Raw genomic sequence first — 72,089 nt, 5'->3', positions numbered from 1 at the left:
GCCTAAAGCACTGGGTGCACCCAGTTGTGAGTAGTCGATTGTTAGAAGGGGCGTTTTACGTTTTGTTTAACGAGCTACGAGAGGATGAATTGAAATTTTTCAATTTTTTCACAGTGTCTTTCTTAAGCTTTGATGAATTACGTCACACGCTTAGAAACGCCTTACAGAAACAAGACACGAAGATGAGACTGCTTATACCTTCAGTCGAAATGTTGGCTATAACTTTAAGGTAAGCGAGCTCCAATGTATTAGTATTCTGTCTCAGTTAAAAATTATCTCAGCTAAAATTAAAGAAACTCAGCAGTGTTTCTTACTATTTTTAATAACATTTTCACGTCAAGTTTTTTGAAAAGGTAATGATTAAGGTAATAAATGAAGAAGTTGAATTTTCTTTTCTTTAATGACATTAAATGAAAAATTACAAGTGAATGGGCCTTTTTTTCAAGATAAGAAACATCATTAACTTTAAATTAAATTAACAGAATGGATACACAAAAAGAGAAAGCGAGTAGTCCCTTTAGTTAAGTTTTCTGTAAAATACTTAACTCAGAATCAGAATCAATGAAATCTGTTGAGATCGATACTATTGAAATTGCATCTGTTCTAATTGAGGAGCTGCACACTGGTTGTGAATACTCTTGTGTGCCTGATGTTTGAAAATCTCCTGAGCTTACAGCATGAATTGATATATGATGAATAGGTTGCCGATATGCTGCATAATAACCACGAAATGGTAGCGATTTTGCTTTTTGGGTGCGCTGAAGTAGACGTAAAACCTCCATACGGAATTCCTGTATTGATCCGTTTCAAACTTACTCGAAGTGGACAACAACTCCTGTTAACTCAGACACTGCTCTGATTGTTAAACGGCGATCTTGTCGAACAAGTTTACCGATTTTTTCAATGTTTGCATCAGTTTTTGCTGAAAATGGTCTGCCAGTGCGAGTGTCATCACTGGTGTCTTCGCGGCCATCTTTAAATCGTTTAAACCACTCAAACACTTGTGTTCGCGATAAACACTCATCGCCGTACACTTGTTGTAACATTACAAACGTTTCACTTGCAGATTTTCCTAGTCTCAAACAAAATTTGATGTTAACACGCTGTTCTTTCTGTACACTCAACATTTTCCGACGCACAGACAAAACGTCAACTACTTAAAACAGACGCCACGGGCAGACTGAGTGCAGGAGGCAGATGAAACTCGAGCAGTAGGCGGAGCGAGAGTCACGTGACAGGCCACGCGACTTTCAGCCTTATGCATTCGTTTTATTGTTTCACCAGTACTAGTCCGGTTTTTTTTCTAGCCACACCTCGTATTGCTTAATTCAAGTGATGCAAAGGAATCGATAGCATTATTGAAGCTTCTTACCCATTGTTTTTCAAATATGTTGCACATTTCTTCTGTTACATTTGTGCAGTGTTGTTACATTATCAAGGTGTAATACGTCAACAATAAGAAGAATGTAGCAGATTATCAATACTTATCACTGTTAATGAATCTCTGAATGAAATTATGTGACAACTTCAGGGAAACTAATTTGCTAATTTTGTTGCATTCCAACTGGTACTTTAACAAAGAATATTACCATAATGACGATGAAATGAAAACTTACCAACTGATTTTCTCTCTGTACTTGAATGATCTGCAAAATCATGAAATAATGCAAAACACATTTCATACACTGCTGCATCTTTCTTATTCCGATCATTGTACTCCTCCGTCCTTATGTCGTAAATACACTGCCTCTTCTCCATCTCTTCTCCACCTCCGTGTCGACACTCTTTGTCTAGAAGACACATTGTGGTAGCCACTTTGTAGTCACACACACAGAAAGCACCAAGTAACACTGCCTGCTTTCAACTGCCATCTCCGTTCCGAGGAGTGTTTACCGTCAGCTGGTCCTTTTTCGCAAACCCGCCGCACCGCCCGTGTGAACAGTCCAATTGATCTCGTGGCCCACACCACTGCGGCTGCCGCCGCGGGACTTTCGCCTCGCAATAGGCGATCCGTCTGGCACTCGGCGAAATTCCGCAGCAGCAGGCGTTCCGCCTCGTGTGGACTGCCGCACCTATAACTGTGTAACAGGAATTCCGATTCACACACTATTTACAATTTTTAACTGAGTCGTACTTACCATCATCATCCTAGGATTTTTAAAACTCGTTCCTGAGAAGGATTTTTCTGGCAAGTACACTGAACACTTTATAGCTCCTGGGAGCCATATTTTTGCCGCTTATCATTATTTATATGTACACACCCTGACAAAGCTGCCAAGTGAGAATCAGAAACAAGAGACAGAGCTGCCATTTTTCAGTTTATCGTGAATCTATCAACTAATATATATAAAGCACATAAGAGACCATTTTTACATGCAATAACTGTTTCTCATCGACTGTCCCTTGCCACTGTTTACAACCGAAGCCTTCAGTTAACCTAGCCGAACATAAAATACCATGAAGAACATGATGTGTTGGTGAATGTGCCAACACCTTGTAGATAGAGGAGACGGGCGTGAATTCTGGAACAGGATAAGTAGTGAATTCTAATAAGAAAAGTATGCAGCTCCTCTAATACTTAACTTTTATTTATCCTTGTTGTGAATACAGCATTCTTGATGAGACATTTCATACGATAACTATCAAACTATGTAAGGCTAATGGCGCCTTGCTAAGTCGTAGCCATTAACTTAGCTGAAGGCTATTCTGTCTCTCGGCAAATGAGAGCAAAGGCTTCGTCCGTATAGGCGCTAGCAACGTCGTCGTACAACTGGGGCGAGTTCTCGTACGTCGTTCGAGACCTGCCGTGTGGTGGCGCTCGGTCTGCGATCACACAGTGGCGACACGCGGGTCCGACATGTACTAATGGACCGCGGCCGATTTAAGCTACCACCTAGCAAGTGTGGTGTCTGGCAGCGACACCACATTCCTCCCCCGCAAATCGGCGAACGGTCGTGTTATAAGGCTTCCGCCCGCCGTGGGGAGGACCCCATGTTGACGTATGCGATGAGGTGGGGAGCCTAACAACAGGCGAGGCTGTGCCACCCGCACCCGGCCATTCGGTCCGAGGGGAGCTAGGAAACGCCTGAAAACCTAGTCCAGGGTGCACGCCAACATGCGGTGTATGCGCCCGTAGAGAGACAGGAGGGGCCGAAGGGTCGACCTCCATGTGGTCGGGGCACCCGACGGGCGAAGACGACATCTGGTCCGGAGCGGGCAAGAGTTCCATGGTGGACGACAGCCGGTCACGGGAAGCGAGTGGCGGCGCGTGACCCAGGGAGGCGCCAGGCGGTTGCAGCGACGCGTCCACTGCGGGCGGCGCCGGCGGGAGAACAGGCGGCGGCGGCGCGTCGCCATGAGGCAAAATGGAAGGCAGCGTCGGTAACACCTGGGGATGAGGCGAGCCAGTAGATGGGTCCCCAGGGCGCTGACCAGACGGCACCGACGCTGAAAGCAGACGGGGAGCGGCAGAACCCAGGCGACGACAGAGGCGCAGCTGATTGAGATGCCGACGCACCTCACCAGAGGCCCCCAAAACCAAATACATCGCGCGGCCGAGGCTGCGAAGAATGCGCCCTGCGAGCCAACGCCGTGAACCGCGATAGTTGCGATAGAAAACAACGTCGCCAGGAGCAAAAGCAGTAGTCTGCCGCTGCACAGGAACCTGATGCGGCGGATGCAGCAAAGACATCAAGGTCCGATGAGAACGACCATGGAGCAACTCAGCCGGCGAGCGACCATCGCGGTGCTTAGAGCGATACGAGGACAAAAACAGCAGCAATGCGTCCTCCCGAGAATGCGACTCTTTCAACATCTGTGACTTGAAAGTCCGGACCAACCGTTCAGCGGCACCGTTTGACTGAGGCGAAAACGGCGCGGATGTCAGATGTTGAATACCATTGGCCTTGCAGAATGACTGAAATTCTGCGGACATGAATTGTGGGCCATTGTTGGAAACAATAGTCTGGGGAAGACCTTCAATGCAACAAATAGCGGACAACGCTTGGATGGTGGCAGATGACGCCGTGGAAGACATCCGGACAACAAAAGGAAAATTACTGAAGGAATCCACCACAACCAACCATCGAGCATTCCAGAACGGACCAGCAAAATCGATGTGCAAGCGTTGCCAAGGGGAAGTGGCTGTCGGCCATGCAAAGAATTTCCGCGGCGGGCCAGATTGTTGTTCGGCACACGCCACGCAAGAAGAGCACATATTCGTAATTGCAGCATCGATTCCGAACCAAGTACAGTGCTGACGAGCAAGTTGTTTCGTGCGCACTATACCCCAATGTCCTTGGTGGAGAAGCTTTAAGACAGAGGACTGTAACGAACGTGGGACCACGACTCTGGATTGATCATTATCCGAACGCAACAACAAAACACCACGTCGTACAAAAAGTCTCTCCTTGTGAGCAAAAAATAGGCGAACCAACGGATCCTCGATCCGTGACTTTGACAAGGGCCATTGCGTAGCAACAAAACGCAAAACAGTAGCAAGGACAGGGTCAGCAGCTGTGGCTGTAGCGACACGACGAAAATGAATCGGAAACGATTCCACTACGTCATCGGTTTCCGAATCAAGGAACATGCAAGCAAGTTCGGAAAAATCGAATGCTTTATCCTCAGCAACAGGCAAACGGGACAACGCATCAGCGTTTCCGTGCTTAGCAGTGGACCGATACAAGATATCGTAGCGGTACTGCGAGAGGAAAAGAGACCAGCGAATGAATTTCGGCGCTGTACGTGGAGGTACAGGCTTGTTCGGATGAAAAAGCGATGTCAAAGGTTTGTGGTCTGTGATGATGGTAAAGTGACGACCATACAAGGAATCATGGAACTTAGTAACACCAAACACGAGAGCTAAAGCTTCTTTCTCTATCTGGGAATAATTGCGTTGCGCAGCCGAGAGCAATTTTGAAGCAAAGGCAATAGGACGATCATGCGATCCATCTTTGTGCGCAAGCACAGCACCGATCCCGAATTCCGATGCATCGACCATCAACAAAAGGGGTTTCTGGGGATCGAATGGCGTAAGGCAAGTATTTGAAAGCAACGCCGATTTCAACTGGCGAAAGGCGCGTTCGCATTCCGTCGTCCAGACGAACGGAACACCTTTACGGCGTAAGCGATGAAGCGGAGCTGAAATGGAAGAGGCATGGGGAACATATTTATGGTAGTAATTAATTTTTCCCAACACACTCTGGAGCTGTTTCAAGTTCTGGGGCGAAGGTAACTCCTGTATGGCACTGAAGTGCTCGGGACTCGGATGTATGCCTTGGGCATTAATTACATGTCCCAGATACGGTAATTCACGAGCAAAAAACACACATTTGTCCTTCCTCAAGCGAAGACCATTTTGTCGCAAGACCTGAAATAACGTTCGTAGGTTGGCTAAATGTTCGGCTTCTGTCTTTCCGGAGATCACAATATCGACCAGATAGTTCGCAGCAGTAGGGACCGACGCACAAACAGTTTGTAAATATTGCTGAAACAATGCAGGGGCGGATGTACACCCGAATGGCAGTCTTTTGAATCGGTACAATCCAAGATGCGTGTTAACCACCAAGACGCGCTGGGATTCTTCGTCCACCGGTATTTGCAAGTACGCATCTGCTAGGTCCAATTTCGAAAAATATTTTCCCGGGCACAGTTTGTCAAAAAGATCTTCCGGGCGGGGCAAAGGAAAAGGTCACAAGTTGTGGATTCACAGTTGCCTTGAAGTCCACGCAAAGTGTCAATTTTCCGGAAGGTTTTGGCAAAATTACTAAGGGTGAGGCCCAGAGAGAAGCCTGCACACGTTCAATTACACCTTGAGATTCTGAATCGTGTAATGTTCTTGCGACCTCATCACGCAATGCGTGGGGAACATTGCGCGCTCTGAAAAATTTCGGTTGCGCGTTTTCTTTCAGTTCCAAATGTGCTTCATAGTTCTTAGCGCAACCAAGGCCCGGTGCAAAAATGTCTGCAAATTCATCACATAGACGAGAAACACTGGTGGAAGGCACAGTCTGGTTCACCGATAGGACCTGATTTACGATAGACATGTTAAACAATTGAAATAAATCGAACCCAAACAAGTTCACTGCCGTAGAAGAACGAAGAACGTAAAATGACACAAGTTTTGTTTGTCCCTTGTATGTGGCAAGAAGGCTGCACTGTCCTAACACAGGTATCTGCTGTCCTAAATAACTACTGAGCTGAACATTTGCGGCACGCAACGGAGGCTTGCCCAGCTGTTTTTACGTGTCTTGATTGAGCAATGAAACTGCAGCTCCGGTATCGAGCTGGAATGGTATCACTGTGCCTCCAAAGTCTAAGTCTACAAAAAGTTTATTGTCCCGCTGACGACAAGAGCGACTTTCACGGGCAATTTGAACTGATACAGGTACAGAAGCACTTGCGACTTTACGGGAGTTCCGGCGACGTCGACGCACGGTAGTTGTGGGACTAACACAGTCACTGTTAGAGAAAGTGGCACTGGACGGGGTGGAAGTAAGTACATGAATGTCCATGGGCGAAGGTCCACGAGCCTGATTGTCCCTGGGTCGATTCCGGCGCAAAGCAAAGGGCCTGGAAAGGTTGTGATTGTCTGATCTTAGCTTTTTCTGGCAAACACTTTGAACATGTCCTGTCTTATGACAGTAAAAGCAAATAGCTTGGCGTGACGGGCAATTGTCACGTGAATGTCTAGTTGCACACCGCGGGCATGATTTGAGAACTGCATTGGCATGCTTACGCGGCACACGTGTTTGCGAGCTAGGCTGCAACTGTGCAGACGTGCGCGAGGGCCGTTTAGCGTCCCGCGCTGCGCGCACGGCGGGCCGGTCAATGCGACACACTGCTGGCGAAGTTGCAAATGATTCCTGAGCAAAGTCAAGTGTGTCTTGCCTATCCAATATGTCTATTACTTGTTGAAGGGAGGGATTAACTAGTTTCGAAATCTGTTCCCGTATGCGAACATCAGAAACGTTCTGTGCTATGGCATCACGCACCATAGTATCTGAATACGGAAGTCCACATTCACATGCAAAATCACAATCCCTAGTAAGTCCTTGCAATGTTGCAACCCACTCCCTATTAGTCTGACCGGCCGTACGTTTGGTACGAAAGAACGTATACCGTTTTGCAACCACATTAACTGTTTCCTAGAAATAGGCATCTAAAGCAGACAAAATTTCTTCGTAGGACAGAGTTGCGACATCGCGTCAGGGAAACAATTTCACTATCACACGGTAGGTGGACACACCGACACAAGAAAGCAAAAACGGCTGCCGCTCATTATCTTGAATTCTGTAGGCGGCTAGATGGAAGCCGAACTGTCGAGACCATTCTTGCCAGGTCTCGTGGGTTGAATCAAAATTACGGAAGGACGGCGCAACGGCGTGTTGTGGCTGCGGTAGCGAGGAAGCGGCGGCGGCCGCATCGTTTGGCAGCGTACGTTGACCCTGGACGAGCTGTCCAAGGGCATCCAATAACGCCTGCGTCTGCTGATTCTGCAAGCGATAAAATTCGGACAGTACATCTGGCGAAGCCATGACACAAGTAAATGTAAGCAATCAGAAAGAACACTTTTCCCTCGTCGCCAATGATGTGTTGGTGAATGTGCCAACACCTTGTAGATAGAGGAGGCCGAAATGCACACTATCTAATGCAGACGGGCGTGAATTCTGGAACAGGATAAGTAGTGAATTCTAATAAGAAAAGTATGCAGCTCCTCTAATACTTAACTTTTATTTATCCTTGTTGTGAATACAGCATTCTTGATGAGACATTTCATACGATAACTATCAAACTATGTAAGGCTAATGGCGCCTTGCTAAGTCGTAGCCATTAACTTAGCTGAAGGCTATTCTGTCTCTCGGCAAATGAGAGCAAAGGCTTCGTCCGTATAGGCGCTAGCAACGTCGTCGTACAACTGGGGCGAGTTCTCGTACGTCGTTCGAGACCTGCCGTGTGGTGGCGCTCGGTCTGCGATCACACAGTGGCGACACGCGGGTCCGACATGTACTAATGGACCGCGGCCGATTTAAGCTACGACCTAGCAAGTGTGGTGTCTGGCAGTGACACCACAGAACACACAACAAAAACGGTGACAACTGCCTCGGAAGCCCATGTAAGAGGTTTGCGCTGTCTGCGATATGAGAATCGCTGACCAGAGAGCAGTGTTGACTGCAGTACGAACTGTGTAACTGTAGCAGTTAGTTGTTGCTAGTCGCTAGTCTGAGGTTGTCTGCGCTTGTCTGGAGTCTGCTCTGGTCGGTAGTCCGGAGCCTGAGTATTATTGTATAAGGTAAAAAGCAGCCTCGCGCATATCTAGTAATGTATCTGAACTGTCATCCAAATGTTTTAAAAAAATGTCCTAATAATAATTTTTGTAATATAAAGTAATTTAAAAAAAAAGCATTCATTTAAAAAGAAATCAGTTGCTTCCTTTCACAAATCACAAATATATAGGCCAGCATCGCACGGAGCTGTGCCGGAAAAATGTTAAGTAAGAGCATATATATTCGCCGTTTTTATTGAGGTAAGAATTTTTGCTTTTTATTCAGAATGATCTTACAGGGCCACGACGCAGCACTGCTGTCGTCCCAATTTTACCAGGTTACTGAATTTATTTTTTTATTATGAGGTTTAAGAATTTTTCTGTTTCGTGCTTACATTAAATGAGAAAAGAATTTTGTGGGTACATTAAATGGGAACCAGTTTTGTTCAGAGGTCACACAAAAATTAGAATCATTAATCAAATATTTATTATAAATAAAAAAAATTCTGGGGAGGTTAGACTTGGCGACATCCGGCCAGGATCGTATTTCTTTGTGAATCTCTGAGAAGTAGTCATATATCTGCTCTTATTCACTTAACCCTGCTGTTCTGTTCGGGTCTATATGACCCGAAACGAATATGAACGTTATTTTACATTATGTAAATACCAATATATATTTATGAAACTTTGTGACTTTGTCTGAAAATGGATGAGCAGCATGTGTTTTAAAAGGTTTTAAAAAAGTTTAAGAAGTTTGGGCTTCAACTGTAATAGTTGCATATGTAATGTTCGGGTCATAATGACCCGACACAAATATGTTTAGTGTAACTCGTATTTATTTCTAAAATCTGGAAATGGCGAAAATTATTTTTGTTGTGTTGTGTGGGAATAGTGACTGCATCATTCCAACTTACTCTCAACAATCACCTAAAGCTCCATGCGTTCACAACAATGGGCTTGTTTGTTGCTTTCCCCAGGAAATAATAATTGGCAGTTCTCAATAATTGGAATGCTTTGTTTCTGCCCAGTTTGACTTGTGACACCATGGCGATGAGACCATTGAATGATCGTGAGTTGGAAGAAATAGTAAATGCCTCACCAGATGAAGGATCACTTTCTGAGTTTGAAGATCACATCAGCAATGCATCTGAAAGCGAGTGTTCCGATGACAGTTACGACAGTCCACAGCCCATACAAAATAGTGTAGAGACTTTTCTTTCTAAAAATGGGAATATAGAATGGCAGTTGCATCCACCAGCACAACATGGTCGCCTACCAGCTTCGAACATCATCAAGAGTACCCCAGGAGTTACCAGGTATGCAGTCAGCAGAATATCTGATGTAAAATGTTCATTTGAAGCAGTATTTCACACAGCGCTTCAAAATGAAATAATAGAGATGACAAATATTGAAGGGCAGCGAGTTTATGGTGAACAGTGGACAGATATTGATGGTTCTGTTTTCCATGCATACTTAGGACTCTTACTCCTAGCGGGTGTATATCGATCTCATGGGGAGTCTACAAAAAGTTTGTGGGATAAAGATACTGGGCGAAACATATTTCGAGCAACCATGTCTCATGAAACATTCTGTAAGATATCACGTGTCCTGCGATTTGACAAGAAATCTACTAGAGAGGAAAGACGACGTACTGACAAACTTGCCGCAATTCGTAGTATTTGGGAGAAGTGGGTAGAGGTCCTTCCTAAACTGTATAATCCAGGAGAAAATGTTACTGTTGACGAGCAGTTAGTAGCATTTAGAGGTCGCTGTCCATTCAAGCAGTATATCCCAAGTAAACCGGCAAAATATGGGATCAAAATATGGACCATGTGTGACAGCAAAACTTCATACGTACTGAAAGCCCAAATTTATACAGGAAAGGTGAGTGGAGCGGCACCAGAAAGAAATCAGGGAATGAGGGTGGTATCTGATCTCACTTCTGAGTTACGTGGTCAGAATATCACGTGTGACAACTTTTTTACGTCGTACAATTTGGGGCAGCTGCTTCTGAAAAGGAAATTGACTATGTTGGGAACTATACGGAAAAATAAGCCGGAGCTTCCACACAAAATGACCAACAAGGAGGTACACAGCTCTTCATTTTACTTCACAAATGACACTACTGTGGTTAATTATATTCCTAAGAGACACAAGAATGTTGTACTTATGAGCACTCTCCACCATGATGCGGAAATCAGTGACAGGGCTGATAAGAAGCCAAAAATGATTTTGGACTATAATTCAACCAAAGGTGCTGTAGACACGCTTGATCAGTTATTAGGTACATATACATGCAAACGAAAAAGTAATAGGTGGCCAATGATAGTTTTCTACAATATTCTTGATGTTTCTGCTTATAATGCATACGTTTTGTGGATTTCGGTTGACCCTAATTGGAATGCAAGCAAATTGACTAGAAGGAGAATATTCTTGGAGGAACTTGGAAAGTCACTGATAAAAGAACATATTGCATCAAGAACGCATTTCCCAAGAACAGAAGATTCTTTGAGAATGGTCACAAGCATCCAAAACCCGAATGATGTGGGTGGTGTGTCAGAATCGGTAACAACAAGAAAATCTACAAAACGTGCACGCTGTAAGTTCTGTCCATCAAGTAATGACAATAAAACAAACATGGTGTGTGGAAAATGTAGTAAACATATTTGCAAGAAACATGTAACCTACTTGTGTCCACAGTGCAAGCAGTAAGAAAAGAACTGTAGTATTTTATAAGATGATTGTATTGAAAATTCTGTTGTTTCAAATTTATGTGAATACTTGTGCCTAAACTACAATCAGTAAGAAGAGAGGATTCTAAAGTTGTAGTGCTTTCTATGTTGGAATGTAATAAAAAAACTGTAGTGTGTTCTGTACTGTAGTGTGCTCTAAGATGAATATCTGTAATGACAACTGTCTGTTGTTAGAAAATGTCAATACTTACGTCTAAACTGTCAACAATAAGAATAGAAGTATGGAAAAACTGTAGTGCTTTCTAAGTTGAATGCCTGTAATGGAAACTGTCTGTTGTTTCAAATTTATGTGCATATTTAAATGAAAAATATCCCTCAATAAAGTTGTATGCATTGTTATTATTATTATTATTACCATTATTATTATTATTATTATTATTATTATTATTACTAACAAGGTACTGGAATAGAACAACAATGTCGATAGCTAAAACTGTACCAAAATTTATGTTTCTAAAGCATTTTGATATGTCGGGTCATATTGACCCGAACAGTATATATGTCAAGTAAAAGTGAACAGAACAGCAGGGTTAAATGTAGTTTGCATCTGGCGCAACGCATTTACTAATTTGTCACTCTTGCTTTCACAGATCATCGGCAAATTTATTGCTCTTTGTTGTAATTGTGTTTGTTCCATTTTTTGCTTCGTCTTTGTTTCATTTTGTGCTTAATTTTGATTTGTGTAAAAATGCCGCGAAAAACTGTTAACAGTACATCGCGATGTTCAATGAGTGAAATAGCCGACTCGAATAATTTGACCGATAATACTTGCGACACTCAGTGTCTTAATGACAGTCCTCCATTTACAGACAATCTGTGCGTACTGACCAGTAATAATGACTTTAATGCTAATTATGAGCAAACAAATTCAATTGTGTCCTCTGTTAATTTAACGACAATTGATGACGCGGCACGTTCCGTTACAATGAACGCTGTCCAGTTTGACATGCCTAATTTACAAAATTTACGTAGTGAACAGGTAATTGTTTCTAACGAAGGTGAACAATATTCACAAAACACGTCAGATTTATTTGATTCCGGTGTAGTGACCAACAGTGCACATCCGATTGGCAAACCTTTTTGTGAATCAGAGAATGACCAAAACGCGACAAAGGCAGATACACCATCAGACAGCACAGAGAATACAGTAGCTAATTTTGGCATGGATCGAGTTATAGCATTAATGCTACAACTTAATGAAAATCTCAAACAACAAATTAATGAACATAATGGAAAACAAGATAACAATTTCAAACAGTTGAATGAAAAACAAGACAACCTTAATGAAAATTTCAAACAGTTGAATGAAAAACACGACCACCTAAATGAACAGAACAAACAACTTAGTGAACAGATTGCAGCCGTTGCCGCGCAATGTCATGATACTAAAGAACAATTACGTGATGAAATTAAGGCTTGTGCTAGGAACAATAGTGAAGAAATTAGATCTGTGGCTCAAGAGTTAAGTAACACACATGTAGCCACAACTAAAGTACTTAGAGACAAAATTAGTGCAGTCGCTAAAAAATGCTCTGAAAATGCAACACAGTTACGCGACGAGTTTAAATTAATGTCAGCAGAACTTTCGCGCACACTGGATGCAAAAGTAGACGCGAAATTTGACCAACAGAACAGCCAAATTGACGAACGTTTTAGTCACCATCTACAAAACAGTGAAACGCGTTACCGTAAATTTATACAGGAACAGAATAAAATAAAGCGACAAGTCATGGAAACAATTACTGCACAGAGACAGGAAGATAAGCGTAAATTGTTAACGAAAGCAAAAACATACGTAGACAATAATATTGCTACAGTGTCAGACGAAATTAATGCTATCAAACAGTTGAACATCGAATTACATGATGAAATCTCTGATCTTAAAACAAAAACACACACATACAGTAGACTTTCAGACGGTGACCGACAGTCTTGAACAATTAGAATTAATACAGGATCCCGATGCCATCAAAGCAGACGTTAAGAAATTGAACAAAACCACACGTAAAATACAAGAACAAAGTAATGCTTGCTATATCAAAAACGATGATCAGGTAAAAATTCTGACTGAAAAATATGATATATGGCCAGTCGTATTGGTGTTATCGAAAGTAATAATGACACCAAATCAGACGATACTTCACCGATTTAGTTGAATCAAACTCATGAATTCCAAAATTTACAGCAGACAATCAGTGAGATAGGTTCGTCCAATAATACATTGGGTAGAAAATTGTCAATTTTACAGCAAGAAGTGACAGAAATGAAAAATGTTTCAGCCTTTAACACATCACAGCATACGCCACTTTGCGAACATTTGTCAGACTCACACAGCCAGTATAATTTAGGTAATTTACAGAGAGTACGTGAGTCAGATTCCGAACAGTCACAGACAAATAGATTCTCATTCAATCCTGAACCTGTTCACACATTCAGAGACGATAACGTTGATTATAAGCAATTTTTATCCGTAAAAAATCTAAGGTATTTATAAATGACAGAACACAAATACATCGTTTGTACTGGACACGACAATTTGCTTTTGTATTTTCAGCAGCATTGCCTGTAATGCAGAAACTAGAATTGGATTGGATACAACAACTTGCTTTTGAATTTTCACCGCCATTGCCTGTAAGGCAGAAACTAAAATTTATTTGCAGTGCGTAATTGACCTCGGGGGATTCATTACACTTCGATGAATATGTGCCGTAGGGTGCAAGGGCCCCGAGCCGTAGTAGTGCTATTTCAGCTTTAGTTTTCTGCACTGCTGCATTCTCTTTTACTATCCTTTATATCTGTCAAAAAAGCTCTTAAACTATCGATCCATCTAGAATTAAGAAACGAGTAAAGAAAACCTGATACGACAAGTTTTATCCGAAAGTGACATTAATCATTATACGCTCCCGAAATGACAAGAACTACCAGCGTAATTTTATAAACAAACAAAATTTTAATCATCAGTATGTACAAAATTTTCAGCAGTCGCAACCACATTTTGGTAACAATAGACGCTTTTCACCGCAACAGCATCAAAACCAGCCGGTTAGCATACCTAACCAACAATGTAATGTACAAGGTCAACCAAGCTTTAATGTTTCGCCGCCTACACGTATAGCGTCAGCTCCAACAAATAACAACGCACAGCAACAAGGAAATCAGTACGTACAGAAAACACACTATTTCAGCTCATATCGCAATGCACCGTATAGAAATGACTATTATGACAGACGTAAAAGTAATGAGCAGAATTTTCAGCGTACGTTTAATAACAACAAAATCATCCGCAACAAAAAAGTATCATGAATGAACCAGACAGTAGATATCATCCCGAACGTAATACGTCAGGAAGAAATAACAGAACAGTACAAATAGTGGAAATGCCACAGCATCCTCCCGAAAATAATAGCACGTCAGATAGAATTTGACTACATACAGTACAGGTTGCATCTTCCAGTAACGCAAGCAGTGCTTTTGACACGCAGAATCTTGTTCACGAAAATGTTATTACTTTTGACGACATCCGAGACACTCTTTTGCAGGAAAGACCAGTTATTCAAAAAACCATTTCACACCCTGTCATTGAAGTAAAGATTGGATGATCCAAATTTTCAGCAATAATCGATTCTGGATCACCTATGTCAGTTATAAATGACGAAACTTTCAACGAATGTAACAAAGAGAATACCTATCCTACGTTACCATTATGCAAAACTAAAGTAAAAGGAGCAGTATCTGGTAAAGGAGTAGATGTAAAATTACAGACACATTTATCATTTTGTATTGCAGGTCATACATTTCACTCAAATTTTTGGATTGTTCCCTTATTGACAACAGATGTTATTTTAGGTACGAATTTTCTGGTACAACACGCGCAATTATTGACTTTCAAAACTCCTATTTAATGTTAAAGGATGAAAATGTACAACTGGCTTTAGAATTTCAGCGCTCTTTATCTGCAGAAGAACAAACAATTAATCGTACAGAGGTCATTTACGGATCACGTGACATAGACTGTCATTCCACATTGTTCACAGATACGTACGTACACAACTATAATACTCCAGACGAAGCCGACTATGACGTTATGCAAATGATTTCTGACAAAGTTAAACAGAGCAGTGCAAATACAGACGACGAACGCACGCAACTACGCAAAATTCTTTTAAAGCAAGCTCCAGTTTTTGACAACGTTCCTGGTACTATGCCCGGTTTTATGTATGAATATCAAGTTAAACAGCACGACACATTTAAAGCCAAACATTATCCCATTCCGTATATTCACAGAGAACAAGTTAAGAAAGAATTGCAAGCTATGCTTGACCAAGGAATTATTGAACCGGCAGTTAGTCCGTACATAAACCCGCTCCATATTGTTAAGAAAAAGGATGGTTCACTCCGCCTCGTACTTGGTTCGCGCCACATCAACGACATTATTATTAATGAAACAGATCGCCCACAGACACTAGAAGAACTTCTACAGAAATTTCATGGTACTGCTATTTATTCCAAATTAGATTTGAAATCGGGATTTTGGCAAATTCAACTCCATCTGAACTGCAGAAAGTACACGGCTTTTCCTTGTTTCGGTGACTGTTATCAATTTTGTAAATTACCGTTCGGTTTAACTATTTCTTCACCAGCATTTATTCGCGGTTTGAATACTATACTTCCGACAGAACTTAAAGACAGAATCACAACGTACGTAGACGACATTCTTATTGCAGAAGCTAACTGGTCTGAACACAATCTGATTCTTTAACAACAGTTACGAACTTTTCGTGCACAAGGACTCACAGTTAATCTCAGTAAATCGCACTTTGGCAAAACTATAAAATTTCTTGGACATGTAATTTCAGCAGAAGGCATTGCGCCTGACCCGGAAAAACTTCAAGCTTTACGTGACATTACTGTTCCTACGACGAAGAAACAACTACGCAGCTTTTTGGGTTTAATTAACTTTTTGCGTAAATTTATTCATTACTCTGCTTTAGACACCCCTAGATTATGTCAATTGACGGGTAAAAACACTATTTGGTCCTGGGATAGCCAAGCACATTCTGAATTTGTGAATCTGAAAGAAGCTTTGTTGAACGCACCACTTTTATCACATCCAGATCTTACTAGACATTTTTGCATTGCTACCGATAGTTCTAACACCGCTTTAGGCGTACACGTTTTTCAGGAAATTGAAGAAGATGGTACTACAATAATTAAACGCATCGCCTTTGCAAGTCGCAATCTGTCATCTGCTGAACGCAATTATTCTGTTACAGAACTTGAAACATTATGTGTTGTATGGGCATTTACGAGATTTAGGCATTTTCTTTATGGAAGACACACTACCGTTTACACAGATCATAGAGCTATCCAGTTTTTACTTTCCGCTAAATTTACACACGACAGATTAAGCAGACGGAAACTTTATTTACAGGAATTTAATTTTACAATTGTTCACATTACCGGTACACAAAATATTGTAGCAGACGCACTACCGTTCTCTCGGCAACAATCAGCAAGAAATCGCAACCAACTTCTGCAAAGCAAATTTCAGCGTCATGTACATTCAACAAGTTGCATTTGAAAATTTCATTTCGTCGTCATTACAAGACATAGCACAAGAGCAGAGTAAAGACAACCTTTGGCAAGATAGGAATAATGTTACCATTAGAAACCATTACACTGTACGGAATAATATTCTGTTTCGCCGCTCTCACCCTGACAGCAACAATTGGTTATTATGTATTCCTGACGAGCTTGTTAACAAATTAATTTTGTATAATCATTTAAGTTACGCACATTATGGAGCCAGAAAATGTTTTCTTATACTGAGACAGAACTGTTATTTTACCAACATGGAGAAATGTATTCGTCGAGTTTTAGCGTCATGTAAAATCTGCCAGAAAGCTAAGTCAGACACGACTTCACATATTCCTCCATTACATCCCATTGTACCTGTTAAATTGAGACATATGGCCGCTGTAGATATTTTTGGTCTGATTCCCAGAATTAATAGAGGTTTTTGCTACATCTTTGTAGCTGTTGAACTCACTTCAAAATTTGTTACCTTCACTCCGTCACGCAAAGCTACTGCTATAACTGTTTCGAAAGCATTTGTAAAACATTTTCTATTCCATGTAGGGCATGTATTGAAAGTAATTTCCGACAATGGATCACAGTTTCGATCTGCTACATGGACACGTATGTTACGAGCTAGAAACATTTCTCCGATCTATATATCCAGGTACCATGCTTCTTCGAACCCTTGTGAACGACTAATGAAAGAAATTGGTAAACTGTGTAGAATATACTGCCATAAAAGACATATTGATTGGGACACACAAATAATCTCATTCCAGGATGTAATTAATTCCATACCAAATGAATCTACTATGCTATCTCCGACTGTTATACTGAAAAATGTTGAACCACCTAACAAAATTAAAGAATTAGTAACCTTTCCTACATCTCGTCGACTACGACACCATGAAATAATTGACATTGCGCTGAACAACATCAAACGTGCCGCAGAGCGCCGGAGAAGACAGCAAAAATAGATTTGTACACGCCGTGACTTTCACATTGGACAGAAGATATTAGTACGCACACATTATTTATCTAACAGAGGAAAGAGTAGATGTAGTAAATTTGAGCTTCTATACCCAGGTCCATATCGAATTCGCAGCATTCCTCACCCCAATGTAGTACACGTCGAAACTTTGAGAACCAGAAAAAGTAAACGCAATCACCATGTCTCCAATATTAAACCCTTTATTAAATGAATATACTTTATGATTTATCACACTGTAATGCCATTTCCTGATTTTTATATGACCAATGATGCAATTATATTTATGTGACTACTTACTGAGGATTATCATATTTTTTCTTGGCAAGTGCCCGGCAAGGTAAGGTTAGCAGGTCGCTTTTCTTGTCGTTACACATCTGACCGTGCAGATTTTTCCAGATAAGCTTACATATTTTATGACCAATTATGCAATTCTCTCTAGTGACATATTAATTTTATCAAATTCTTTCTCCATTAAAGTCTTCAAGTCTCACCTCTATCAACTACACAACATACAAGCTGAACAAAGAAAAGCATTTCTTGTCGTTACACATCAGACCGTGCACATTTTCTATTCTTCATGTATGTATGATTGTTTTTCTGTTTTGTCTGTATGCACTATGAAATCTTTAAGATATAACAAACACCAGTTGACTTTGACATTTTGCCTTATGATATCTCAACATCGTGACTATTCTACATTTTTTTTGCTGCTACATTGTGATACTCTGTGTACATTTTTGCACCTGCACACTATGTTTTTGACATATTACGTTTTCTGTCATGCTATGCTGTAAGCTCAATTATATCACTAGAAACCAGATTTTATTTAATGGGTATATGATTTAAATGCAAGACATTAATCATTGTACATCATTTTCAGAAAGCAATAACGAGTAAAACAAATAAATTAAACAAACCACAGTGGATTACTATGAAATGGGAATTTCACCTTCGGAATGAACGAAAGAAGATGCAATACCTCGTCACGAAGAGTAAATGGATCAGAATTAACAAGCATTAATAAGAATATACTATACACATCGTATGATAGCGGTCTTAACTAATTTTTCCTTCAGAATACGAGGTGATTGATGCAGGCTGTCAGACAGAACTACACATCTTAGTTTTAGTGATGGAATATGCTAGAAATAAGAAGCTCTATACTATGAATAGTTGTATGAAGTAAATGGTAATATGAATAATGAATAATGAAGTGTCTTTTTGCAGATGATAATGAATGGTGATGAATAGTGATGAAGAATATGGTAATATGAATAAGGAAGTTTTTCTTTGCAGGTGATGATAATAATGAAGTTATGGTGATATGAATAATGAAGTTTTTGTTTACAGGTGATGATAGTGATAAATTTTATATGGCCTCAAAACGCACCACTTTTAAGTTTTTCTTTGCAGATGAGGATAATGATGAAGTATATATATTTACTGTTAGATAAGAAATGCTATGTATCAGAATGAGATTTTCACTCTGCAGCGGAGTGTGCGCTGATATGAAACTTCCTGGCAGCTTAAAATTGTGTGCCCGACCGAGACTCGAACTCGGGACCTTTGCCTTTCGCGGGCAGGTGCTCTACCATCTGAGCTACCGAAGCACGACTCACGCCCGCTCCTCACAGCTTTACTTCTGCCAGTATCTCGTCTCCTACCTTCCAAACTTTACAGAAGCACTTCTGCGAACCTTGCAGAACTAGCACTCCTGAAAGAAAGGATATAGCGGAGACATGGCTTAGCCACAGCCTGGGGGATGTTTCCAGAATGAGATTTTCACTCTGCAGCGGAGTGTGCGCTGATATGAAGTAAACAAGTGAAAGTGTTTACCAACCTGCCAGCTGCCGGCGGCAGTGCTGCGTCATCGACACGACCGCGTCTCAAAGAATCCACAAAAACTTCGGGACCTCAAAACGCCCCACGACGAAGGCTCAATCCACAGCCAAATCTCTCCGCTCCTCGCAACAAGGGACATTCCACTTCCTCGCAAGCGGATGTAGTACCCCGAAATATTAGTTATGAAATTGTGAGGGAAGGATCCGGTGATGACAACAGCAAAGAACTCGGCGAAGCCCATCCTCCACAGTAGTAATTCCGTTGGTACAAGGTTTGTTCCATACTGTCGCCTAAGGTTGCAAAGCTTCTTCGTGTTTTTTCTGTCCTTTTATCCGGTTATGGTTCGCAGCATTCACTGTGTCGGTTTTGCTACAACCGGCCTATGATTCGTAGTGTATCACTTGTTATGGTTTTTATTTCGCTTCTTGATCCAATAATCCTCTCATGGCTGCTCACATTATACCTTTTTAATTCTGCAGCCGGCGCTCTTGAGCTCGATGCCATCGTTTTGTTATACTTTTACATCTCATTACCTATATGCTACAGGCCTATACTATCACCTCCCTTAATATCAATAGGATTACGTCAGAGTTAAAACTTGCTTTATTAAAACAATTTTACAAGAGGGCAATAATCAATTTCGCTCCCGAATTCAGTGCTGGCACAGCGATTTTAGTCAGGGAAGGAATACCTCTAACCGATGTCGAAAAGCTAGACTCTGGACGGGGCATAGGCGTGAATATCATGGGCGTCAGTGTAATCAATCTGTATGCACCATCTGGAAGTACACGGCGCGCTGACAGATCGAAGTTTTTTAAGGAGGATATCATTTACTTACTGCGGAGAGACTCTCCAAACTTGATCATTGCAGGCGATTTTAACTGTGTATTGCACCATAAAGATCAATCCCCCAATTGCAATTATTCCCCTGAATTAAACTTTCTTGTCTCCCAAATGAAACTGAGGGACGCGTGGGAAGTTAAGTATCCCACGCTTGTGAAATACACTCACATTTCACATAATTCCAGTAGCAGGATTGATAGAATCTACATGTCAAGTCACATAGTGAGGAATTTGCTACAAGTGGAAATCACTCCAGTCAGCTTCTCTGATCACTGTAGTGTGAGTGCCTGCATAAACTTAGACCGGCAACCAACTCACTGGTTTAGGAATCAGTGGAGCATGAATGTCGGCCTTTTAACAGACGACGAGCTCGAGGTCGAATTAAAGACAGCTTGGGAATTTTGCTTGCGCTCTGTACACAACTTTCCGAGTGTTTTGCAGTGGTGGACCCGAAAGACGAAGCCCAAATTACGGAAAGTAATTATATCTTATAGTATAGAGAGATCTCGGGCAGTTCACCGTACAATGGAATTGTATTACATGGTCTTAAGGGATTTGTATGATCAGGCAGATGGCTCAGACAGGCGCTTGTCCTACATCAAGAAAATTAAAGCGACATTATTAAGCTTAAAGAAAAAACAACTGGAGGGTCTTAAACTTAAAAGCCAGATCTGTTAGCGAGGACGAAACGGCTGCGTTATATCATCTGATTAAACATCGCAAGAACCGACGACGGATATTCATGGACGAACTTAAATTAGAAAACGGTACTGTCCTCACTGTGCAAAACGAGATAATCAGAGAAATCCACAGGTATTTCAGTGCCCTGTATGAGGCAGAAGCAACGCAAGAGGACGATTTGGATGAGTTATTTGCGTTTACAACCTCCACAATTACGGCCGACGACAACGCCAGCTTATTTTCGGCTTTTAGTCCAGATGAAGTCCTTGAAATAATTCGCGGCTCCCCTAAAAGTAAATCGCCGGGCCCTGATGGCCTTCCGGTCGAATTCTATCAACGATATTGTAGTATCATAGGTGATAAGTTGACACAAGCCGTTAACGACGTACTGCGGGGAAAGTTTGTACCATCAGAACTTAAAGAATGTAAAATCGTGTTGATTCCTAAATATAAGGGATGTAAAAAGATTAACAACTTCCGGCCGATTTCTCTTCTTAATTCAGATTATAAGATTATTGCGAGAGCTTTAAACAATCGAATGATGCCGTTGACCGCAAACATAATTGGGCAACAGCAAACTTGTGCTTATAGGCGATCAATATTTCAGACTACAGCACAATATAGAGATATCGTCGCTCTGTCGTCTGCTAGCACCATTAATTGCGGCCTCCTTTTTGTTGACTTTTATAAAGCATTTGATAGTGTCAGCCATAAATACCTCTTCGAAACGATGCGGAGGATGGGCTTCGGGCATGACTCCATCGCTGTCGTGCGCAATATGATCACTGGTCTGGCTGCCACGATCTCCGTCAACTGCCAGCTCACAAGACCCATTACCATCGCAAGGGGTGTCCCCCAAGGAAGCCCCCTTTCTATGTTGCTCTTTGTCATCTCACTAGAACCATTGCTGCGGCTAGTACAAGAGCACATGACGGGCATAACGATCGCTGGGAAGAAAACTGCAGTTGGGGCATATGCTGATGATGCCGGCATCGTCGTGAGGAACAGGGATGGTGTGATTCAACTGGAGGCAGACCTCAGAAGCTATTGTTCCGCTTCTGGCGCAAAAATGAATGAAACTAAAAGCAAATTTCTACGTATAAGGGGACTTGACGATGTCGGCCTAGAATGGGCTACCCATGTTACGGAACACAAATCTCTTGGGACGATACTGACAGTCCCTACACAAAGGATAATAACGGCAAATTGGCGGGATGTCTCGTTCAAAGTCAAGGGTGCTTTAATAGATAACGTTTATCGCAGTATGGACCAAATTCAGAGGGTTAAATTTATAAATACATGTATCCTGTCGCGAGCATATTATGTGGCACAGGTCTTTCCAATCTCCACTGTCATAGCCAAATAGATAATGAGCAAGTTGACCAGTTTTCTGTGGCGGGGGGAAATATTTCGAGTTGACGTGAAGACTGTGACCCTCGACCCTCTCCATGGCGGTATAGGTCTGACCGATCTGAACGCCAAAGCAATGACTTTGTACATTAAACGGATGACATCCTCAATCCAAAACTACTCTAAAAAATAAAAAAAAAATTTAAATAGATCAATGTTCCTTTACAGTCAATGTGAGTGATGACGGGTATGAGGGCGGCACCATGGCCAGGCCTCGGACTAATTGACCCCTGCCCTCCTTGCCGCCATCTGCCTGCCCCGCTCGCTATTTAAAAAAAAAGTTGGTAGAGCACTTGCCCACGATAAACAAATAATAGAGTAATTAATTTAAAAAAAGTGGCGCAATTGCTTAGCGTTAAAAAAAAGCGGTTATAGGCGTTTAAAAAAAAGACATGTGGCCAAAAAAAGCGAGGTGGCGCAGTGGTTATAAAAAAATTAAAAAAAAATTGAAATAAAAAAGTGGTCTAAGGGTAGCGTCTAAAAGAATAAAAAGCGGTTAAAGGCGCTATCATTAAAAAAAAAATGTAGCGTAACAGTGAGCGGCGCGCACTGTTCGTGGGACGTCGCGGGTTTGGGTGCATTCACTGCTACATTTTTTTTGAAGGCGCCGTACTGGTTTCTGCTGAAGAGCACCTGCCCGCGAAAGGCAAAGGTCCCGAGTTCGAGTCTCGGTCGGGCACACAGTTCTAATCTTCCAGGAAGTTTCAAATGCTGTGTAGTTATTTAAGTATTTGTTGCAGTTCGTTTTGACAGTATGTCTTATGTCACATGGTATAATGACTGAAGGTTTTGGAAAAGACAGCTAGAGAACATATATATTGAATACACATTTCATTACCTGTTAATTCGAAGTTCACTACTTTTCAGCATAATATGCGTTTCTTCTTTCACCTTAATAATCCATTTTGTATTTTTTCCAGGAGAAGCTATTCATGAAATGAATGTGCTATAAGCAGTTGGTCATTAAACCTGTTCTAGTACTTGCACTTTTTTTTTACCCATTTGTGGGTGTCATTCATGAATGTGATCACATATACTCTAATTGTTTCATAACGTTGCTACAGCTGACTCATGACGAGTGACGTTACCTATCCTCATTTGCAGCAATAAGTCAAAAGCAAATATTGTTATCCCCCAACAATTAATTATCGATCGCAATTCAATGCATTGCTAGCACAAAAAAAGTATTACCAGTCCCAAATAATGCTACCAGTTTAAGAGAGTTCTGAGTAATACTGCATGATGTTTTCTAATCACAGACCTTGAGTAATAGTTACAGTGTGTTACATTTTAAATATGTCATATGTCACTTGAATGATGAGTTCTGAGTAATAGTGAATGATATTTTGTGATAATGCATACATGCTCTGCACTCATTAGCTCCCGTTTGAGTGATGACTTCTGATGATTTGTAACTGGCCAATGAGTGCCAATAATTATTTTATATATGTCGTATGTCACTTCAGTGATGAAAAATGTTTTGTAATATTCAATACTTGCTATATGTTTAGTAACTGGCCAATGAATGCCACTGTTCCTTATATTTTAAATTTGTATTATGTCACTTACATGCTATTATATATGAATACCAGTAGCGTGATGCTACACTCATTAGCTCCTGTTTTGAAGGATGATGTATGTATTATGTCACTTACATGCTATATATATGAATACTAGTAGCTTGATGCTACACTCTTTAGCTCCTGTTTTGAAGGATGACTTCTGATGGTTTGTAACTGGCCAATGAGTGCCAATGATTACTATAACTAGCTGAATTATTTAAATAGTATGCCATTAATTAACTCTTGTTTTGAATGACCACTTTTGAATAATGCATAAAAGTGGTTTGTAACTGGCCAATGAGTGCCAATGTTCACTATAATCAGATGACTTATGAGCATTATTCTGTAATACTTCATACATAGTACAGAAATGTTCAGTAACTAGGCGATGAGTGCCACCAATTACTCAAATCAGTTGTTAGACTAGTGTAATTCTCAATGATGACTGGCATAAGACTTAATGTCCTTCATCTTCTGACCTAATTACCAGAAATTACTGCAATATCCGTTTGTCCTGTCTATCCTCATGATCATGGAGCACTATGTTTGGTTTTTGCACTAATTCTACGTTGGTGTACCTTACAAGAACGTGGTGTTGACACGACATGCTGTCCACCACCTTGAGCGATGGAGATGTTATTATGGTCCCACTGTTTGGTGTACCTAATGTACTACCAAAATGATAACATTGAATATTAATATGACATTTCAGTGTCTTGGCTACACTGATTAATACTTCAGGGAAGAGAACTTTAGGTTGTCTCACTTGGTGTTTTGCTTCTGTAGAAAGATATGGACTTACAGTGCAGCTAGGTGCAACCTACTGTGCTACAACCATGATGCAATCCTTCCCTTTCCTTTCCTAGTTCTTGTAAAATGGTAAAAAAGTACTACAGTGCGTATGCACTTTACGTCATTTGCTAATATGATTTGTACTCATTGTGTATACATTTTGTGATATCTTGATATGTTCTGTACTACAGTGCGTGTGCACTTTATGTCATTTTTTAATATGATTTGTACTCATTGCGTATACATTTTGTGATTTCTTGACATGTTCAGTACTCAGTGCATGTGCACTATATTTTATTTCATGTTCTGCACTTATATATATGTATATATTCTGTGACTGTAAACTTAGTTAATTAAGAAAAAATTGTTCCTCATGGCAAGTCCAATTGACTCACCATCGCTGCCAAATTTTTGCCCCCCCAGTGGAGGGTTATGCAAGAGGTATGCGCTGTCTGCGATATGAGAATCGCTGACCAGAGAGCAGTGTTGACTGCAGTACGAACTGTGTAACTGTAGCAGTTAGTTGTTGCTAGTCGCTAGTCTGAGGTTGTCTGCGCTTGTCTGGAGTCTGCTCTGGTCGGGAGTCCGGAGCCTGAGTATTATTGTATAAGGTAAAAAGCAGCCTCGCGCATATCTAGTAATGTATCTGAACTGTCATCCAAATGTTTTAAAAAATGTTCTAATAATAATTTTTGTAATATAAAGTAATGTTTTAAAAAAAGCATTCATTTAAAAAAAATCAGTTGCTTCCTTTCACAAATCACAAATGTATAGGCCAGCATTGCACGGAGCTGTGCCGGAAAAATGTTAAGTAAGAGCATATATATTCGCCGTTTTTATTGAGGTAAGAATTTTTGCTTTTTATTCAGAATGATCTTACAGGGCCACGACGCAGCACTGCTGTCGTCCAAATTTTACCAGGTTACTGAATTTATTTTTTTATTATGAGGTTTAAGAATTTTTCTGTTTCGTGCTTACATTAAATGAGAAAAGAATTTTATGGGTACATTAAATGGGAACCAGTTTTGTTCTGAGGTCACATAAAAACTAGAATCATTAACCCAAAATAACATACTATTATTAAATTTTGCGGGGAGGTTACACCCATGTTTGGCTCTGAGCACTATGGCACTTAACATCTGAGGTCATCAGTTCCCTAGAACTTAGGGCTACTTAAACTTAACTAACCTAAGGACATCACACACATCCATGCCCCGAGACAGGATTCGAATCTGCGACCGTAGCGGTCACGCGGTTCCAGATTGTAGCGCCTAGAACCGCTCGGCCACACCATCCGGCGAAGCCTATGTTTACACAGCAAACAAGAAAATTCGAATAGCCACTATGGGCACTCAAAAAAAAAAAAAATCATCTGAACTTGGAACGCTGATGCTTCTCATGCAATAGCGTTAACAGGTATTACATGCCAAAGTCACTGACTGAATACAAGGCAAATCGTGGCCTGACAAATTGTACAGTTTATATCTTACTGGACGCAGGTAGTCTTCTCAAGTGCTACTCTTGAACTGAGACAAATCATGAAATCCTTCTGCTTTCACCAACTGTGCTAATGATGACGTTACAGCTGGAGTGTACTCTTGATGAAGGGCAGTCATTTATGTTGAAAAACTTCACTGTAGCAGGCGTTTTCCACTTATCAGCTGTTACCTGACACCAAAATGTGGGGGTTGGATGATTCAGTTGATGGCAAACCAGGATAGATCGCCATTTCGCCACCTGGACGTGACTTGCGGAGATGGTGGTGACTTGTACGGCAAATTATCACTAAGACATCCTAACAGATCTTTTTCCATCTCAATTATAAGGATGGAGGCACAGCCAGTTAGGAGGTTGTTGGCCTTGGTGACGTCGGTGACCAGAGACGCGCTGCATGTCAGCATCGGTTTTTACCCACCTGGCAAGCAACGTATGCCAGAAGCCGCAGCTGGAGGTGTTAGCACAGCCGTAGACGGCTGACGCAAGCGCCATACTGTCGACAATGGATGACACTGGCAGCCGCTCATGGATCAACTGCTTCGCGGCTGCAGTAAAAGCTCAGAATAAACGGTGTTTAAACCGTGGAGTCTGGCATGACTGTAGATGACAGCGGGGCCTTCGCCCCCCCCCTCCCCCTCCCTTCTTCCCAGCTGGAAGCTGAATGATGTTTTTGTTCGGTCAGACCTTTCTTTATCCACATATTGAACAAATTTATCAAAAATACAATAAACTATTGTACGTGTTAGTGGCTGAATTCCGTACATTCCGTACACTTTACGCCACTGCCGTTATACCTCCATCATGTTATCGTACTTACGGTACCACTTCATATCGGCCTTGCGTTGCTCAGACGACAATCTTACTTCATTCGTTGCTGCACTGTCATCTACTGGAAAACGCGCGCCGAAATCTGTTGAGAAAAGAAAGGGCTACGCTACCGCGCAAAACTGCAACGATATGTCATTTTGTTCCAAAGATGTTAACTATCAAAGAGCGCCCACGTTTTTCTGGACATCTATGTAAATACTGTAAAGTGCATCGTGCGATAGACGAAGAAAAGTGATCTCTGCTTATCTTCGAAGTAATGTTTCAAACAAGAGGTAAGTACGCACAGGAACTGCTTGTAGAGTATACTAGAGTATACTAGAGTCCTTACACATATAACTGAAGTTGCTGCTTTAGTGACGGAAAAGAACTCCGCTTACAGGTTACAGGGATGTGATAATAAGGTTGCAGGAGGAATTGCGGATTTCCTGAAACCACTTAACGAGATGAATTAGAGTGCAAAAAAGAAAGTATAGTCTAGTTAGTTCTTCTTTGGTTTGACAACAGTCTGCTGTGTCAATGAAAATAGCTGAGATGAATTACTGCAGTTACAAGTATTGTTTCATTGTCATACGAAGAAAGGACAGACTTTTAATTAACTAGCGAAATTGATTTTTACTAACAGATATGCACTCTTTAATGACAGGTACAAGGGATTAAAATTCCAACCTTGACTTTGTTAAGTGAAAGGGCTGTAATTACTTCCAACCATAAACTTGCTACGTTCTTTTGCTCGTCTTTCCTCGATGCCGATATGCTCGACATAAATGAAAAACAGGCAAGTCTTAGCAATGTGCGACAAAAGTGCGGTACATTTAGGGACACTACATTGAATCATTAACGTAATCGTTCTTGTGCAGCTGTTGCATATTGTAATACAGGAAAACGAAATTTTTACTATTTGTATAATGTTCTATCAATGCAAAATACGTTTTCCCTGGTGCACCTTCATACAGTTCTATATTATTTCTCTGTTCTCTGTTGTTTATTAACATAGAGCTGGAAAGTACCACGCCATCGCCACGCAGCGAGAGAAATCTTATCAAAAACTGAGATAATAAATTCCACGGATGAGATGAAGAGCGGGATCTCTGTGTTTTAACACACGTTAGAGATGATGATGACGTCTGAAGGTTGTGGAGCATATATGAAAAGCATCTACCAGGATGGCTGCAGTTACATATCCCAGTAGCAAGGGAACCCAGTGAACGCTGCTTTAGTAAAGCTGGCGTGTTGTCAACAAATACGAGCAGCCAGTTAAAATCCAGACTAATTAACAAAACTACAAATTTTCTTCAAAGAATAATTACAGCTATGAAAATATTATTCTGTTCATAAGTTTTCTTTATGCAGACAGCAGTTTGCTAGATTTGAGGGACAGTATTTGTTTAATGTACATATAATTTCCTATGACAGATAAGCATAATACGTTTCTGTTTGGAGATGAGGTTTTCTGCTGTGTGCTTGAGCTGAATATCAAGCTGTTTCCCACGTGTTGTATGAAGTTAACTATGTCACGTAACCTTTTCTTTGGAAATGTTACTTTTGTGTTGAAAAAGAGCGACAGAGAACGAGAGGGAAAGAAAGAACAAGTATATAGACAGTATGAGAGAGAGATGTGCGGTGGATTCTGCAGTCAGTTGAGGTGAGGGGAGGTGAGACGTCAGCGAACGCCGCTGTCATGCTCAGTTAGTGTCCTAGTCGGAGTCCGGACGACAAACAAGGAGCGAATACGTGATTGGCCAGAGTGCAGTGGGTCCGGACAGGCACGGCTTGGCCCCCCTACAGCAGCAAGTTGTAACCGGTCAAACACAGAGCGGTGTAGCACTCTAGCGTCTTGTTGTTCATTTAACGACACAGACGTTAAACTCTTTTACAAGGCATTGTACTTACTATATATAAATCACAAAATCTGTGTTAATGTTACGTAAAACCGCAACAAAGTACATTTACCAATAGAATTTCATATATTCAAGTTCGTCATTTAAGTTAAACATCTGCATTCAAATACTAGTAAGAGTGTGGACTAGCTCAACATTAAAAACCAAGATAATTGACAAAAACATACAGGATACTCGATCTATACTATTAAATATATGTGAGAAATTCTCCGCCACACTTCTTTGGGTTAGGAATTATGTATTACATTCTTTTTGAAGCAAGAATATTTTGCCTGACACGTGCCATTCTACAACTCCTGATTCATCAAGTGGGCGCAAGTCGTTTTAGACTTTCTGAGTTTATCAGCAAGGTCCTATGAGAGAACACCAAAGCAGATTACCCTCTGGGCTTCTACATAATGGTGCAGTTGCGCTGGCTAGGCAAGGCAATTAATCGTCGGGTTTTGAGCAGGGGCGATTCTCTCCCTGCGCGTACCACGATTGGCTGGAATTAATTATTATGTAATCGACATATGTTTGGATTCCGTAGAGGTTTATTTTTCCCATTGGTTACCAGTTTTGCGGTGCTGGAGAAAACTCTTAGGCACCATCTTCAGTGTAGCCAGTATTTTCTTACGACTATATTGTATTGTTGGTTTATATGCTATAATGACTGTAATTATTGGTGTTATAGATTATAAGACTTGAAAAATGTTTCAGAGCCGGCCGGTATGGTCGAGCTGTTCTAGGCCCTTCAGTCTGGAACCGCGAGACTGCTACGGTCGCAGGTTCGAATCCTGCCTCGGGCATGGATGTGTGTGATGTCCTTAGGTTAGTTAGGTTTAAGTAGTTCTAAGTTCTAGGAAACTGATGACCTCAGATGTTAAGTCCCATAGTGCTCAGAGCCATTTGAATGTTTCAGAAATATCTTCCACTGGAATCTGGAGCTAACCACAGATTAGACAGAATAGGGTCAGCAGCTGGGTGATCCCAGTGGACGTAAGTGTGATTTGTTCCTGATTTTGTACATTGTTGTATGTCATAGTCCGACATAAAAGTACACATTTCTCGGTAGCAGTTTTCGAGCTGGTGTTTAGGAAATTTGGAGAAATGTTGAATTGCCGTACAGGTTGAATGGTCTGAAAATCAAATAGAATGGCGTCACTCGTAAACCATACGCCTTATCTGAGGTAAGTGAGAGGTGCTGTGCGTAGAGAAATGTTGTCTAACACTGGTAATAGGCTCCCGTAACATTTAGTCGTACTTCTTCACATATCTTTAGGGTTCTTTCGTGATAAACCTTAGTTCAAGATTTTCTGTGTCGTAATGCTGCAAAGTTCCTTGTATACATTTTCTCGATGTGTTGTACAGGATAGTAGATGAAGGTAAAAGGAAGGAATGTTATTCATGATATGCAAGTATTTCCTTCCTTTCAGGTTACTCTATTGGCCATTAAAATTGCTACACCAAGAAGAAATGCAGATGATAATCGGGTATTCATTGGACAAATATATTATACAAGAACTGACATGTGATTACACTTTCACGCAGTTTGGGTGCATAGATCCTGAGAAATCAGTACCAAGAACAACCACCTCTGGCCGTAATAACGGCCTTGATACGCCTGGGCATTGAGTCAAACAGAGCTTGGATGGCGTGTACAGGTACAGCTGCCCATGCACCTTCAATACGACACCACAGTTCATCAAGAGTAGTGACTGGCATATTGTGACGAGCCAGTTGCTCGGCCACCATTGACCAGACATTTTCAATTGGTGACAGATCTGGAGAATGTTTTGGCCAGGACAGCAATCGAACATTTTCTGTATTCAGAAAGGCCCGTACAGAACCTACAACATGCGGTTGTGCATTATCCTGCTGAAATGTAGAGTTTCGCAGGGATCGAATGAAGGGCAGAGCCACGGGTCGTAACACATCTGTAATGTAACGTCCAATTTTGAAAGTGCAGTCAATGCGAACAAGAGGTGACCGAGACGTGTAACCAGTGGCATACCATCACGCCGGGTGATACGCCAGTATGGGGATGATACAATGTGCATTCACCGCGATGTCGCCAAACACGGATGCGACCATCATGATGCTGTAAACAGAACCTGGATTCATCTGAAAAAATGACGTTTTGCCATTCGTGCACCCAGGTTCGTCGCTGAGTACACCATCGCAAGCGCTCCTGTCTGTGATGCAGCGTCAATAGTAACCGCAGCCATGGTCTCCGAGCTGATAGTCAATGCTGCTGCAAACGTCGTCGAACTGTTCGTGCAGATGGTTGTTGTCTTGCACACGTCCCCATCTGTTGACTCGGGGATCGAGCCGTGGCTGCACGTTCCGTTACAGCCATGCGGATAAGATGGCTGTCATCCCGACTGCAAGTGATTCGAGGCCGTTGGGACCCAGCACGGCGTTCTGTATTACCCTCCTGAACCCACCGATTCCATATTCTGTTAACAGTCATTGGATCTCGACCAACGCGAGGAGCAATGTCGCGATACGATAAACCGCAATCACGATAGGCTACAATCCGACCTTTATCAAAGTCGGAAACGTGATGGAAAGCATTTCTCCTCCTTACACGAGGCATCGCAACAACGTTTCACCAGGCAACGTCGGTCAACTGCTGTTTGTGTATGAGAAATCGGTTTGCAACTTTCTTCATGTCAGCACGTTCTAGGTCTCGCCACAGGCGCCAACCATGTGTGAATGCTCTGAAAAACTAATCATTTGTATATCACAGCATCTTCTTCCTGTCGGTTAAATTTCGCGTCTGTAGCACGTCATCTTCGTGGTGTACGTAACATCCACGAGATAAATTTTTGGCTACAGTGCGACGAGAGGAAATTATGCCTCTAACAGTTATAAACATTATGTATTCGACGTATGAAAGAACTTATAAATATTAATTATTTATATAATATCCTATGAAGTAATTGGACATATCGATGTGTATTATACAAAGACAATGATAATTGTAAATTCCTTTTATGATCTGCGTTTGTCTTCCTTTGTTTCTACCTTTTGTTGGTTGGCTTTTGTAGGTTCAGCACGCAAGACGCATATCAAACTGAGGTCTGTTAAGAAATTGTAATTATTTGTTAATTATTACTTGAAAAGAGAGTTCATTATTATTATAAACATGAGTGAGTAATTATTTGTAACTGTAATTCCTCTCTCAGTAAGCATTATCTGTGTTAATTGTTTCCTTCCGCTGCAAGGAGCGCAGCCATTGATGATAAAGATTTGTTTCGCGTTTTTGTCTGTGTTTTCCTTAGAAACAAATCAAATGTTTGCTTGATGAAGTCTAAATAGTGCACAACACGAAAGTATAGTTTCTGTAAAGTTTAATAAGCATTTAAAATACTTATTTGCTCTAACAATAGAAAGTCTCTATCAATTGTCTGCCGCCATCTTAACACTTATCACAGCGGCAAATTCAAATTACGCAACTCTGCAGACATAAATGCCGAACGTAATACAAATGTGTAAAAATAAATGTGCACCGGTGGTTCCGAACTCATTTGAATGAAAATGATTCGAATCAGATTGGTTCTTTAAAAACAGTGCTCATAGCACGATCGTTATAACAAACTTTTCTAGCTGATGTATGGAGCCGAAATTAATTACGCACGAGTTGCGAAGAATATTGTTTTTAGGTAACATACGTCAGTGTTGTGCGCGGCTGATATTCGGTGGTTTTAAGGATCATTTTGCTGAAGATAACTGTTTCCATCATAATCCATACTTGTATAGAATCCGTTGTATGAACTGTAATTTAGTGACACTTACACAACTTACAGACAACACTTTAACACGACGTTATCTTGGAGTTCTTTAGTCAACTTGATCAAATATTTAGCCGGGAGAGAAATTATTTAGTAATTACTCAATGTAATAAAATAAGATTATCATTTCCATTTACAAATTAATTAAATACCAAACCACTGAATAACACAGAGAACGCCACACTGGCGCCCAACGTGGGGCCACCAATGCACATTTATTCATTTTAATAATTGAAATTGTGATCTATTGCGGTTACGGGGTACCAAAACAAACTATTAATCATTGTTTATTTATTTGTATCATGAGCATGTGCTTGTCAGTGATTTATATATTTGTTGTGCTATATTGGTGATAGAATGGTTAAACAAAAGAAAAATAAAAAGAATGAGCATACTGATGCAGAGATGACATGAGAGTCTCAGGTCGAATTATTAGAAAATTTAATTATGAATGGTAATTTAGAAACTGATGTTCCGAGTGATAGTAAAACCGAGGAGTTTCCAAAACAAACTGACACTCCTGGATTCAACCAGTTAGGAATTAATGACAATATTTCTTCTGGGCAAGGGACAGAAGTTAGCAATGCTCAAGCTATGTCCATACAGGATATGCTAACAGCATTATTTGAAAAGTTTACAATTAAAGAGCAGGAGCGTGAAAAACAACGCGAGCTTAAAGAGCAGGAGCGTGAAAGACAACGTCAGCGGAAAAGGAAAAACGTAGACAGGAAAAGCTTATAGGAAAACAGCAACAGGAGCTCAGGGACCAAGAAAAGGAAAAGAAATTTATGGAAAATATAAACAATATTATTCTGGAAAGAGATAAAGAAATTGTCCGTAGGATAAATCAAGTGTTGGTCGATCGTGATAATGCTATTACCGCCCATTTTAAGCAGGAGATCGATGCAGTGAAATCCACTATTGAACCGTTAACAAACATTCCAGTTCAGGTCAATAGGCTTCAAACTGAAGTAGATAGACTAGAGAACCAATTCAAAGCCTTGGCTACCGCTGTGGAAACAATGCAGGAGGACATTCCCTCGGAAATACGAAAGCAAGTCCGAACAGAAGTAGCCAGGGTGCTGAGGTCCAAAAATCAAAACTTTGAAAATCTGACAGTATGCAGTAATGACAACACTTGTACTGACAGGCAAAAGATCGCAGATAATCTGACGGCGAATATTAATGCACCACAAGGAAGACCAAATTTTAGTAATCAACCGATATTACCAGAGCAATATGTGACACAAGGAACAATAATAGTGGATTAGGATGTACTTGTAATAAAGTAACCACACCACCTGCGAATGATAGCAATTCCTTGCACTTAACTACTTTAATCGAAAATTTAATAGTCATGGGTGACTGGAATTCGTCAGTAGGAAAAGGGAGAGAAGGAAACATAGTAGGTGAATATGGATTGGGGGGAAGAAATGAAAGAGGAAGCCGCCTTGTAGAATTTTGCACAGAGCATAGCTTAATCATAGCTAACACTTGGTTCAAGAATCATAAAACAAGGTTGTATACCTGGAAGAATCCTGGAGATGCTAAAAGGTATCAGATAGATTATATAATGGTAAGACAGAGATTTAGGAACCAGGTTTTAAATTGTAAGACATTTCCAGGGGCAGATGTGGAGTCTGATCACAATCTATTGGTTATGAACTGCAGGTTGAAACTGAAGAAACTGCAAAAAGGTGGGAATTTAAGGAGATGGAACCTGGATAAACTGAAAGAACCGGAGGTTGTACAGAGTTTCAGGGAGAGCATAAGGGAACAATTGACATGAATTGGGGAAAGAAATACAGTAGAAGAAGAATGGGTAGCTCTGAGGGATGAAGTAGTGAAGGCAGCAGACGATCAAGTAGGTAAAAAGACGAGGGCTAATAGAAATCCTTGGGTAACAGAAGAAATATTGAATTTAATTGATGAACGGAGAAAATATAAAAATGCAGTAAATGAAGCAGGCAAACAGGAATACAAGCGTCTCAAAAATGAGATCGACAGGAAGTGCAAAATGGCTAAGCAGGGATGGCTAGAGGACAAATGTAAGGATGTAGAGGCTTGTCTCACTAGGGGTAAGATAGATACTGCCTACAGGAAAATTAAAGACACCTTTGGAGAGAAGAGAACCACTTGTATGAATATCAAGAGCTCAGATGGCAACCCAGTTCTAAGCAAAGAAGGGAAGGCAGAAAGGTGGAAGGAGTATATAGAGGGTTTATACAAGGGCGATGTACTTGAGGACAGTAAGACGAAATGTGAGATAAATACTGCGCGAAGAGTTTGACAGAGCACTGAAAGACCTGAGTCGAAACAAGGCCCCGGGAGTAGACAACATTCCATTAGAACTACTGATGGCCTTGGGAGAGCCAGTCATGACAAAACTCTACCATCTGGTGAGCAAGATGTATAAGACAGGCGAAATACCCTCAGACTTCAAGAAGAATATAATAATTCCAATACCAAAGAAAGCAGGTGTTGACAGATGTGAAAATTACCGAACTATCAGTTTAATAAGTCATGGCTGCAAAATACTAACGCGAATTCTTTACAGACGAATGGAAAAATTGGTAGGATCGGACCTCGGGGAAGATCAGTTTGGATTCCGTAGAAATGTTGGAACACGTGAGGCAATACTAACCTTACGACTTATCTTAGAAGAAAGATTAAAAAAAGGCAAACCTACGTTTCTAGCATTTGTAGACTTAGAGAAAGCTTTTGACAACGTTAACTGGAATACTCTCTTTCAAATTCTGAAGGTGGCAGGGGTAAAATATAGGGAGCGAAAGGCTATTTACAATTTGTACAGAAACCAGGTGGCAGTTATAAGAGTCGATGGGCATGAAAGGGAAGCAGTGGTTGGGAAAGGAGTGAGACAGGGTTGTAGCCTCTCCCCGATGTTATTCAATCTGTATATTGAGCAAGCAGTAAAGGAAACAAAAGAAAAATTTGGAGTAGGTATTAAAATTCATGGAGAAGAAGTAAAAACTTTGAGGTTCGCCGATGACATTGTAATTCTGTCAGAGACAGCAAAGGACTTGGAAGAGCAGTTGAACGGAATGGACAGTGTCTTGAAAGGAGGATATAAGATGAACATCAACAAAAGCAAAACGAGGATAATGGAATGTAGTCTAATTAAGTCGGGTGATGCTGAGGGAATTAGATTAGGAAATGAGACACTTAAAGCAGTAAAGGAGTTTTGCTATTTGGGGAGCAAAATAACTGATGATGGTCGAAGTAGAGAGGATATAAAATGTAGACTGGTAATGGCAAGGAAATCGTTTCTGAAGAAGAGAAATTTGTTAACATCGAGTATAGATTTAAGTGTCAGGAAGTCATTTCTGAAAGTATTTGTGTCGAGTGTAGCCATGTATGGAAGTGAAACATGGACGATAAATAGTTTGGACAAGAAGAGAATAGAAGTTTTCGAAATGTGGTGCTACAGAAGAATGCTGAAGATAAGGTGGGTAGATCACGTAACTAATGAGGAGGTATTGAATAGGATTGGGGAGAAGAGAAGTTTGTGGCACAACGTGACTAGAAGAAGGGATCGGTTGGTAGGACATGTTTTGAGGCATCGAGGGATCACAAATTTAGTATTGGAGGGCAGCGTGGAGGGTAAAAATCGTAGAGGGAGACCAAGAGATGAATACACTAAGCAGATTCAGAAGGATGTAGGTTGCAGTAGGTACTGGGAGATGAAGAAGCTTGCACAGGATAGAGTAGCATGGAGAGCTGCATCAAACCAGTCTCAGGACTGAAGACCACAACAACAACAACAACATACCTATACCAAGCAATCAATATCCACCGTGGTGGGATCCAAGCAGGCCTCCTCCGACTGAAAACTCACAAAATGTTAGAATAGTGGAGGTACCTTCGGAAACAGAACAAAACACTCAGAAGCCAACAAACTAATTTCGGTCCCTGTAGGTCTTCGCCAGGTGACTGAGGTCAACAATGAAGGCAATAGGTCGACGGAACAAAAAATAAACATGATACGTATCAGGATGGCAACAGGATCGAAGATGAGCTATATCAGGAACCAGCTGTCTCTGATAAGCCACAAAGGGAAAATATCCAAGCAAGTGTCACCGGAGCTGTAAATGGTGTAACAACTACTATTCTGCTTGACACAGGTGCTAATGTATCAGTTACGAACACGCAGTTTTTCAAGAAGGTATCGGAGATAATGAGATTGCCGATTTTGCCGGTTGCAAATTGTAGGGTTATAGGGGCATTGGGAAAAAAGGCACAGAGTATAAAATACGAGACACAGGTGGAAGTTTCCTTGGGAAATGATCGCTTATTATGCACGTTCCTACTAATGGATAACTTGTCAGTACCGGTGCTTCTGGGTCTTGACTTCCTTCGGGAAAGAGAAGCTGTAATTGATCTCGCCCGTGGGACATGTGCACTTAAGTACCAACAGCGACCCATAACATTAATGCTGAATCGGGAGATCGGTGCGAACCTTCCGCTGATGAGAAAAATGAATCTTTCTCTCAGCAAACAGAAGTTGGTAGTGTTGGATCATAAGCACCCACAGATGTGTCAAAAAAATGGAAATAACGATGCACCCAGCAACGTGAGTGACGTCACAACAACAGAAGAGAAAGTACAGGAGGCAACTTGCATTAATGCTTCAGAGGCTAGACAATTAATAGAATTGTTATCCGGATACCTCGAAGTATTCACTGAACGCCCTCGAATCATAAAAGATTACCAGTATAATATGAAAGTATATCCGCACAAGACCTATTGCAGAGAATCTTACTCGGTCCCCTGGACTAAGAAAAACGAAGTGATACAAAGGACCAATCAGAAGTGCAAGTGCACTATCCCATAATTGTAAATATAATGTTTATGGTAAAATAATTAGCAGTAATAATATGATAATATTATGTATGTACACTCCTGGAAATTGAAATAAGAACACCGTGAATTCATTGTCCCAGGAAGGGGAAACTTTATTGACACATTCCTGGGGTCAGATACATCACATGATCACACTGACAGAACCACAGGCACATAGACACAGGCAACAGAGCATGCACAATGTCGGCACTAGTACAGTGTATATCCACCTTTCGCAGCAATGCAGGCTGCTATTCTCCCATGGAGACGATCGTAGAGATGCTGGATGTAGTCCTGTGGAACGGCTTGCCATGCCATTTCCACCTGGCGCCTCAGTTGGACCAGCGTTCGTGCTGGACGTGCAGACCGCGTGAGACGACGCTTCATCCAGTCCCAAACATGCTCAATGGGGGACAGATCCGGAGATCTTGCTGGCCAGGGTAGTTGACTTACACCTTCTAGAGCACGTTGGGTGGCACGGGATGCATGCGGACGTGCATTCTCCTGTTGGAACAGCAAGTTCCCTTGCCGGTCTAGGAATGGTAGAACGATGGGTTCGATGACGGTTTGGATGTACCGTGCACTATTCAGTGTCCCCTCGACGATCACCAGTGGTGTACGGCCAGTGCAGGAGATCGCTCCCCACACCATGATGCCGGGTGTTGGCCCTGTGTGCCTCGGTCGTATGCAGTCCTGATTGTGGCGCTCACCTGCACGGCGCCAAACACGCATACGACCATCATTGGCACCAAGGCAGAAGCGACTCTCATCGCTGAAGACGACACGTCTCCATTCGTCCCTCCATTCACGCCTGTCGTGACACCACTGGAGGCGGGCTGCACGATGTTGGGGCGTGAGCGGAAGACGGCCTAACGGTGTGCGGGACCGTAGCCCAGCTTCATGGAGACGGTTGCGAATGGTCCTCGCCGATACCCCAGGAGCAACAGTGTCCCTAATTTGCTGGGAAGTGGCGGTGCGGTCCCCTACGGCACTGCGTAGGATCATACGGTCTTGGCGTGCATCCGTGCGTCGCTGCGGTCCGGTCCCAGGTCGACGGGCACGTGCACCTTCCGCCGACCACTGGCGACAACATCGATGTACTGTGGAGACCTCACGCCCCACGTGTTGAGCAATTCGGTGGTACGTCCACCCGGCCTCCCGCATGCCCACTATACGCCCTCGCTCAAAGTCCGTCAACTGCACATACGGTTCACGTCCACGCTGTCGCGGCATGCTACCAGTGTTAAAGACTGCGATGGAGCTCCGTATGCCACGGCAAACTGGCTGACACTGACGGCGGCGGTGCACAAATGCTGCGCAGCTAGCGCCATTCGACGGCCAACACCGCGGTTCCTGGTGTGTCCGCTGTGCCGTGCGTGTGATCATTGCTTGTACAGCCCTCTCGCAGTGTCCGGAGCAAGTATGGTGGGTCTGACACACCGGTATCAATGTGTTCTTTTTTCCATTTCCAGGAGTGTATTAGTTTATAAGGTTTTTTTGTCAAATATTACACTGTAATATTCTTGAATTATTGGAACAAGGAATAGAGAATCCCCATAATAAATGTATTTTTACTTTAAAAGGGATAAATAACTTGATAAGCACTTGAGTGTTGTTGCATTAGATGTAAGGAATTTTACCTTTCCATACGTAGGATAGAAATAATTAAAATGCTTAAATAATATATTTGTTCGTGTGTAAGAATGGATATAACAAAAATATTTTCATAAGATTGAGTCATGTAGTCCCACACACGTAGCGAGTGTTGGTGGTGTATGAACTTTGTGACCGAGAAAAAAAAATAAAAATAAAAACATAAAAAAAATAAAATAAACTGCTATCACCACTAGTGAAGCGAAATCTGAATGTGTACTGATTTACGTACACGGTTTCATTACGAAGTCATTCAAAATGCTCTTATGAGCAACATTCCGGTTAGATAAACCGAACATGGACATCTGTCCCAAAAACATGGTAAATAACAATCCCAATAAAAAATTTAAAAAAATATAAATGTTTGTATCTGTACTAAAAATGGAAATGTACTGTTATCTGGACAATTCAGTAATGATCTCATGGTCAAGATAATGTAGCAGATTCGGAAAGTTTTATATTGTCTCATGTTTATGTGACAGTGTAAAATTTTAAATTTTGTTATTCAGTCATGATAATATGAACTGAGGTGCAAGTGTACCAGACCTCATTATTTGAAAAGTGTCATTTGCATATAGATTGTCTGTTAAGTACTGTGAAAAACTACCGACAGCAATCAGAACAGTGAAACGTGTTTCGCAGGGACTTGTGGACGCGTGAAGAACTGTGATTTACGTTGTGAATAATGATGAACAGTGATAAAAACTGTGATCACGCAACCTTATGAACGCTCTTGGAGTGTCAAAGTTAGCAGCAACGCTATGAACGTTGAGTACTGTTGACTGAATTAATAATTAACTTGAACTGATGACCTTTAGTAGTTTGATACGAAGCGTCTCCGCGTGCCAAATTTAATGTGACAGACTGTACAGCCAGCCACGCGGCAAAACAATAATGCAACGTTGGCTACGCAGCACGTCGCGAAAATATTTACATTCCGCTTAAGTAAACGAAGCACATTACGGACACTTGTATGATTAACGGTACAGTGTTCAAAATGTGCATATTGTGATGAACTTACATGTGAATCACTACATTGTGTTGAACAGTGTCAAAATACAGAACATACACCAAAAACAGTCTAATTCCATCCGTGTGAATGCAAGTGAAATGGACACTAATAAACTTTTCCACAGGCTGAGAATAGTAATTATCTTGTCACTGATGCTTATGTTTTGACATTTCATGTACCCGTCTTACACTGAGGGAGGTGGAAAAGGAGAAGCAAGACCTGCTGCAGCGCGACTAGTAGCCAGCAGCAGATCCAAACCACGATGCAGCCGACGGCAGCCGACGCCCCACCGACTCGGCCGGGGGCGGTCCAGCAGCAGCCACTACCTGCCTGCGGTCCAACGGCTCGACACGAGGGCGGTCTTACGACGTCAGCAGCAAATTCTTATGACATTCCATAAATGAGTGACTTTGGAAATTTTATGATACCCCACCATGAGAAAACAGTCATTATCTCAGATGCTTACAACAGAGTCATAAATTTGCATTTTCCAGCATATTATATTACATTCATGTCAAGCCTGACTGTTAAAAGTAGGTGTCTGTCTTTTCTTGAAGCCACTTGGACGGTTTTTTCCCGGTTTTCCGGGTCCAGTGAACACAAATGGGGGGGGCGGGATAAGTTAATCCGGGAAGTATCCGCAGCAATTTCCGAGATAATACATTCACTTAAGTCATTTAAAGTACTTGATTCAACTATAATTTTATCATGTCTAAAACAACATTAAAATTAACATTTGCAACTTGAGAGTAGCAAATCTACGTGGATTACGTGGACTGATAAAAAAATACAATAGATAAACAAATTTTTTTTCTCAGCCCAAGGGGCATTGCAACATCCACGAGATAAATTTTTGGCTACATTGCGACGAGAGGAAATTATGCCTCTAACAGTTATAAACATTATGTATTCGACGTATGAAAAAACTTATAAATATTAATTATTTATATAATATTCTATGAAATAATTGGACATATCAATGTGTATTATACAAAGACAATGATAATTGTAAATTCCTTTTATGATCTGCGTTTGTCTTCCTTTGTTTCTACCTTTTGTTGGTTGGCTTTTGTAGGTTCAGCACGCAAGACGCATATCAAACTGAGGTCTGTTAAGAAATTGCAATTATTTGTTAATTATTACTTGAAAATAGAGTTCATTGTTATTATAAACATGAGCGAGTAATTATTTGTAACTGTAATTCCTCTCTCAGTAAGCATTATCTGTGTTAATTGTTTCTTTCCGCTGCAAGGAGCGCAGCCATTGATGATATAGATTTGTATCGCGTTTTTGTCTGTGTTTTCCTTAGAAACAAATCAAATGTTTGCTTGATGAAGTCTAAATAGTGCACAACACGAAAGTATCGTTTCTGTAAAGTTTAATAAGCATTTAAAATACTTATTTGCTCTAACAATAGAAAGTCTCTATCAATTGTCTGCCGCCATCTTAACAATTATCACAGCGGCAAATTCAAATTACGCAACTCTGCAGACATAAATGCCGAACGTAATACAAATGTGTAAAAATAAATGTGCACCGGTGGTTCCGAACTCATTTGAATGAAAATGATTCGAATCAGATTGGTTCTTTAAAAACAGTGCTCATTGCACGATCGTTATAACATACTTTTCTAGCTGATGTATGGAGCCGAAATTAATTACGCACGAGTTGCGAAGAATATTGTTTTTAGGTAATATACGTCAGTGTTGTGCGTGGCTGATATTCGGTGGTTTTAAGGATCATTTTGCTGAAGATAACTGTTTCTATCGTAATCCATAGTTGTATAGAATCCGTTGTATGAACTGTAATTTAGTGACACTTACACAACATACAGACAACACTTTAACACGACGTTAACGTGGAGTTCTTTAGGAACTTGATCAAATCTTTAGCCGGGAGAGAAATTATTTAGTAATTACTCAATGTAATAAAATAAGATTATCATTTCCATTTACAAATTAGTTAAATACCAAACCACTGAATAACACAGCGAACGCCACATGTAGCAATTTTAATGGCCAGTAGTGTAGAAGCGGAAGATATTTTTAAGTAAATAGTTTCAGAAACTGAAATTTTAAAAATATGAAATTTAAGAATGTGGAAGATATTTCGTACGATTCCGGGAAAAAGTTTTTCTCTAAATCCTAAGTGGTAATGAAATGGGTGAAAGAAATTTCGATAATGTAATGAACGTTCGATTGTAATGTGACGATCTACATTGGAAGGAAATAAGGTTGAAAAATAGGTCTATTACCTAGTTGTTTTGATTGTGTAGAAGTAACAGGAATTTTTCTAGACAGGAATAGATCAAGAAGAACAAGGAGCTCGATCAGTACCACCGACAGAAGGAGCCACTCTGCGGCATCTTCTGCGACACAAGAAAGCTTTCTGTCTGTGCACGTCACTGATGTCTGCAGCTCAGTACCCCGTAGTGGAGCAGAGTGGTTTTCTCACAGGCAGCTCTTACCTATCATAAGCCAAACTTTTTTCAGATCAAAAATTTTTTCAGAGCGTTTTCATATCCTGCTGGGAAAGCGCAAATAAATTGGGGAATATGGTGAAAATTATCTAAATTAGATGAATGTATCTACCTTCTGTATAATAATAATAATTTTGCGAGAGACAAGCGGAATATATGAATTCATTTAACAAAACATATGCACTAGTAAGTCATTCTTCTTTCGCACATTATGTGAAACACATCCACAACCGTTGTCAGCTTTTCTAATAATGTAGTGTATAAAACATGAATTGTGTAAACATTAAATATTTTACACTTCCGACAGTAAGAAATTATCGTCAGGAATGTAAAATTGGTAGACCATCTAGAAGACTCACTTAGTCTAACAACTGACAACGAATTCACACGTTGTAGCGCCCAATAACACTGCTGATCAGCTGTGACAGTTTTAGAGTTATTCAATAAAAAGTCTCAATAATCAGGTGATTCACTATTAGTCGAAAGCGACTTTAACCTACCAAGTGTTGACTGGGACGTCGGTGGATTCATTACAGGGGGTACAGACAGACAGTTTTGCCAAGTACTTTTGAACACGTTTAATTAGTCAGCCCGCATGCAGTGTCCGCTTTACAGAGTTACGTCGATTAAATGCCTAGGGGCAATGTTCGAAAACGATATGAAATGGGACTAGGATATGGGGACTGAGAGCGAAAGCGGATGGTCGACTTCGTTTCGTTTGGAGAATTTTAAGAAAATATGGATCACCCGTAAAGGAAATCGCATACAGAACAACAAGTGGCACACATCAATGAGTACTCTTCGAGTACTTGGAACACTCACTAGCTCAGATTAAAGGAAGAGATGTCCGCGCGGAGTGGCCGCGCGGTTTGAGGCGTCGTGTCACGGATTGCTCGGCCCCTCCCGCCGGAGGTTCGAGTCCTCCCTCGGGCATGGGTGTGTGTGTTGTTCTTGGCATAAGTTAGTTTAAGTAGTGTGTAAGTCTAGGGACCGATGACCTGAGCAGTTTGGTCCCTTCGGGATTCACACACACACACACACAAAGGAAGACATAGAAGCAATTCAGATGCGGGTTGCTAGATTTGCTACCGGTAATTACGAAGTTATTACAGAGATTCTTCGGGAACTCAAATGAGAATCGCTGGAGGGAAACTGACGTTCTTTTCCAGGTACACTATTGACAAAATATAGAGAACTGTGATTTGGAGATAGAACGAGTCTCCAGCAGCCAGTGTTTACTGCGCATAAAGACCATGAAGATGCAACAGAAAATAGCCCTCGTAAGGCGGCATTTAAACAATTGTTTTACCCTCACTCTGTTTGCGAGTTGGCCGGCCGGGGTGGCCGAGCAGTTCTAGGCTCTACAGTCTGGAACCGCGCGACCGCTACGGTCGCAGGTTCGAATCCTGCCTCGGACATGGATGTGTGTGATGTCCTTAGGTTAGTTAGATTTAAGTAGTTGTAAGTTCTAGGGGACTGATGACCTCAGATGTTAAGTCCCATAGTACTCAGAGCCATTTGTTTGCGAGTGGAAAAGGAAAGGAACTTTCACACGTGTAGCGATATGGGGTGGAGCGCCATTCAGCATAAAAATCGTACCTTCCAACAGATGTTTATCACACAGGGTAGATTGGGGGGGGGGGGGGGGGAATTCTGTAACATATCGGCGTTCTCGTGCGGCGTCGCTGTCGAGTTTCTGTCAAGCACTATCTGTTGCCAGAATCTATCTGTTGGCAGGTTTTTGCATTTGTTTTTAGTTTCAATAAAACACCACGTAACTTGAGGCATGTGTGAAAAAAGCTTTACCTCTCTACCTACATTATTTCTCATCTAGTGCATTTCCCAATGTTAACGGCCTTTTGGGCCACCCTCTATATTTTATATTTGTCAGAGGTATGGCACACCACGACAATACATAGACAAAGAGTGTTTTTGACAGAGGCATAAAATTGTGACTTGTCTCCTAACATTTTCGATGTCTCACTAATTAAGTAATTGCTTTTGATGCTCGAGAAAATGGACTTTATTTATACTCATAGCAATTTAGTCTCTGTTTAAGCCAAAAACTGTACTAGTCTGAAACTTGTTTGTAGTTCTGTATATTGTCTGTTCTCCAGTCCAAGTTTGTAGTCTCATTAAAGGTGTCTGAATTGCCGAATCATCCTTTCACGTCAGTAATCAACTATTTGCATCTATCTAAATGATTTCTTTACATTTATTTTGTATTCTCTTTCTGAAGCTCTGCGTCGAGAAATGTTTATACTGCACATTGTAAACGAAATAATTATACTGAAACAACAAAAACCTTCTTTCTTAATCTTGACTGTCCCATGCTAAACACTACCCTAATGGCAATGACCAATCCATAAAAATATATTTACTACGCAGCCACGTTTAAAGCTTTAACATAAATTAATTATTATCTTTGGACACACGTAGTTAATGGATTCTAACAATGATAGAGTTACCTATGATTGGTAACAAGGGCGCTAAATATTATGAAACCAAAAAAAAGTATCATAGTGGATCGACGCAGTCCATGAAATATTTGTGTATTTACTTCTTCGCATTATATAAAAATATGTCTCATTTTGTCAGTTATAAGTCTTTTCGAAATCCTCATGTATTTTTTCTTTCCGCTTACTTCCTGTCATAACCCGTCTTAGAAGAGTATCCAAAATCTGATTTGACATTTGGTGCTCGCATTCATCAGCGCACTTCTTATTCCCAATTGGAATATTAGGGTTAAGGAGGTGAAGGATAAGATCGGAAGTTGACTAAGATATTGAAATCAGAAATAACTGGACCATTCTGCGACCTTCTTCAGCAAAAACACATCGAAAGTGGTTGAAGGGAAATATAGATATGAGGAATTTATGTCAGACTCGCGGTTGATGTGGAAGTGAGAGGCTGAGGAAAGCAGAGGACAACGAAACGGAAATATTTAATATTCATGACTACGAATTGCTATTGAAAAATAAGTGGACAGAGATACTAAGGGGTCAGTAGGTTCTGCGAATAACAAATGGTTTCTAGAAGAACAACCGTTTGCAGGATCACCTATTCCATTAAGGTATTTGCTCATGCTGTAGGGTGATAAACGCTGTAGATGTATACAGTATTTAACATAGAAAACTGATAACTGAGAACTTTGTGCATGTCAGAACTGAAAGTAAATTTTAGTCAGTCCCCAAGTTGGAAGTTAGTTAATGGCAACTGCGGGTGTTAATTGTAATATAACAACACATGAGTGCTGCAGGTGCAATTAATTTAATAACTGGAGGGATAAGGTATGGAAGTTCTGTCTTGCAACACAGTTAGATAATTAGATTTAAGTGGGCAAAACACACAACAACGCAATTAAAGTGCACCCTAAGACAAAAAAAGAAGTAAATAAATAATATAAACGGCCCACAACGAAGTGATTACCCGAATGGGACGGAAATCTGTGGATGTGATATGCATGTGCAGAAAAACAAATTATTACAGTTTCAGAAACAATGGCTAATTTATTCGTGGGAACGAGTTTCACAAAATGAGGAAGCCAGTAATGCGTTGATCCACGCCTGCCCTTTGTGAAAGAGGTTATAGGGCTAGACATGGATTGATAGAGTTGTCGAATGTCCTACTGAGAGCGCATTAGATCATCAAAATTCCGAGACCGTTGGAGGGTTGTGTTGTTTGGGCGAGGAGACCAGACAGTGAGGTCATCAGTGCCATCGGATTACGGAAGTACGGGGAAGGAAGTCGCCCGTGCCCTTTCAAAGGAACCATCCCGGCATTTACCTGAAGCGATTTAGAGAAATCAATCAGAATCTAAATCAGGAGGGCCGGACGCGAAATTGAACCATCGTCCTCCGGAATACGAGACCAGTGCGCTAGCCACTGCGCAACCTCGCTCGTTACCGTTGCAGGGCCATGCCCATAATGCTCCAAACGTTTTTGAGAGAGATTCGGCGATTCTATTGGCCAAGGTAGTGTTAGGAAAGCACGTAAATAAACAGTAGAAACCGTCGCCGTTTGCGACGGGGCATTATCTTGTTGAAATATAAGTCCAGGACGGCGTTCCAACAAGGGCATCAAAATGGAGCATAGAATATCGTCGATGAACCTCTGTGCTGTAAGAGTGCCGCGGGTGACAACCAAAAGTGTTCTGCATCAAATGAAAAGGCACTTCATACCATCACTCTTGACTGTAAGGCGGTATGGTTGGCGACAGTCAGATTGGAACTCGGGACCTTCGCCTTTCGCGGGCAAGTGCTCTACCAGCTGAGGTACCCAAGCACGACTCACGCCCCGTCCTCACAGCTTTACTTCGGCCAGTACCTCATATCAGCGCACATTCCGCTGCAGAGTGAAAATCTCATTCTGGAAACATCCCCCAGGTTGTGGCTAACAAGGGGAGGCCGCCAATTGTGAAATTCAGATTCGATTCATACTGCGCATAATAAAAGCTCATGGCCAGAGGTGTAATGTGGCAAAGCACCAAGATGCACTTCTCAGCCGTTGTCGAGAAAATCGAGTTAAAAGAAACCGTTGCGGTGAAATACTCTCTACGATTAATGATTTTCTACAGCGTCGTGGCGCAGGGGTAAGCGCTCGGGTTCGTAATACGAAGGTCGCCGGATCGAATCTCGCGCCAGCAACTTTTTTTTTAGTATTTGTTTTTTATAATTCTAATATATATATATATATATATATATATATATATATATATATATATAATTAATTCCCGGCAATCAGTTGCAACAATTATGCATATAATAAGTTGTTGAAAGTCGTTTGTCGTGGAAAAACTTACGACTTCGAACATCATTATGTTTTCCGCAAACAAAGTTGTATTTCACAAATATTATTAATTGTCTTCATAATGTTAACCACGTATAGTTAACGGAAGACGTAGGAACGATATTCCGAAACGAATACGTATAGCGTAAGTCAAACTTTCGAATTAGAATGGAGACCCCATGAACACAAATTTGCTGTGGCAGGTATGAAACGTAAACTCCCTTACTCGCTCGTTACACTTGAAGGACATATGTTGAATGGGCCGAAACGAGCCGCCGCATAACAGCGTAGTTGCCTGCTAACTTCGAAAGAAGGTAGATGCGGTCCCTAGCGCAACTTATAACATCGTCGAAAATCAGTGCGGACGGGAGAGCTTTGGTACACCCTGTTAAACAAACGGAAAAATGTAGGCGGTACAATTGGAGAGCGATCCGCCTTCACCAACATGCATAAGCAATTCATTAATATATATATATATATTTGAATAACAAAAAACTAATAATAAAAAAAATTGCATGGCGCGACATTCGATCCGGTGACCTTCGGATTACGAAACCGAGCGCTTACCGCTGCGCCACGACGCTGTAGAAAACCATTAATCATAGAGAGTATTTCACCGCAACGGTTTCTTTTAACTCGATTTTCTCGACAACGGCTGAGAAGTGCATCTTGGTGTTTTGTCACATTACACCTTTGGCCATGAGCTTTTATTATACGCAGTATGAATCGAATCTGAATTTCACAATTGGCGGCCTCCCCTTGTAAGCCATGTCTCCGCAATATCCTTTCTTGCAGGAGTGCTAGTTATGCAAGGTTCGCAGGACAGCTTCTGGGAAGTTTGGAAGGTAGGAGACGAGGTCCTGTCGGAATTAAAGCTGTGAGGACGGGGCATGAGTCGTGATTGGGTAGCTAAGTTGGTAGAGCACTTGCCCGCGAAAGGCAAACGTCCCGAGTTCGAGTCTCGGTCGGGCACACAGTTTTAATCTGCCAGGAAGTTTCATATCAGCGCACACTCCGCTGCAAAGTGAAAATCTCATTCTGGACAGTCAGATTGTTATCCCGCCGCTATGCGGGACGTCTCCAGACACATCTTCGCTAGTCATGGGGGCTCAGTTCGAAGCAGTACTCATCGCTGAAGACAATTCTACTCCAGTCAATGAGATTTCAGACTGAAGACGCGTCTGTATACACCCGGAGAGCAGTAGGATACCAGTCTGACCCTCCCACACCATACAGCATGACAGCCAGGAGTCATGGTCTGGGATGCGATCGGCAACACCCTTTCTGCACGGCGATATGATTATTCTCTCCAGGTTTTCTTGCCTTTCATGGCAAGCTGTCCTGGGCTTACATTTCAGCACGATAATATCCGCCCGCACACCGCGAGAGTTTCTACTGCTTAACTTCGTGCTTGCCGAGTGATACCTTGGCTAGCAAGGTTGCCGGATCTGTTCCCAACTGAGAACGTTTGGAGTAATATGGGTAAGGCCCTCCAGCAGACTCGGGATTTTGACGATCTGTCCAGTTGGACAGAATTTGGGACGATATCCCTCAGGATTGCACCCAGCATCTGTATCAATCAATGCCAAATCGAAAACTGCTTGCATAAGGGCCAGAGGTGTATCAGCTAACTATATTCTATTGAATAAATCACTCTTTTTTATCTTAGAGTATTTTCCGATCATTACGTTTAATGAAGCTATAGTAGGCCTGTTAGATTAAAGAGAATCACTCAGACCGACACACACGGACCGATACCTGCACAAACTCTCAAACCACCACCTGAGCCGGAAAAGAGGCATGATTAATACGCTCGTAACGCGAGCAGGACGAATATGTGAGCCGCAGCGCCTCATACGCGAAATGCAACACCTGGAAAGGGTTCTGAGGAGCAATGGGTACGCTACAAATTATATTAGAAGCGTAACAGAGCCAAACACTCGACTAAGTAAGGAATCAGAAAAAGAAATGTCTGGTGCGGCCTTTCTGCCATACATTATTCCCAGATTGACGGACGGAATCGGCCGTATATTGCGCAAACATGATGTAAAGATTTTCTAACCGACAAGGAAGATCAAAGAGTGTCTTAGATTGGCAAAGGAGGAAAGGGACCCACTTGAAATGTCGGGAATATACCGTACACCATGCACATGCAGAAAAATTTATGTCGGAATGACTGGACGATCAATCAGCACCAGGATTAAAGAATATAAGCGACATTGCAGATTGGGGCAGGTGGAGAAATCGGCCGTGGCAGAGCGCGCACTGAGTGAGACCGACCACGTAATAAAATTCGCCGACACGGAAGTTCTGGCTGTAGAGAAGCACTATCACTCGCACTTATTCAGAGAAGCTGTAGAAATACAAAAACACGCGAACAGCTTCAACAAAAAAGAGGAAAGCCTTAAGGTAAACGGATCCTGGCTTCCCGTACTGCAGCGAACGACCGTCGCAGGTAGCAAGAGGAGAACCGCACCGGAAATGACCGCGGAGAAGCCCTCGGACGTTGGTGCGCGAGGTACATAGTCTGCGGCCGCGAGTCCGGCTCCAGTCCACCACCAGCAATGGAGGGTGAAGCTCTGACAATGCCAGCCACTCGTGCCGGCGAAATGTCAATAAAATAATTAGATGAACGTCGGCCGAAGAACCCGAGACATGAACCAATAGGCAGTTTGTCAAGAAGTGGCCACGAAAGCCTTAACAGTTTTGGAGAATCACTCAAGTTCGTTTTTGGTTAGTGTCATTGTGAGACAAATGAAATATCGGCAGGTTGACTATGAGAGGAGTTCTTATCGATACGCATAATTTTTATTTGGTACCTCTTACAAAAAGAAGATACCTGCTACAATTTCTTGTTTGTTTACAGGTACATGTCAGCAGTCCTATAAACTAGAAACCCCTCATGACATTATTGTACTACGCCGTTAGAGGGAACAAAACAAAAGGGCGCAGTCCACTGATAAAACTGAACGTTTTGCGATAGTTAGTATCCTGCGTTTGCTGGCGAACAGTGATGCCATAATCGCTGTTAAGTTGGTGGAAGTGTACAGCTACGTGGCAGCATTACATGAGACTGTGTTTGGGTGATGCAGACGGTTCCTGAGGGATCGAATATGTTTAAATGATAATGAATGAAATGGCCGACCATCTCCCTGTAGAGAACCGGAAATACACTCCTGGAAATTGAAATAAGAACACCGTGAATTCATTGTCCCAGGAAGGGGAAACTTTATTGACACATTCCTGGGGTCAGATACATCACATGATCACACTGACAGAACCACAGGCACATAGACACAGGCAACAGAGCATGCACAATGTCGGCACTAGTACAGTGTACATCCACCTTTCGCAGCAATGCAGGCTGCTATTCTCCCATGGAGACGATCGTAGAGATGCTGGATGTAGTCCTGTGGAACGGCTTGCCATGCCATTTACACCTGGCGCCTCAGTTGGACCAGCGTTCGTGCTGGACGTGCAGACCGCGTGAGACGACGCTTCATCCAGTCCCAAACATGCTCAATGGGGGACAGATCCGGAGATCTTGCTGGCCAGGGTAGTTGACTTACACCTTCTAGAGCACGTTGGGTGGCACGGGATACATGCGGACGTGCATTGTCCTGTTGGAACAGCAAGTTCCCTTGCCGGTCTAGGAATGGTAGAACGATGGGTTCGATGACGGTTTGGATGTACCGTGCACTATTCAGTGTCCCCTCGACGATCACCAGTGGTGTACGGCCAGTGTAGGAGATCGCTCCCCACACCATGATGCCGGGTGTTGGCCCTGTGTGCCTCGGTCGTATGCAGTCCTGATTGTGGCGCTCACCTGCACGGCGCCAAACACGCATACGACCATCATTGGCACCAAGGCAGAAGCGACTCTCATCGCTGAAGACGACACGTCTCCATTCGTCCCTCCATTCACGCCTGTCGCGACACCACTGGAGGCGGGCTGCACGATGTTGGGGCGTGAGCGGAAGACGGCCTAACGGTGTGCGGGACCGTAGCCCAGCTTCATAGAGACGGTTGCGAATGGTCCTCGCCGATACCCCAGGAGCAACAGTGTCCCTAATTTGCTGGGAAGTGGCGGTGCGGTCCCCTACGGCACTGCGTAGGATCCTACGGTCTTGGCGTGCATCCGTGCGTCGCTGCGGTCCGGTCCCAGGTCGACGGGCACGTGCACCTTCCGCCGACCACTGGCGACAACATCGATGTACTGTGGAGACCTCACGCCCCACGTGTTGAGCAATTCGGCGGTACGTCCACCCGGCCTCCCGCATGCCCACTATACGCCCTCGCTCAAAGTCCGTCAACTGCACATACGGTTCACGTCCACGCTGTCGCGGCATGCTACCAGTGTTAAAGACTGCGATGGAGCTCCGTATGCCACGGCAAACTGGCTGACACTGACGGCGGCGGTGCACAAATGCTGCGCAGCTAGCGCCATTCGACGGCCAACACCGCGGTTCCTGGTGTGTCCGCTGTGCCGTGCGTGTGATCATTGCTTGTACAGCCCTCTCGCAGTGTCCGGAGCAAGTATGGTGGGTCTGACACACCGGTATCAATGTGTTCTTTTTTCCATTTCCAGGAGTGTAGCAAGACGCCCTTGTGCTTAAGAACGGCATATCACAATCAACATGCAGTTGAAAATGAGGAGATCAGTTGATCAGTTTTCATAGCGTTGCACTATATTTTGAACTAGATGATCGTCGCCGCTCTCTGAGTTTCGTAACAGCTAACAGCGACTCAGTACTTCCACCGAACCGAGATATCAGTGGAAATGTTGCAAATCAGGTCAATCCAGAAATTTTCTTTAGTCGCCCAAGCACTATGGAGGGTGTTTACCATAACCCCGAGACAGAAGAAAGCAAAGCAAACAGTGGAAACACGTGGACTCACCACAGCCGAAGACGGAGAAGTTCCGACCATCACCTGGCAAGATGATGCTGAATGTTTTTTGGGACTGCCACTGTGTAGTTCTCAAAGATGATGCTCGGACAGGAGCATGAAACGGAAATCTCCTGAAGAGATTAGGGGAGGCGATTAAGATGAAGGGTTTAGGTAAGATATCCAAGCGGGTGCTTTAACTTCATGACAAACACCTAATCAACTCCGCAGGTGACAGTCGCACATGCTGCTCCTTTGGACTCAAATTCCGTGACAGGGCACGCACTGACTTCTTCCTCTTTCCTCGGATGAAGAAACGACTGCATGGCAGGCATTTGCTGAGTGACGATGAGGTAATTTTCTAGAGGAAACGATGTCTCAAAAAAAAAAAAAAAAATGCAGCTTTCTACTACTATGGTGTCATTCACCGTTGGGTCTGTTGGATGGTTGATTCGAGGGAGGGGACCATACACTGAGGTCATCGGTCCCATCGGATTAGGGAAGGATGGGGAAGGAAGCCGGCTGTGACCTTTTACAGGAGCCATCCTGGCATTTGCCTGAAGTGATTGAGGGAAATCACGGAGAACCTAAATCAGGATGGCCGGACGCGGGTTTCAATCGTCGTTCTACCGAATGCGACTCCAGTGTGCTAACAACTGCGCCGCCTCGCTGGGTCATCGTTGGAAAAAATGTGTCGCATTGAAGGGTGAGTATGTAGAGAAGGGTTAACTCTATGACCAGGTTTTAAGGTTGCAACTTGGGGTTTTGAGGTGTTAATCAAAATTAACTCTTGTGCATTGCCCTTTCTGAAAATGACCGTAGTTTTATTGACAAGTGAGCTGTCTCCCTTGAAATCGGTACTGTCTGCGAAGAATGTTGTCTCTGTGTGACTCAAGGCGGCTGGAAGTACAATTCAAATTACTTGACACTTGCGGACCAAAATAAAAATATCATTCACTCTAGCCGTACTATTCGTCACGAGAAACAGCAACTGTACTGATATTTAAAACAGTTTTAACATATATTTTTGAAAAGGTTTCACCAGGGGAAGGTAAAAGCCAGCACAAGGGCAGCGGTGTGGAAAGGGAACCTGTGAGTAAAAACAGCAACAACACTCGCATTAAAAAAATTTTTACAGAAACTTTAATCAACAACTGGCAAGCATAATTTGATATAACAACCTTAACTAATTGCGTGTAATTATGATAATGAAATCTTAAGTGATATTTTCAGATCTCACTTAGCTTGAAGATCTCAGACATACACTACGTGATCAAAAGTATCCGGACACCCCCTCAAAATATACGTTTTTCTTATTAGGAGCATTTTGCTGCCACCTACTGCCAGGTACTCCATATCAGCGACCTCAATGGTCATTAGACATCGTGAGAAAGCAGAATGGGACGCTCCGCGGAACTCACGGACTTTGAACGTTGTCAGGTGACTGGGTGTCACTTGTGTCATACGTCTGTACGCGAGATTTCCGCATCCCTAGGTCCACTGTTTCCGAAGTGACAGTGAAGTGAAAACGTGAAGGGACACGTACACAGCACAAAAGCGTACAGGCCGACTTCGTCTGCTGACCGACAGAGACCGCCGTCATATGCAGAGTGTCGTTATGTGTAATAGGCAGACATCTATCCAGATCATCGCACAGGAATTCCAAATTGCATCAGGATCCACTGCAGGTACTATGACAATTAGGCGGGAGGTGCGAAAACTTGGATTTCATCGTCGAGCGGCTACTTATAAGCCACACTTAACACCGGTAAATGCCAAACGACGCATCGCTTGGTGTAAGGAGCGAAACATTGGACGATTGAACAATGGAAATACGTTGTGTGGAGTGATGAATCACGGTACACAATGTGGCGATCCGATGGCAGGGTGTGGGTATGGCGAATGGCCGGTGAACGTCATCTGCCGGCTTGTGTATTGCCAACAGTAAAATTCGCAGGCGGTGGTGTTATAGTGAGGTCGTGTTTTTCATGGAGGGGGCTTCCACCACTTGTTGTTTTCTGTGGAACTATCACAGAACAGACCTACATTGATGGTTTAAGCACCTGTTTGCTTCCCGCTGTTGAAGAGCAATTCGGGAATGGCGATTGCATCTATCAGCACGACTGAGCACCTGTTCATAATGCACAGCCTATGGGGGAGTGGTTGCACGGCAATAACATCTCTGTAATGGACTGGCCTGCACACAGTCCTGACGTGAATGCTATAGAACACCTTTTCGATATTTGGAACGCCGACTTCGTGCCAGACCTCACCAACCGACATCAATATCTCTCCTCAGTGCAGCACTTGGTGAAGAATCGACTGCCATTTCCCAAGAATCCTTCCAGCACCTGATTGAACGTATGCCTGCCAGAGTAGATGCTGTCATCAAGACTAAGGGTGGGCCAACACCATACTGAATTCCAGCATTACCGATGGAGGGCGCCACGAACTTGTGTAGCATTTTCAGCCTGGTGTCCAAATACTTTTGATCTGACACTCTATCTAAAATAATGATCTCTTAAGAAAGATAAATGGAAAAAAAAATCACTGTACCTTAAATACCTTTAACAAATCCCAAGAAAACTCGGGATAATGGTATTTGAAGTAAGATGTTTGCTTTAAATAATCGATAAAGCGATTAACATCTTGAACTACTGGCAACTTCCTGAATTCGTGCCAAAACTTGAGTCTAACGAATACTGACGTTAAGAAAATTACTGATTAAATTTATTACATGAAGGATACCAACACAAATAAGACGGTTAGTCACTTCATTTCGGAAACAATAATTACTCAAGTCCCACAACTGGGTAAAATCGTAAAACTAACATTGAATAACTGGCTAGTAATAATTTACAGAGATTAAAAAGTGATTAAATGAATGTTATGCAATCGTACAGAATGTAGGAAAATACTGCTAGCCACACACTTAAATACAGTTTCACTGCCAAGTGGCAAGCAAATTAAGTGAGGCACTTTAACAGAAACCTTTTAACATAAGAACTTTATCACAACTGTTATGTACATAACTTAGTCCATAATCCGAGGCAAAGGTGCTGGCAGCAATATTACAAACACGGTTACTGCATTGGGCAGTTACCTTCCTCCAGACGATACACTGAGGGGAGCAGGTTGCGGCGCAGAGCTGCTCCTCTTAATGGTTCAAATGGCTCTAAGCACTATGGGTCTTAACATCTGAGGTCATCAGTCCCCTAGAACTTAAAACTACTTAAACCTAGCTAACCTAAGGACATCACACACATCCATGCCCGAGGCAGGATTCGAACCTGCGACCGCAACAGTCGCGCGATTCTGGACTGAAGCGCCTAGAACCGCTAGGCCACCGTGGCCGGCTCCTCTTAATGTATCACCTGGCGCGTTCGTTGTCCCTCTCGCCACGAGTCACCAACCTCTTTTAGAAGCGTTCCGTTGTACTCGGACCGTGATGGCGCAACTGGCGTCTGCCCCCAAACTAAAACGTTTTTTCCAGCAGCTTTTTTCACCGTTTGCTCATTGACATGCAGGATTTGGGTTCGGTGTGTTAATACCTTTGAATTTAGTGTCAACCCTTTGCATTACATACGGATCATTTTGATCGGAAAATCTGCTTGTGGTATGCTCGTGATGTACACGTGTAACTTTTAGGCGTGAGGAGCGCACACAAATGTCAGACTGGCTGAAATAAACTCGGAAGGAGAAAAAGGGGCGATGTTGCGATGCAGTTTGAAGGTACGTCCTTTGCGATTGGCAGGGGTAGTTTCCCCAAGATGAAAGGATCGCTCCCATTGGTCTGAAAAAGCTGTGACGTGAAGCACGAAAGTACGCAGGTGGGGGACAGTTTGCTGCGAAAGACACAAGACCGAAAACTTTGCGGAATAAACCGGCGTCAAGTTTAGAACAGGACGCATCACGCTCTGTACGACGCCAAAAGAGGAATTTTGTGTGATCACTGCATTCACTTTGGCTGACATTCAGCTAGAAATTAGCTGAAGAGCGTAGAGCTCCGATAGCTGAGAAACGGAGCAGTCACGTGGTTAAATGTTCTTGCGAGAACTGAGAGGGCATTGAAGTATACACGCTGCACCATCTATGCACGTGCATATCGCCAGATATCGCCCAGACTAGGACAGTTTCAGCTGATAAAATCACTAAAATTTTTTATTAGTTTTTTATATGGTTTTCAGACGGCGAGAGCAAATATGCAGCCGACTGCACATAGCAGCTGAAAGGAAAATGCCACTGGCTGAGGGGTAAACTTGTTGGTTCACCACCTTGCGTCCACTGTGAACTCGAGCAACCTTGACTAACTTTCGCTCATCTTCTCACAAAAACTAATCATCCTCCGTAAACTTGATTGAAATCCTAAATAGTACCGAACTTAGAACGGGAATCGGATGATTTGTCGTAATATTGGCCAACTTCACTGTGTATAAGTAAGAAAAATCTTGTAGAGAATCGTCTGCTTGAATTTGATATTGTTGTGTTCAGTGTTATTTCTGCTAAACAGTACATAATGCCTTATCTTGACAACGGTCCTGACATTGTCATGTCACAATCTATGTAAATACGTGTACTTCTTTGACAATAATCCTGAAATTAAACAAATTGTGTACAGCTAAACACCGATGGGCTCTGTCGTAGAATAAGCGTCCACTCCCAACCCCAGTCATTTATTCTAATGACGGTGACGCATACACAGAGTGTTTTTGCTGATCTCTGATAAACTTGAAAAGGGTAGTGTCAATATACACGAGGCCAACACTTCCCAGCTCCAAGGACCACAACACTTCACAGCTCCACGGACTATCTCAGCGACCGACAAGCACAGCCAACCAAAGCAGCAGCAGCCGACTGACTGCGTGCCAGTCTCCACACGCCGTGCGGGCCCACCGCAATCCTCTTAACTCCTTTTCGCGAACTTCGTCCGCACGCGTCTCTCTGTTCACGCTGCAAACCCGACCTCTCGCGGTTAGTTTCCCTACTCGATCTCTCGTAATTCTCGCAGAGATCTCCTTGCCATATGAAAGCGTCCCCTGGCATTGAGCGCTATGGCTCACTTTTATTTGCCCATTTTTTTAAACGTGATTAATTTCTATCTCATTATATTTTCTACAGATCTATGTATTGGATTGGGGCAAATGTTGGCAGCGTTTCGTTTTGCGTGTTGATATTCCGTTTACTGTTGGTTTATTTATCGACTGCCGTTTGTTATTTAAAGTTGTCGCTATTTAATTTTAGGCATTGTCATTCCGTCATTTTAAGGTAGTGCAGCTATGGACCCTACAAAATGGAGTGACAAATGAAGAAATCGGAGCATTTATAAGACAAATTTTCTGTCTGAGTTCAATAGAGGAGTGACAGCAGTGGAGGCAGCTAGAAAAATTTGCCCGTGTGCAGTGATAAAGCTATCGGATAGAACACAGCTAGAAAATGCTTTCATCTTTTTAGGGAGGATCGTTTTCACATTAATGATTCTCTACGTTCATGAAGAGCTTCGGGGATTCATGATCGCTTAAACGTGTTAGTCCACAGTAACTCATGTCAGTGTATTCGGGAACTGGCAAATGTGATGAACTGAGATCATTCCACGATAGTGCAACGTTTTCATGCACTGGAAAACGTTCAAAGATTGAGTGTATGTGTGCCGCATGTTCTAAACCAAAATCACAAAAATCAGAAGGTGCCTTTATGTGCATATCTTGTTGCTCGTCGTTAATTAGGTCTTGAGAAACACCGAAAATTCCTATTCTGTATCGTTACTGATGACTGTAAATAGTGTCTTTATGCTAAGGAATGCTCGATCCCAAACAAAGCAGCACCTCCCCGTACAAAGATATGTGCTCATCCACGAAAGGTAATATTATGCACAATGACGGTGTGTTGTAATACGAATTGCTTCCCCGAGATGTAGCCATTACTGCTGACATTTACTGTCATGAACTGAAATGTCATGCAGACGCAATCCAAGAATAACGACCAGAAAGATTGTGCTAAGTGTCGATAGTCCAAGTAAACGCACGCCCACATTGTGCTAGACCGACAAAAAGCAGTATACAGGAGTTGTGTTGAGAAGTTGTTGCGCACCCACTTTATTCAACTGATCTTGCGCCCTCAGATTTTCACCTTTTCCGCCATCTATCGAACAACCTTCAAGGAACCTCCTTTCCGGATGAAAATTCACTCCGAAAATGGCTCGACGAGTTCTTCGCCCCAAAACCATATATTTTTTATAGCCGCAGGATGGAAAAGTTACCCCAGAGTTGGCAGACTGTTGTATATATTGAAGTATAATACATTATCGACGACTAAATTGTCTTTTATGTGTATCTATTGTGCATATTAAACCAATGGAAAACGCAAGGAACTTATGCACCAACCCAATCATAGCTTCAGAAACCTGTTGTGTGCCTGTCAGAACCACAAATCATTGATCAACTATATCAGGAAAAACAAGCAATAAAGCCCTGTGACTCCTGACTGAACTGCGGTGGTAGTGTTGACGTTAATTGATTCAGACTTGATGCCTTTTAATTAAAAAGGGGCGCACATTGATGTTATATTCAGCTATTGAACACCAGATGCAAATGTTGAACATAAAATTAATTAAGAAAGTGACTTGGGATTTCAGCTACTTCATTGAAAACAGATGCAGTCAATTAGCACAGATTTATTTTAACTCATGACCTTCAATCATCGTATTACATGACTCTCCTAACAGGCAGTGGTAATAAATTGCGTTTGCTTGTAGTAAAGCACGATAAATCAAAAGTAATTCTTATCGACTGACTCAGGCGTAATGCGAAGTGCGAAAAGAATTCTACAATACACGGCCCATGAAACCCTCCAACAAATTAGTCAGTGGCCGGAGCAGGCGCAATATCACCGAATTCAGCCTGGCGGAGCAGTGTCGTTGTGCGGATGTCGGCCGACCTCGTGGTGCTGCAAGGCTGCGCTCGTCTGTTCACTCCTAGCTATCTTGCTCAGTACATAGCTGAACTAAAACTTCCTATCTCCAAGCTCAATCGTTCCATTTGCTAAGTCCTAAACTGCAGAGATGCTCACTCTTTCTCAGGCAAGCTGAGTAAAGAACGCCACGTCCGCACTCTAGGTAAGATGTGAAATGAAGACCTCTACAGGGACTTCTCCCAGTCTGCTTTTCGCCTTGGTTACCCCTCCAGCAAAATCACTTACGCCAATTGCAGCGCAAGTCGCGTTAATTATGCATCGCTTCCCAGCGCTGACCAATGCCTGGTCTGGGAAGTGAACAAATTCCCACAACATTTCCCTTCCTCTCAACTTCTGCTATTTAGCTCCTCCCAGGCCACCCATCAAGGTTAGCGTCTGCACAAACACCAATTTTTCCGGAATTCTGACTCCCAGGAGGGTACTTCATATTCCTTGGTCCTACGTTCCCATCGGAGGCTGGCGTATTTCCTTCTGTCACTCTTCACCTGATTTACTTCAGACTCTGCAGACCGTGAATTCAGCGTGAAGTTGCTATAGTCATGAACACGCATATTTTGACCTCTGTTGACTGCTCCATCGTAGCTTTGCATGGCTTTCTCGCATGTTTAACTGAAAACGGGACAACGGACATTTATCAACAGGCATACAAGTTCTCCATCTGCTTTCCGGTACACCAGCATGGGGTCAACCACCCACTCACTGTCACTCATCTTAAGGCAGCTGGAGGCCGCACCCCGTTACCGCTTTCTCAGAGCTTGAGCCGCCCAAAGCTGCCTATTGTCGCTTCCCTTCGCTGCTCCCCCTCCGTGCACGGTCACTCAAATACTTCCCTGGGATAGACTAGCCTACAGTAAATAGATGCGTTTCCACAAAGTTTTCATGTCGTGTGAATTACTTTAAAACCATCACCCGACATTAATTATTCCAATACGTCCATACTATACCCTCTGCAAGATGCATTGTGCCTTGTCAGTCATTTTTGTTCAGCCCTACTGTTCGCTCAACGTGAGTTAGGTGATCTTTAATGACTTCATGTAAGGTGCATAGTTCTTGCCATCTTACAATACAACCACATTAAAGTCAGCAAACTCAGACATTCCACACATTTAAAAAAAATCGTTGTATAATAAACAATTGTTTAAGTACTGGAAATTAGACACCACACAACATCATTGAACACGTCACAAAAAAGGAGAAAAGAATGTAACATCATTCTCTCTCTCTCTGGCTCTCTCTGTCACCATCCCCTTGATTTCACCTTTACTTCCTGCCGCTGTTTACATTACCAACATTACATTACCAACTCATTCTTCCTTCCCCTACTTCAAATTCACTGTTCACTAACTTACCCATCTTTGCCCACGCTCCCCCCCCCCCCCCCTTTACCACGTTTAGATCGTTAATTCTCTCACTGCTCCTTCACTTTACTTGGATATTAAATAAATGCAAACACGACAAACCGCAGATGAAGAGGACGGTTTTAGACCACTTGAAAACCAAAACTAGTGGTCAAATTGGCAACTTGATGCGCACACAACCACAGGAAAACATGTTTATCCATAAGTATTACAAGAAACAGTAGAGGTGCTATAGCATTGTGTTGCATTTCACGTTCTAAAATGTGTAGCGCTCTAAACCAGTGTTAGGTTAGGAATTAAAAGTCGCAAATGTGCCAAACGAAGGAACATTTCAAAAATGTGCAAGCAGATGACACTTCCTGATGGAAGCGAATATGAGACATAAAATACCTTAAGTAGAGACCACACCTCAGTACCTTTCTAAAGAAATGTTTTTGGTTCTAGAAAGGAAACAAAGATTGTAAGTATATTGCATTGTAGTTTACATATAACCCCTGGGTTTTATTAGTCTATGTACCATGTAAGTATGTGTGGTTGCTAATTATGTATACGCAACGTACATATGACGCCTATCAACGAATTAAAATGAGCCCTGCCATTTTGTTCGAAGAGATTTCGGAACTGCAGCCGGTCTTCGTAAATTTCGGTCCACGATATTTCAACTGGAAACGTGCCAGTCATCTTCAGCCATTGAAGACTTCAATGGCTCACCTGAAGATGACTGGCAGGTGTCTAGTTGAAATGTCGTGGAGAGAAACTTACGATGACCAGCTGCAATCCCGAAATCTCTTCGGACATTTAACTCGCAAGGAAAATTTTAAATTTCACAGCCCTACCCTTGACAGCCTATAAGTAAAGAAATATAGTAGATAAGACGTCCACTCTAGTTTAACTGGAACATCAGTGATGCTGCATAAGTGTCCTACTAGAATTAATAGGATACCTTAAAATTATTTATTTTCAAACCACAAAGAAATTAAATGAATGCATAAAATCATTACAGAATGTTAAATTCGACTCTTAATCTAGCTTTGAAATTTGGAGAAAATCTGTGACATTCCTCAAAATCGCTCCCCATTTTATTACACCTACACACTAAGTCGGTTGACACTGATTAGCCCTGTGAAAGGGAAGACCTCCAGCCTGATTGGCAGTGGCATTAAGGAGTTCAAGAGAACAAGCAGATTGAACACTTCACATTTACTGTGATTGTTCCCCTAAAATTACGGAGAATGAAAAATGAAAAGGCAACGGGGCCAGATGATCTTCCAGCAGACTTGTGGAGCTCAAAAAAATGGGATTCATCTGAATGGTTGACGGATTACTTCAATTAGATCATTGAGGAGGGAAAAATTCCAGCTGACCAGACATGTAGCCCAACAGTTCAAATTTTGAAACAGAAGGGAAATCCAGCTAATATAACAACAATACCACCCAATACGCCTTCTGTCACACACCATGAAAGTATTCAAGCGCATTATCGATAAAAGGATCCGACAAATTACCAGTATCTCCATCAGTCAATGTAAATTCGTGAAGGGCTGTGGGACGACAGGTGCTATCCATGCAGCTCGCCTGCTTATCGAAAAGCACCGTGAGAAGTCAAAACATCTACACTTTGCCTTTCTCGACCTCGAAAATGCCTTTGACCGAGTGCCTCACGAGTTTATTTGGCTCTCCCTGTGAGAGCATGGAGTACCTGAAGAGCTCGTTAGGCGGGTCAGACTGCTCTAACAGAACCCGAAGAGCCGGATACAGTAAGCTGCCGGACTATCTGACGACTTCCCTATTTCCGTGACAGTTCATCAAGAATCTGGTCTCTCACCGCTCCTATTTATCACTGTCACGGATACCGTCACAAGAAACCTGCAGAAAACGTCACCCTGGACGTTACTGTATGCTGATGATGTGCTACCGGCCAGTAAAGATAAGAATGATATACGAGGGCAGTTCAATAAGTAATGCAACACTTTTTTTTTCTCGGCCAATTTTGGTTGAAAAAACCGGAAATTTCTTGTGGAATATTTTCAAACATTCCCGCTTCGTCTCGTATAGTTTCATTGACTTCCGACAGGTGGCAGCCCCGTACAGAGCTGTTAAAATGGCGTCTGTAACGGATGTGCGTTGCAAACAACGGGCAGTGATCGAGTTTCTTTTGGCGGAAAACCAGGGCATCTCAGATATTCATAGGTGCTTGCAGAATGTCTACGTTGATCTGGCAGTGGACAAAAGCACGGTGAGTCGTTGGGAAAAGCGTGTGTCATTATCGCCGCAAGGTCAAGCAAGACTGTCTGATCTCCCGCGTGCGGGCCGGCTGTGCACAGCTGTGACTCCTGCAATGGCGGAGCGTGCGAACACACTCGTTCGAGATGATCGACGGATCACCATCAAACAACTCAGTGCTCAACTTGACATCTCTGTTGGTAGTGCTGTCACAATTGTTCACCAGTTGGGACATTCAAAGGTTTGTTCCCGCTGGGTCCCTCGTTGTCTAACCGAACACCATAAAGAGCAAAGCAGAACCATCTGTGCGGAATTGCTTGCTCGTCATGTGGCTGAGGGTGACAATTTCTTGTCAAAGATTGTTACAGGCGATGAAACATGGGTTCATCACTTCGAACCTGAAACAAAACGGCAATCAATGGAGTGGCGCCACACCCACTCCCCTACCAAGAAAAAGTTTAAAGCCATACCCTCAGCCGGTAAAGTCATGGTTACAGTCTCCTGGGACGCTGAAGGGGTTATTCTGTTCGATGTCCTTCCCCATGGTCAAACGATCAACTCTGAAGTGTATTGTGCTACTCTTCAGAAATTGAAGAAACGACTTCAGCGTGTTCGTAGGCACAAAAATCAGAACGAACTTCTCCTTCTTCATGACAACGCAAGACCTCACACAAGTCTTCACAACCGAGAGGAGCTCACAAAACTTCAGTGGACTGTCCTTCGTCATGCACCCTACAGCCCCGATCTCGCACCGTCGGATTTCCATATGTTTGGCCCAATGAAGGACGCAATCCGTGGGACGCACTACACGGATGATGAAGAAGTTATTGATGCAGTACGACGGTGGCTCCGACATCGACCAGTGGAATGGTACCGTGCAGGCATACGGCCCTCATTTCAAGGTGGCGTAAGGCCGTAGCATTGAATGGAGATTACGTTGAAAAATAGTGTTGTGTAGCTAAAAGATTGGGGAATAGCCTGGCGTATTTCAATGCTGAATAAAACAACCCCTGTTTCAGAAAAAAATGTGTTGCATTACTTATTGAACTGCCCTCGTACAACTTCAAGTCCATATCTGGAATGACCGCCTTGCACATGTAGAACTGCGGCTCAATGTGTTGAAGACATACTATGTTTCCACTGATTTAAATGACTCTGTAACCATCAGAACCAATGGCGTTGACCTCCCAACAGCATCTTTTAAGTACCTGGGCTCGACATTTGCTGCCGATGTAAATCTCAGTGCAGAAATCTCCAACCGCCTTAGCAGCGCGTGGGTCAAATGGCGTTCCGTTACTGGAGCACTATGCGACAAGAAAATTCCAAACAGCCTCAAATCAAAAGAATACCAATCGGTGACCCATCCAGTGGCACTGTATGGGGCTGAATTCTGGCCTTCAACAAAGGAAGTAGAGCAAATTCTATTATGGAGACGAAAATACTTAGGTGGACATCGGGATTAACATTGCAAATAACGAAGTTCACAGGCTATACAGCGTTGCACTAATTGTAGACAAAATGAGAGAAAGCCGCCTACTTTGGTACGGGCATGTCCTCAAAGCAGACGAGACGACAGTGGCAGAGACTAGTTTCAACCTGAATGTAAATGGGAAACGGCCAGCAGGACGACCAAGGAAGCGGTGGCTTTACACCCTGCATGAAGACCTCAAGATCTCAAGCCTTCACCCTGGTCAGCACAAGACCACAAGTAGTGGTGACAACGAACCTAAACAGCGGATCCCGCCAGAACGCGGGACAAACGCTCACGAAGAAGTTCCCCAGCCTCCGAGCCGTGGTGCGCATACCACGGATTACGGTGCTGGAAGACGTGGTAGTGCTGCGTCGACCTGCTCCGTACCGTTGGCCGTCGTGGACAGGGTGTACGTTGTGCACCCCTAAATTCTGTGTACACAGTGAACGTATTGTACGCTCCGCTGACCCCTAAACCTGACACTATTTCAGTGCAACACAGAGCAAGAGTCGAGATTTCTGTTTGCTGAGTCATAAGTCAAGTATTCGTTCCTAAAAGAAAAGCGCTTCAACATTCCGCATATTCCACAGAGAAGCAAAGAATCGTCATCCGGATTACGCGGATAAAACTATCTAGTAGTAGTGAGATCAACATTTTTCAAATTCCACCAGTGACATTCTTTACTGATGCTCTTGTCAACGGAGTCTCTAAGTCGCTCCTAGGGGATATGTCTCCTTTCGAGATCCGCGAGAGAGATCTTTTACCACGCCTAATGCCGGTTTCCGGCAAGGCTCGCGGCGTCCTCCCTGCAACGGATCCTCCCTCCCATCACAAAAGCAGTGCTTCCTGCTACAAGGGTCGTGAAGCCAATCGACTGCAGTTCATATTCGGTAGAGAACTCTGTTCTAGTTCAGTCTAAACTCCTCCTACGACTTAGGACATCATCATTCAAATTCACTTCTCTGCCCTTTGGTTGGATACTTCGCTCCCCCTTTCTCGTGAGAAGATATGCGAAAGGTTAACTCGCGTCAGCCGTTCGTGATCACCGCACATTCCCTCGCATTAGAAGGATGCCTTCTAACATTATCGCTCTGCATCCCCACCTTCCAGCAACTAGCTAGTTTTTAGTGGCAGGAGTGTCCGCGCCTGGTAGCTGAGTGGTCAGCGCGACGGAATGTCATACGTGACGGGCCGGGTTCGATTCCCGGCTGGGTCGGAGATTTTCTCCGCTCAGCGACTGGGTGTTCTGTTGTCCTTATCATCACCATTTCATCCCCATCGACACATCGCCGAAGTGGCGTCAAATCGAAAGACTTGCACCAGGCGAACGGTCTACCCGACGGGAGGCCCTAGCCACACGGCATTTCCATTTCCAGTGGCAGGAGTACGTCTGTTCCCAGCTCACCGGCCCCGCTACGGGGAGACCGCCCGTAGGAGTATAAGGCCTTTCCCTCCACAATATTTTTTATTGGGTAGTATAACATCCCCCTTGGTCGAACACGACACGTCTACTTTTGCAAAATACATTCGTGTCGATCGCCGCGTCTACGGGAACGCGTATTTGTCACCAGTCCCTGCTGTCAGCATCCATCTCAAATTAGTATCCAGGCACGAAACACTTCACAAAAACCTGCCACCCAGTTATTATTACTGATTATTATTTTTTCCTAAATGAGCAAGTTAGTAGTGTTGTGACTGTTACGTAATTTTCTGATTCTGTTGTTCCTGGTCAAATGTAACAGACCGGCCAAGCTGAATAAGCAATAAATAAATAAATAAATAATTGAATGACCTTACAGGAGACAATATGTTATATCCCATACTGCCATTTTTACCTTCTATCTTGGCCGAGCGGTTCTAGGCGCTACAGTCTGGAACCGCGTGACCAGTACGGTCGCAGGTTCGCATCCTGCCTCGGGCATGGATGTGTGTGATGTCCTTCGGTTAGTTAGGTTTAAGTAGTTCTAAGTTCTAGGGGATTGATGACCTTAGAAGTTACGTCCCATAGTGTCCAGAGCCATTTGAACCATTTTGAGCCTTCTGTCTTAAATGACGCCAGTCGAGCAAAGTGGGAATCCTAGATTCCTATCACACATCCTGATATCTTGTAAATATAGGTGAACACTACGGTTTGCAATACATCTTATTTTCGTGTAGTAGTTTTGCACATACATTGCTAATAGCACATTACCTCTTCGAGTCGTTTGCTTTGTGCTTCTCAGATTTATTTTTCGTTTTTCGGTGTATGAATTTGTAATTTGCTGCACCTCTTGTTTCCTACTCCACCCAGTCGGCCGCGTTAGCGCTGCCCTTACGCTAGCGTTTGGTTTACAAGTGGCGGTCGTCTAGCAGCCCTCGGCGGAACAGCGTGAGCCGGCCGCGGTGGTCTTGCGGTTCTAGGCGCTGCAGTCCGGAACAGCGGGACTGCTACGGTCGCAGGTTCGAATCCTGCCTCGGGCATGGATGTGTGTGATGTCCTTAGGTTAGTTAGGTTTAAGTAGTTCTAAGTACTAGGGGACTGATGACCTAAGATGTTAAGTCCCATAGTGCTCAGAGCCATTTGAACCATTTTGAACAGCGTGAGACGAGAGTGTGCAGTCACCTGCTCCATTTCAGACTTGGCACAGCTCGGATAGCCCACGCACGTGTTGAGCAGTTATTGGGTGGCTCACAGAGCTGGGGACGCTGGCCGGGCTCTGCGGCTGAGGCCGTGCATGGCGACGGGTAGCGGGATGGGTGTTCTGGGCTTGCCCGGGCTCTAGCTGGAGGGAACAGTGGCGGGCGTGTGTGGGGTCGGTTGCTGCATGGCCGGGAACGAAGCAGTATTGACACAGCCAGGTACAGGAGCCTCTACAAGCTGGTCTGCTGCAAAGCAATCGGCAGGGAGTCACTGACTGTCAGCTTTGGGCGTGGCCATTGCATGGAATCAACAGTCTCATGGAATTGTTGGTGTAGCTGTCAGTTCAATTTTGGTGGGTGAGTGATTCAATACAGTTCAGTGCTGAGCACAAGCACTCTATTGACTGTATTTCAGCAAGCAATATTACGCACTAAATTTTGTGGTTATCGTGTCCGGTGTTGTGGCTTTTGTTTCATGCCACCCTGTGATGTGGGTGCATTCTCTGAATGCGAGAGCCATTTTGATTTTGCTGAATTCAAAAATAGCTCTGAGCACTATGGGACTCAACTGCTGTGGTTATCAGTCCCCGCGAACTTAGAACTACTTAAACCTAACTAACCTAAGGACATCACACACATCCATGCCCGAGGCAGGATTCGAACCTGCGACCGTAGCAGTCGCACGGTTCCAGACTGTGCGCCTAGAACCGCGAGACCACCGCGGCCGGCTTTGCTGAATTACAAGCCGTGAGAGTGAAAGGTTTGCATTATACAGAAAGTGAACTTATTTGTATTACGCCTTGAGCTAGTGCCAGTTGGACAAAGAACGTTACCTTATTACTTGATTTCTACTGATGATCAGTTTGTATGTTCTGTTGTACAAGAGTTTATTAAGATGTATGTGCAGGTAGTTTTGTAGAGTGTTGGTGGTAGCTTGTCGTTGTACCTAGTTGTTGATGATAGTAGTAATAGACCAATATTCAGTTGTATGATGTGCGGATGACCTTAATTAAGTCTGAGAGTTGTTTAAATTCGGTTAGTTGCTAGAGTTAGGTATAGTTTATTTCCTTTCGGTGGCTGATCTGTCCGGTTCTTTGTGCAGCGGCAAAAGTTTGATTTTCTTTTGTTTATTGCACTGAAGACATTTTATTCGTAGTCTCCTGAGTGAGACCTGTTCTCAAAAACTATATGGGGCTGCAGTATAAGTTCTGTTTTACCATTTTTTAATTGTTGGTCTGTTATTATGAGGAATTGTATGTTAAACAAATTAATTTTTGAGCCGAGTCAACAAAACCCCCAGGCTAAATCAAACTACACTAAAATCCCTACGCTACATTGTATTGTTCGGTTTCAGTATTGCTTGCTTTCAGTTGTGAGGTCATGTCTGATGCGAATGCACACGCAGAGTTGAGGAGTGTGTGAGCACGAACGTCTACAGACAGAACAAGCAGTTGCACGGTCCTTAAACATGACGATACTGAGTTGTGTTCCTGTTCAAATTACGTTCTAGAAAAACCAAAATTTGCAATTTAACCACAGCTATTCAAAGGAGATAGGAAGCTAGAGATCTTTGCTCATGGACAAACTCGTGGCTCGTACATAATTTTAATTTCAACTAAGGAACAAATTTCGTTATTTCAGAATTACAGAATTCGAATAACAATATAAAAATTTAATTCGGACCTTTGTCCTCTTAATAAAGAGTAAAAAATACAAAATGGAATTACCAAAGACCAAGTCTTTAAATTTCGAACGCTTGTCCCCCACCAAACTTAGAAACACTATGTGATTGCATCATGAATTAATATAACAAACAGCATTTTAAAAATAATAAATAGATCTGATTGCAAAAGGATCACAGACAGTCACCACCATAAGCAAACTATTAAGTTAATTGCTTACATAACCAAAATTTACACAACACTAATGACCCGACTTGAGTTACTTATGAGAAGATCTCGTCCGTCCCGGCGGACAGGCTGGATATTTAACTAAAGGATGGAAGTGCATCTTACACATGGTGGTACTCGGAACAAAAGAGTAGAAAGCAACCGCCAAGCAATTTCAAAGATGATCAGGCTGCAAGCCAGGGCAGGAAACACGCCGAACACACACACGATCTCAGCATGCCCGCCAAGGCCACAAACCCCATCTGCCTCACATACCAGACCATTTCTGTAACAGCAAATAAGTCACGCGGCAGACAAATTCAACTCGTGATTCGCCTTTTGAAGACCATGCAGGGCTTATTAACTACGTTACTATCTGTATCCTAACTGAAACCCAAACTGAGAGATTTACCGAATAAAAGAACAATTAAAATTACACTGACTTAACAAAAGCTCTGCCCTCCATATTAAAAAAAGGTGTGAAACCAAAACTGGGCGAAGAGCACACTAACTAACAACTACATCAAATTAACACTTGCAGGAACTTTTAAAACAAGCAGTAAAACTCAATTCCATTTTGCATTTGCCGAAATAATTTGACTCATCTTTGTGGAAACGACACTTGGAAGCCTTAGACTTAACTTCAGTATAACACTCTCTTATTCATAATCATCCGTAACTGATCTCCAGCAGATACAACATGCCACCGTAAGTTTCACAAATCTTCACAGGTTAACAGCAGAATATGAATCATACGTAACTTAATGCTTCCAGCTACGCGGTGAGATGTCCAGGCTGAAATGACGGACCCGCCACTGTTTCGCATGGAATCGCGTCGACTAATCAGCACGGTACACCCGGCGCGCGGCAAAACAGCAGGGACGGCACAACAGTTGGAGAGGAGGGCCTGCCTTCAAAACATGTTGCCTCGTTGAACGCCGACCGGAGAGAGCCCGCGTCCCCACGCCAAGCCAAGGCCGAACATACAAGACCAGGCGAGAGTCGATATCAGCGACGCAGGTGGAGTATAACTAGCGCCAGTCGTCACGGCTCAGGTACCTTCAGCAACTGTACGACAGTAAACCTGAAGAGGTTGGCAAAAACAGCCCACCAGTTGCAAATAAAGGTTTCACCTGGGTCAACGGTTCCAATAAACCTTTGGTATCAACTGGTGGGCTGATGTCCGCAACCTCCCCAAGTTTAATGACAGAGGTAATGAGTTCGTACAGATATCGCTTTTGCAAGACCCCATCGCCCAAAGGAAACCTCCAAGATAGGAAGAAACATACTTTTCTTGCAGTCTGCTTGAGAAACAGGGCTCTTACTGGACGTAAAAAACGTCAGAAGAACCATATGCCGTCGTCGCTCAAGTAGCTCAATAGACTCCATCCTAATTAATTTGCAGAACTGCAGCTGAAGTACAATCGTCAGCTATCTACGAATACATTTAAAGAGACTTTTTTTAAAAAAAGAGGTACCCGTCTTGGCACTCTTAGCATATCCCGAGACACTGAGAGGAAAGGCCAAAGAGAAAAATATCTTGCAAGTAAGGCTCCAGTTTAAGTATGATGGCGACGGCAATGCACTGCCAGGCCCAGGACAACACGGACCGCAACCGCCGTGCTGGACGCTGCAGCACAGGCCTTCACAAGCTCTTTTTCCAGGTCCCGGCACCACTCCACCGACCCAAGGTAGCTTGCTTCTCGCTAACCACTTCACGTCAACCCCGAGCGCCACCTGCCTTCCTGGTATGGCGGCCACCCAAATATTCTGCTTTTGGTGGAAGAGCTACATCTACATCTGCATCTACATATATTCTTTGCAAGCAACCGTACATCTACTACTCATTTCCTCTCCTGTTACATTCGCAAACAGAGCGAGGGAAAAACAACTCCGTGGCTCCACAGGGAGCCCTAATTTCTCGTATCTTATCTTCGTGGTCCTTACGCGTAATGGATGTTGGCGGCAGTAGAATCGTTTGGCAGTCAGCTTCAAGCGTTTCTCAAAAATAATCTCGCGTTGCCTCCAGAGATTGCCATTTGAATTCCCGTAGCATCTCCGTAACAAATGTTGTTCGAACCTACCTTTAACAAATCTAGCAGCCCTCCTCTGAATTGCTTCGACGTCTTCGATCAACCCGACCTGGTACGGGTACAAAACACTCGACCAATACTAGAGAAATAGTCGCTCCAGCGTCCTAAACGCCGTCTCCTTAAAATTTTAACCACTCTTTCCTAAAATTCTGCGAAGACAACGAAGTCGACCATTCGCTTTCCCTACCACAGTTCTCACATGCTCTTTCTATTTCATATCGCTTTGCAACGTTATGTATAGATATTTAATCGACTTGGCTGTGTCAAGGAGGACACTAGTAATACTGTATACGCACTTTAAGGTTTGACCTATTGTTTGTTCCTCCAACTAATCCGCATTAATTTACATTTTTCCGCATTTAGAGCTAGCTGCGAGTCATCACAACAACTGGGAATTATGTCTAAGTCGTCTTGTATCTTCTTCACTCAACGTCGACACCCTACCGTACACTGCAGCATCATCACTCTCCACTCTGTCTGCCAAATTATTTATGTAGTGTAGAGAACAACAGCAGTTCTATCACACTTCCCTCGGACCCTCCTAACGATACCCTTGTCTCCGATGCTGTCGAGGACACCATACTGGGTTCTATTACTTAAAAAGTCTCCAAGCCACTAACAAATCTGCGAACTTATTCCGTGTGCTCGCATCTTCGTTAATAGCCTGTAATGGGGCACCGTGTCGATTACTTTCTGGAAATCTAGTAATATGGAATTGCCTGTTGTCTTTCAGCCATTGTTCGCAGAATATCATGAGAGAAAAGGGCAAGATGAGTTTCACACGAGCGATACTTTCTGAAACCGTCCGATTCGTGGACATAGGCTCCTCAGTGTCAAGAAAGTTTCATATATTCGAACTGAAAATATGTTCAAGGATTCTGCAGAAAAAAGAATTTAGGTATATTGCTCTGTAATTTTGCGGGGACATTCTTTTACCCTTCTTGTATACACCTGCGCTTGTTTCCAGTCATTTGGGAATTTTTGCTGGGCGAGAGATTCAGGATAAATACAGACTAGGTAAGGGATCAACGCCGTAGAGTACTCTTTGTAGAACCGGATTGGGATTCCATCC

The sequence above is a fragment of the Schistocerca nitens genome, chromosome 2 (assembly GCF_023898315.1).
Source record: "Schistocerca nitens isolate TAMUIC-IGC-003100 chromosome 2, iqSchNite1.1, whole genome shotgun sequence".
In the NCBI taxonomy this organism is placed as follows: domain Eukaryota; kingdom Metazoa; phylum Arthropoda; class Insecta; order Orthoptera; family Acrididae; genus Schistocerca; species Schistocerca nitens.
This window is presented reverse-complemented; position numbering follows the sequence as displayed.